Source organism: Bos indicus x Bos taurus, chromosome 11 (genome assembly GCF_003369695.1).
Source record: "Bos indicus x Bos taurus breed Angus x Brahman F1 hybrid chromosome 11, Bos_hybrid_MaternalHap_v2.0, whole genome shotgun sequence".
Lineage (NCBI taxonomy): Eukaryota > Metazoa > Chordata > Mammalia > Artiodactyla > Bovidae > Bos > Bos indicus x Bos taurus.
In genome coordinates this window covers 69354200-69426288 of record NC_040086.1, presented here as the reverse complement: position 1 = coordinate 69426288, position 72089 = coordinate 69354200, and the positions used below count along the sequence as shown (strand labels likewise).

The 72089-nt window shown below is 42.2% G+C and overlaps 1 protein-coding gene across 2 annotated transcripts; it reads left to right on the top strand.

Moving 5' to 3' along the window:
• The first annotated feature begins 31326 nt into the window (after window positions 1–31326).
• On the top strand, window positions 31327–46073 carry YPEL5 (yippee like 5). 2 transcript variants are annotated; one of them, XM_027555751.1, is made up of 3 exons: window positions 31327–31489; window positions 42494–42658; window positions 44135–46073. In XM_027555751.1, the coding sequence occupies exons 2-3, from the start codon at window positions 42518–42520 to the stop codon at window positions 44357–44359; spliced, it is 366 nt and encodes a 121-aa protein (XP_027411552.1). In that variant the 5' UTR covers window positions 31327–31489; window positions 42494–42517; the 3' UTR covers window positions 44360–46073. The 2 variants fall into 2 exon arrangements, with proteins under 2 accessions (XP_027411552.1, XP_027411553.1); XM_027555752.1 differs by lacking the exon at window positions 31327–31489 and adding an exon at window positions 32470–32547.
• The last annotated feature ends 26016 nt before the right edge of the window (window positions 46074–72089 follow it).

Sequence of the window (72089 nt, the reverse complement as noted above, 5' to 3'; positions counted from 1 at the left end):
TTCTAACTGTTGCTTCCTGACCTGCATATAGATTTCTCAGGAGGCAGGTCAGGTGGTCTGGTATTCCCATCTCTTTCAGAATTTTCCACAGTTTATTGTGATCCACACAGTCAAAGGCTTTGGCATAGTCAATGAAGTCAAAAAAGTAGATGTTTTTCTGGAACTCTCTTGCTTTTTCAATGATCCAGCAGATGTTGGTAATTGATCTCTGGTTCCTCTGCCTTTTCTAAATCCAGCTTGAACATCTGGAAGTTCATGATTCACATATTGATGAAGCCTGGCTTGGAGAATTTTGAGTATTACTTTACTAGCATGTGAGATGAGTGCAATTGTGTGGTAGTTTGAACATTCTTTGGCATTGCCTTTCTTTGGGATTGGAATGAAAATTGACCTTTTCCAGTCCTGTGGCCACTGCTGAGTTTTCCAGATTTGCTGGCATATTGAGTCATATGAGCATCATATGATGAGCATCATCTTTTATGACTTGAAATAGCTCAACTGGAATTCCATCCCCTCCACTAGCTTTGTTCGCAGTGATGCTTCCAAAGGCCCACTTGACTTCACATTCCAGGATGTCTGGCTTTAGGTGAGTGATCACACCATCGTGATTATCTGGGTCATGAAGATCTTTTTTGTATAGTTCTTCTGTTTATTCTTGCCACCTCTTCTTAATATCTTCTGCTTCTGTTAGGTCCATACCATTTCTGTCCTTTATTGAGCCCATCTTTGCATGAAATGTTCCCTTGGTATCTCCAGTTTTCTTGAATAGATCTCTAGTCTTTCCCATGCTGCTGTTTTCCTCTATTTCTTTGCACTGATCATTGAGGAAGGCTTTCTTATCTCTCCTTGCTATTCTTTGGAACTCTGCATTCAAATGGGTATATCTTTCCTTTTCTCCTTGCCTTTAGCTTTTCTTCTTTTCTCAGCTATTCATAACGCCTCCTCAGACAACCATTTTACATTTTTTAATTTCTTTTTCTTAGGGATGGTCTTGATCCCTGCCTTGTATACAATGTCATGAACCTCTGTCCATAGTTCTTCAGGCATTCTGTCTATCAGATCTAATCCTTTGAATCTACATGTCACTTCCACTGTATAATTGTAAAGGATTTTATTTAGGTCATACCTGTATGGTCTAGTGCTTTTTCCTACTTTCTTCAATTTGTCTGAATTTGTCAATAAGGAGTTAATGATCTGAGCCACAGTCAGCTCCCGGTCTTGTTTTTGCTGACTGTATAGAGCTTCTTCATCTTTGGCTGCAAAAAATATAATCAATCTGATTTTGGTATTGACCATCTGTGATGTCCAGGTGTAGAGTCTTCTCTTGTGTTGTTGGAAGAGTGTGTTTGCTGTGACTGAGAGAGTCAATTCCTAAGCAGGTTGATAAGAAGTCTGGGAGTCCCCAAGGAGAGAGGGGTCTGGGGTTCTCGAGGAGGAGATAGGGGTCTGGAATTCTCAAGGAGAAGGAAAGAACAAACTTTTTTCCCCCTACATTCTTTAAGATTATATAACAATAATGTATCCTGCTTGAGGACGATTTCTGGAAAAAAACCTTCTGGCTAATCCTGTAATCTTAAAATGTAAATTATCGGAGTGGGTCTAGTAAGGTCTTTACAACCTCCAGACATTCTTTTGATTCACTGCAATAGCTAATTAAAAAGTATATAACTCCATTGCTAACACTAATGAGGGGGCACTCTTTCTGCCCCTTTCTGATGTCTATGACAGAAGCTTTCTCTATCTCTTTTATACTTTAATAAAAACTATATTACACAAAAGCTCTGAGCAATCAAGCCTTGTTTCTGGCCCCGGATTGAATTCTTCTCCTTCAGAGGCCAAGAACCCTGGCATCTTTCATGGTTCAGCAACAACCTTTCATGACCACTGTGTTCTCTTGGAAAAACTCTGTTAGCCTTTGACCTGCTTCATTTTGTACTACAAGGCAAAATTTGCATGTTATTGCAGGTATCTCTTGACTTCCTACTTTTGCATTCCAGTTCCCTATAATGAAGAGGACATCTCTTTGGGGTGTTGGTTTTAGAAGGTCTTGTAGGTCTTCATAGAACCGTTCAACTTCAGCTTCTTCAGCATTACTGGTCAGGGCATAGACTTGGATTACTGTGATATTGAATGGTTTGCCTTGGAATAAACCAAGGTCATTCTGTCAGTTTTTAGATTGCATCCAAGTACTGCATCTCAGACTCTTTTGTTAACTATGATGGCTACTCCATTTCTTCTAAGCAATTCTTGCCCACAGTACTAGATATAATGGTCATCTGAGTTAAATTCACCCATTCCAGTTCATTTTAGTTCTCTGATTCCTAAAATGTCGATGTTCACTCTTACCATCTCCTGTTTGACCACTTCCAATTTGTCTTGATTCATGGACCTAACATTCCAGGTTCCTAAGCAATATTGCTCTTTACAGTATCAGACTTTTACTTCCATCAGCAGTCACATCCACAACTGGGTGTTGGTTTTGCTTTGGCTCCATCTTTTCATTCTTTCTGGAAGCTTCAAGATGGTGGAGGAATAGAACAGGGAGACCACTTTCTCCCCCACAAATTCATCAAAAGATCATTTGAATGCTGAGCATCTTCCACAAAACAACTTCCAAACACTGGTGGAGGACACCAGGAACCCAGAAAGACAGTCCATCCTCTTCGAAATAGGTAGGACAAAATATAAGAGGCAAAAAGAGAGACAAAAGAGTTAGGGACGGAGACCTGTCCTGGAAAGGGAGCCGTGAAGGAGGAGGAGTTTCCACACAGTAGGAAACCCTCTCACAGGCAGGTCTGTGAGGAGTTTTGGAATCTCAGAAGGCAACATAACTGGGAGAAAAAAATACCCATAGAATACACGCCTAACCGCAACTGCGGAAAAGAGAACTTTCCTGCAAAAGCCTCTAACCTAACAACCTAATGCGCAACCTGGCCTGCTCAAAGAACAAAGGATTGAGTAAATACCAGTGGAGAGCCAGCTGGCTGCTTACTGGCTAACTAGGGGCACACTGGCCCCTCCCCACCCAGAGGCAGAGAGGCAGGCTTGTGACAGCCAGAGCCTGAAGGCAAGGGGCTGCTACAATCTCAGCCCAGAGACTGCATCTTCCACCAAATTGTGAGCAGGCTCCCAGCTGCTAACCACATCTTCCTGAGATCCTGGATGGTTGACATCCACCAGGAGGGTTGCAGCCTGATACCAGCTCTCCAGAGGAGACATACGGCACACTTGAGATGGTGCTCTCACAGCACACTTGGGAAACCCAGTGGCAGGGACCAGGGAGGTGATTAAGATGCACGGCCCGCCTTGGACAGTGTGCTCGCCAAGCACCTGGTCGCCTGAGCTGCTCTGACCTAGGAAGGGCACAAAATGCACACCCAACCCACAGAGACGGAGCCAGAACTGTGTCTGATTGTCTCCCGTGGAGGTACGGGTCAGCAGCAGCCTGCTGCAGGGGCTCTGGGTGCAGCAGACCTAGGTATGGCATAAGCCCTCTTGGAGGAGGTCGCCATTAACCCCACCATAGAACCACCAGAATTTACACAGGACTGGGGAAACAGATTCTTTGAGGGCACAAATAAAACCTTGTGCACACCAGGACCCAGGAGAAAGGAGCAGTGACCCCACAAGAAACTGACCCAGACATGCCTGTGAGTGTCCAGGAGTCTCCAGCAGAGATGTGGATCAGCAGTGGCCTGCTTCAGGGTTGGAGGCACTGAATGCAGCAGTGCGTGCATGGGAACTTCTGAAGGAGGTCACCATTATCTTCATTACTTCCACCATAGTTTGGCCTCAGGTCATATAACACGGAGGGAACAGAGCCCCACCCATCAACAGAAAATTGGATTAAAGATTTACTGAACATGGCCCTGCCCATCAGAACAAGACCCAGTTTCTCCCTCAGTCAGTCTCTCCCATCAGGAAGCTTCCGTAAGTCTCTTATCCTTCTCCATCAGAGGGCAGACAGAATGAAAACCACAATCACAGAAAACTAACCAAACTGATCACATGGACCACTGCCTTGTCTAGCTCAATGAAACTATGAGCCACGCTGTGTAGGGCCACCCAAGATGGACAGATCATGGCAGAGAGTTTTGACAAAACATGGTCCACTGGAGAAGGGAATGGCAAACCACTTCAGTATCCTTGCCTTGAGAACCCCATGAATAGTATGAAAAGGCTTTGCTCTACTCCATCTTATACCCACTGTTTACTCCAAATAGCCTGGGTCCACCCATGTCAACTGTATCCACAACACAAGAGACCTGCAGGAAACCTGATTAAACAAGGACGAGATGTTTTGGATTACCTATGACTTACCTTATATGGTTGCTTTGAGGGTGACAAGAAGTTAAATATATGGACATATAATTGGCTTTGCAAAAAGTCTTCCTACCCTGACTCCTTAAAGTTACTACTCCCTTACTCTACGTTCCTCTAAATACATACAGTTTGGGTCACTTGTTTGTTATATTTTACCAGTTGTCTTTCATGTTGGTGATCTGCTCATGTTTATGTCTTACTCCCCAATTAGGTTGTAAACACTTCAAGGCAGATGCAGGCACAATGCCCTATCAATGTTAACATACCCCTGGTGACTAGGACAGAAGCTCAAATAAAAGTAGCATTTTTAAGCCTGTATTTGTAGGTACTTGATAAACATTTTGCTAAATGTTTTATATGCATTATCTCATTTGATCCATATAACCACAATCCTATAAGCTGGGCATTACCTTGAGGAAACTGAAATTCAGCCTTACATATATGTGAGAACCAAAACAAACCCAGGCCTTGGTATGATACCAAAATCCCTGCTCTCAGCTAGTATGATACAGTGGAGGACATCCACATTCATTGTATCAAAGTGGCATTGCTTCTTACAAGACTTTCTATGAGAACTGGCTGTGTCAAGTATTTAATATAGTAAATGCTCAAAAACTATCAGCTACTTTCAGTATTCAACATTATGTTTTAAAACATCTGGTCATATATATCATTTGATTTGTTTGTTTCTCAAAACAACCTTTGGGGTATAGAACCCCCATTATTATCCTTAATGTTACAGGTGAAGAAACTGAGGCTTAGGGGTGTGAAGGAGCCCAGGCGTCTCCTCCTGTTCATCCCTCTTTGTGCTCTGCTACTCCCTCACTTATGTCACACTCCATCCAGTCTGGAACAATCTCAGTTCAGTTCAGTTCAGTTGTTCAGTCATATCCAACTCTTTGTGACCCCATGGACGGCAGCATGCCAGGCTTCCCTGTCCATCACTAACTCCCAGAGCTTGCTCAAACTCATGTCCATTGAGTCGGTGATGCCATCCAACCATCTCATCCTCTGTCATCCCCTTCTCCTCCTGCCTTCAATCTTTCCCAGCATCAGGGTCTTTTCCAGTGAGTCAGTTCTTTGCATCAGGTAGCCAAAGTATTGGAGTTTCAGCTTCAGCATCAGTCCTTCCAGTGAATATTCAGGACTGATTTCCTTTAGGATGGACTGGTTGGATCTCCTTGCAGGCCAAGGGACTCTCAAGAATCTTCTCCAACACCACATTTCAAAAGCATCAATTCTTCAGCCCTACAATTCTGGGCTGTCCCCAACTTATGCCCTACCAGACTCCTACCTCCAAAGCACAAGAGCAAAGACCTTCCTCCAGCTACAAGGAGTCTAAGAAAAATCAGATACAACTTCTTCAGGTGTCAAATTCCCAATCTTTACAGGACAGAGAGCAGCTCTGGCATCTGAGCTGAGGCACCTTCCCTGATGCCTCTCCAGAGCTTTCTCCTCACAACCGTCTCATCTCCAACTCCTCTAACCCCAATCCAGGCTCACACTCTGGAGACTTCTTTTGACTTGCTCCCCTGAGTTCAAAGGATTTGGGATCCAGTACGGGAAAAGAGTGTCTTCCAATTGGGCTCTTCCAGGAGCAAACCTGTCCACTTGGGTTTAATCCCCCTGCATGATCAACTCTAGGGAAAGGCTGCTGTTTGAATTCATCACTCTGGGTCTGAAAAATTGATCCACACTCCTCAAATTTTTATTTTTAATAGGATTTTTTTCTGAGCCAAATTTTTCCAGAGCCCATAATAAAAGAGATAAAAGTGGTAACAGTTTCTTTAGACAGTTTAAAGTTATTCCATGTGCAGAATCAAATGTATCACTTTTTAGGAAAACTGGAGAGCTAGGGCTCTCCAACAGTTTGAAAAGCCACTAGATCACTGGGCCACTGGGCACCTGCCCAGCACCACCATCCTCTGGGTTAATGAGTATGACTTGTGAAGAGCAGTGTGTTAATGCTTAACTCAAATAAGGTTTTGAAGGCAAGGGGGATGGGCAGTGTCAGTAGCATAATTTATGGGCCTCATGCATTCATTATTAATATTTACTGAGATTTAAGGGGAGGGGCAGATGCTTAAAGAGAAAACCAGAGTTGCTAATATACTACTTTCTCCATGGAAAAAAAAAAAAATATTCCTTGGACTCACAAAACCCTTGTCAACTTAAAAAAAAATATTTACAACCTAAAAGTTGAGAGTTATGTTTCATTTGGTGGGAATTTTTAGGACTTCAAGCCCAGGAGACAGCATCTCAAACAACCCTGAGAGAACTGCTCCAAGGAAGGGGTGGAGGGGCAAGTAGCCAGTTTATACAGAAGTTTGCAACAAAGGGCAGGTAATCTGAACATCAAAAAATTATTCTTAGTTTAAGAAAACCAGACATCTCAAGTTAAGGAATTTAGTGCTTTTGTATGAATGAGAAGATGCAAGAGTCTGGGCTCACTGAAATCATTCCTTTCACATGCATCTCAGTTATCTGGGGCCAGTATCCTGTGTTTTTCTCATCCTGGCTCCCTTGGAGCTCACCATAGGGAGTGGCTGCAGTCTGATAGCTGCTAGATCACAGGTGTTCTTCTCCTTCCTGAGTGCCCTTACGGCTCACCAGCTCATATTGGAGGGCTGCAATCACTGATAACTGTAACATCTGTGTTACAGGAAGGATTGGCAGGGAAGATTCCATTTCTCGCTTTTATGTTGTGAATCCACTTAAATTCAGTCGTAACCCACCCCAAGATGATGCCATTCTCCCCTCCCATCACTTCCCCGGCTCCCCCCTGCCAGCTTCAGCACTACTGTGTTCTTTTCTCAGAATTCAAATTGAGCTTGGAGGAGGATGAGCAAGGCTCATGGCAAGTGTGATCTCTGCAGGTGGGATGAGTCATCCAGCCTCCAGAGGGGCCTCTCTCCCCCAGCTTGCCAGCCTGTCTTCAGCCAGTCACCAGGGCCTGCTTACACATACAGAAAGGGATGTCTCCTGTATCATGTGGCTCTTTCTCACTCAGAGAACCAGTAACTATAGTTAAATCGACCCAGATGTTCTGTTCCCTGCATTTATTTTCTCTAACTCCAGTTAGCTTTTTTCCTTCTTTTTATACAGTCTGTTCACAATGGGCATGTTATTCAGATGAGATGGTAAAAGTAGACCCACTCTGCAGTAGAATAGCAAGCCTTTCTTCCCATTCTGAATTCTAAATGCTTGAAGGATTTTGAGCTGAACCTGATTATTTTTACTTTTTTACCACTTGCCGTTTCACATTGATCTGTTTTTTTCCAGTCTGTCTTGCAAACAAATATATTTCACTTCTCTCTCTCTCTTAATCCTCTGGCCCTTAGTTTTCCCGCATGGTTTTCCCCCACACTTCTCCCCCACACTTCACAAAGGCCTATTAAGTGATAGTCACAGTCTTTCTTTGGACAAGGAGAACAGGCTGCCATCTAGTGTCCAAAAAGGGACATGAGGACGTGAAAGAAGTTAGCCAACTTCTTTTGCAAAAGTACATTGCTCTGCCAATTTCTGGGAACAAGGATAAAAGTTTGTCACAGAGACAGGCTGTATTCATTAAGAGCTAAAGAAATGGTATGTATTTGAGAAAAAACATACTTCTGCCCTCTCCTGTTATAGAGTTACCAAACATCTCAGTTTACTCAGAGACCTAAGACACAGGACTTTCCGTGCTAAAATCAGGAAAGTCCTGGGCAAATGAAATCTGGTCACCCTATCTGGAGAGATGAAATGGCTCTTGAGTCAGAAACTGGAAAAAAGAAGAGACCTTGGGTGTTTGACTAAGAAGAGAAGACTCAGCTTGAGAAAGAGAATTTTTGCTTTTATAGAAGAAACTGTGGATGTCACAGGGGAGAGGTTCAACCAGAGAGCAGAAAAATTACCTGACCACTAGTGAGAAATATCTGGGATCAGGAGACTAGACTGAACTCAGGGGATTCTCTGGGGTCCTCTAGACTGAAGATTCTCAGTTAAAATCGTCAGTCCCCAACCTGGATAAATGGTGGTGGTTTAGTCGCTAAGTCATGTCTTACCCTTGCGACCCCATGGACAGTAGCCTGCCAGATTCCTCTGTCCATGGGATTCTCCAGGCAAGAATACTGGAGTGGGTTGCCATTTCCTTCTCCAGGGTATCTTCCCAACCTAGGAATCGAACCTGGGTCTCCTGCATTGCAGGCAGATTCTTTACCAACTGATCTACAAGGGAAACCTGGACAAAGGTGGGTCCTATATTGCCCTTACACACTTGGACTTGCTGATCTGAGCTGTATATTGTTTGTATAAATCCCTATATGTGGGTGTGGGTGTGTGTGTGTGTGTATGCTCAGTTGTGTCTGACTCTTTTGTGACCCCATGGACTGTAGCCCCCCAGGCTCCTCTGTTCGGGGAATTTTCCAGCCAAGAATACTGGAGTGGTTTGCCATTTCCTCCTCCAGGGGATCTTTCTGATCCAGGGATCGAACCTGCATCTCCCACATCTCCTGCATTGGCAGGCAGATTCTTTACCACTGCGCCACCTTAGAAGCCCATAAACTCCTAATATAGCTTTAATGAATCAAGTAAATGCATTCAAGTAATTAAAGAAGTAAAGCAGAACTGGTGCTTTATTGACTATTTGGGAATCCCCCAGTAAGCACATAGACTTCAGGATAGTCATGGACCAAATGTCCTCCCAATATCCATATGTGGATTCATTCTAAGTGGGATGGTATTTGGAGGTGAGGCCTTTAGAAGATGATTGTTTCAATGAGATTATGAAAATAGAGTCCCCTTGCTGGGATTAGTGTCCTTAAAGAAAAGAAAGAGATTCTTTTCCACCCCAAAGGAAGAGCTCTCTCTATCCACCCCACCTCCCAGGCCATGTGAGGGAGGACACAGCAAGAAAACAAGAACGCAAGCCAGGAAAAAGAACTGTCACCAGAACCTGACCATACTAGCTAGCATCCTGACCTCAAACTTTCCAGCTGCCAGAACTGTGAGAAACAAATGTCTGTTGTTTAAGCCACCCAGCCTATGGTATTTTGTTATACCAGCCAGAGGTGACGGAGACAGAAGTCAATCTGGGCTCAAACTATGGTTCTGCCATTAACCAGCAGTATGACATTGAGCAGGTGACATAACCATTCTGAAGCTCCCCTCCTCAATGGGCTGCTGTGTGGATTGGATGAAGCATGTGCATACAGTACTCAGCCAGCACTTGGTCAGCACTGAGTAAACCCTATTGTCGACCCAGCATCCCAGAGTCATTTCCCAGACCTGAAGCCAGAGTCTGAGGTTTTTTTACCCTTTTTTCCAGCAAACATTAGATTAAGCCTGCATTTCTTTCTATTTGAAGTTTTTAGCACCTTATTTACATCTTGATTTCCTTCCCAAATAGTATCTATCCCCCACCCCCACCCCATGACTGGCTGCAGAGTGGACATAATAATAGTGATTGTGGGGATTAAATGAGATAATTCATAGAAAGAGCCTAGAGCAGAGCCTAAGGTTAAGAGCTTAAAAATACTCCTGTCATTGTTACTGTATCTGGCCTTTCCCCTTCCCAGCCACAGGCCCTGTTCATTTCAGCAATTGCCAGAAATAAAGAAAACAAAGTTTTCTTAGAGATCCCCTAAGTTTCAGCTTCAAAGGCCTTCCTGGTTCAGCTGTTCATCCATTTAATTCAGCAAAGATTTGTGTCCCCTGTGCCAGACAATGGGCGAGGCAGGAAGACCACAGGATAAACACAGCCCCTGCCTTCATGAAGGCTGGTCATTAAAGGCAAATTACTATGTGATGCAAGAGACAGGGGGACTTGGAAAGAACTTGAAGCACAAGAACCTGTGTCCCAGGTAGGATCTCCTATGGCAGTCATACTCAAATTGACACATGAAAGATGAGGATAAGAATGAGAAAAGGGCAGTGGGAAAGGTGAAAAGAATTCCCAGCCTCGAGAGAGAAGTTAGGACGGCCGATACCAGGACTCAGAGAAGGGGAGAAGACAGAATAGGGTGGTGTGGGGTGACACTGCAGAGGGAAGAGGTAGGAGCTAGAAGGCACCGGACCTTCAAAAAGACATTAGACTTCCTTCTGAGGGTGATGGGGAGCCCCAGAAGAGCTGGACGTAAATGATCAGCTTTTAGTTTGGGACATTTGCTTTTATTCCTAAGGATAAAACTGAGCAAACATCATCTACCGCTTCTGTTCACTAAATTTTTCAGAGACATATAGTTAGGGTGGGGCCATTGGTAAGAAATACAGGCCATTCAGACAAATAAATCTCATCCTAGAAGACTTCCAGACTAGGAAACCAGACTCTCATAGAGCCTATTAGGCAAGGTTGTACATTTCTTCCCAGCAACTCATGCAAGCGAGCAAGAGCACCAATGTGGAGCTCTGCCCCCAGGCCCCAGATGGTGAGGGCTGGTGGGGAGGTATCAGTGAGCCAGCTGCAGGGCCTACACATGCTTCCTTTTTCCTTTTATAGCTAATCTTACTGCTAGTTTTTACAGTTAGTTGACAAACCCAGCTTATTCTAACCCCTATGTGTTTCTGAAACCCCTACCTTCTGTATCAGTTGATCTGTCATGATTTAACAAAAATAGCCTCAGTGCTTTTGAATGTGGGTGGATGGATGGGTTGGGAGTATAGAGAAGTTGTATATAAAAAAAGAGAGAGAGAGAGAGACCTCTTTTCAGTCTTCACAGAACTTACAATCTTGTTTTGGGGCAGAGGGGGCTGAATTCAATAGGAGAGTAGAACAGTGATGATAGGGAAAAAGTAGGTGATTAAACAGTTAATCCTACCTGTGGCGGATTCATGTTGATGTATAGCAAAACCAATACAATATTGTAAAGTAATTAACCTCCAATTAAAATAGATAAATTTATATTAAAAAAAATTAGAAGGATAAGCCCAACCTATACTGATTTCCTCATCTTGAAATAAATATATACACACTGCCTTAGTTTTGACATAGATAATTAAAGAAATAGATTTATTTTGCTTTTGCAAATAATAAAGGTAGAATTTATAAGGATTTTTAGAAGTATGAAAAATTGTACTGATACCATGTACTGACATGATTATGAGATAGAATATAAGGTTATATATCTTGACTGGAGTCAAGAATAGTACTTAATGTGAAAAATAATAATTGACATATATTCAAATTTAATTAAAAAGAGAAGAAATTATACATAATGAACTGCAGGAAAATTAGGTATTTCATGTAGAAAGAAAATAGACTATAACTGAATCCAGATGATGTATTACAGCTAAGGAATTAATTTTCTATGTTGATTAAAATAAAGACATAATCTTCAAAAAAAAATAAATAAACAGTTAATCCCACTAAGGGATCATAAGTAAAGAAAATGTATGGGAGATTCCTTAAAGTTAATGGTCACTCAAGAAAGCAGGTTTGCTTAACCACAAAAGCAGGCAGGCTTGCTTAGCAACAAAACTGTGCCACAGAAACATGGGACACACCCCAGGCAATAGTGGAATGAGACCCACACCTTGCCCAGTGGGGTCAGTAAGTTAATGATTCCTAGGACATGCTACTCTGCACACACTAAAAAATATATATAAGGAAAAGGTGACATTATACTGAAACCTGAGATGATTTATCATTCTTTAGTATATGTTACCACCTTTTTACTCATTTCCATTTTGTCATGACAATCCTAGTTTGACCAAGTAGGGACAAGAAAACTACCCCGCTTGACAAGGAAGAGGAACTGATGACAGAAGCTTGACGTCTACTCAAGAATGAGGAAGCAAGTGGTCTTCTCCCCTTCTCCACTCTCCTTTTGATTATAAATATAGCCCACTAAGTTCTTGGGGTGGCATCCTCTTGCCTACCTGCTTGTAAACCTCACAAACTTCCTATTCTAATAAATCGCTTCCTGGGCCTTCTGTGGCAGTTCAGTGGTTAAGACACCAGACTTCCATTGCAGAGGGCATGGGTTTGAGACCTGGTTGGAGCACTGAGATCCCACATGTCTTGCTGCCAGAAAACCAAAACATAAAACAGAAGAAATATTGTAACAAATTCAATAAAGACTTTAAAAATGGTTCACATCAAAAAAATCTTCCAAAAAAAAGATTACTGTTAATTAAAGAAAAACCAGACATCTCAAGTTAATGAATTTAGTGCTTTTCTATGTATTGGAAGATGCAAGAGTCTGGACTCAGAAATCGTCCCTTTGATATGCACCTTAACTACCTAGGGCCAGTATCCTGCTTTTCTGAGTCCTGAATCCACTCAGGATACACATTTGCAGATGGGAGTAGGGCACCAGTGGCTGATGGCTTGATGACTGCAACACCCTCAGTTACTGATTTGGCAGGTACCACTTTGCATCCACACTTTACAAAAGGAATTACTACAATATTTACTTATATAAGTACTTTCCCTAAACCACTTAAAATAGTCTTCAGCTTGAAAAACACTGATTTAGAATCAACATTTCAGAAACTCATCTAGTACATAAGTGAAATCATTTCTACAAAAGAGGGTAGAGTATATAAATTGTGTCTATTCTTGGACCCTGTTGTTTTTCTTTAACACTTTGCCCACTGACAGCTGGCTTCACTTTTGAACAATCTTTTTCTCCTGTTTATTTTCTCTTTTTAAAAGGCTTTCTCCTAGTTATGCCTGTATGTTTTTGCAAAATTTTTTAGAAAATGCTGAAAAGTATAGAAGAAAACAAAATCATCTATACCCCTAGCGTTCTGGAGATAACCAAAGTAAATATCCCTAAATATTCTCCTTTAAATTATTTTTTTAAATTGATACTTTTAAAATTGCACTTGACAGTCTCGTTTTGTACAGAGCATATAGAGTGAATGTGCTACATAATAACAGCTCTGTCGAGCTGAATGAGACTCTAGTGAACAGGAGGCGGATGGCACAGAATGGTGGAAAAAGCACAAGAGTTCGATTCTGACTTTGCTTTCTGGTAGCTTGTAGATTTGGGGAAAGTTATTTAGCAATATAATAATTCTTACCACACTGAGTCGTTGTGAGCATTCAATAAAATAAAATATGTAAAATAACAGAAAAGCGGTGGTGCTCAATAAATTATAGTCATGTCATTAGTACTATCAGCAATAATGTCTTTACTGGTGGCAGCTCAGTCTTAAAGCAAGAGAGTTTAAATTGAGCAAGTTGGCTGGAGCCAGACACAGTGGGATAGGATAGGGTGAGAACTCTGTGCTTCTTGGTGGAATCTAGCCTTGTGTGTCCAGAGAAGACTTCCCATATTCAATCTTACCCTTGAATACATTGGGCTAAAAAAGAGAAAATCAACGAGAGCCAACAAACCCTACGTCCAGCCACAAACTTAAGGATAGTGATCAGAGCTCTCTATCACTCACTGGCCCAGTGCAGAAAAGAACATGTAGCAACAGCTGCCATGTGTCACCCAGAGTTCCCTTTGGGATACAGGACTAGTTTCCCAGCTGCTGGAATGCTATTAGCAGATCATCCTTAGCTGTCAGCCCTCTCCAGGGGTGACCTCAATGAAGAAAACTATCTTGCGAAATCTTTTTGGAATGAGTCTCATCCTGTGACTGACAATATAAGGGTATAAAGGCCTGAGAAAAGCAAAGAAATAGAAGCTACAGAGAGGAAACAATGGAAATTTTAGAACTGAAAATCATAGTAACTGAACTGAAATAAATCCTAATGATGGGATTACAGCAGAATATAGGAGACAATAAAAAAAAAGTCAGTGAACCTGAAGATAGGACAATAGAAATTATTCAACCTGAACAACACAGAGATAATATATTGAAAAATAAAAATAATCAGAGTGTTAGATATTTATGGGACAAAAACAGAATATCTAACGTTAGTGTTCTGGAAGAAAAGGAGAAAGAGGACTGAACTAAAAGAGTCTCCTAATATATATTGACTGAAAAGTTGCCCCAAGTTAGTAAAAGACATAAATCTACAGATTTTAAAAGGTGAGAAACCCCAAACAGTTAAAAAAGAAATTCACACTAAGGCATGTCATGATCAAACTTCTGAAAAACTAAAGACAAAGAGAAAATCCTAATATGCAATGGCATCCCTTTATAGGAGAAAACAATTTGAAATGACAGCAGATTTCAGAAGATAATACATGGAATCCAAAAGGAAAGTAACAACATTGTTCAAGTGCTAAAAGAAAAGACTTGTCCTCCCAGAGAAAATGTCCTTCAGCAATGAAGCAGAAATCAAGTTATTTGATTTCTCAGATGAAAGAAGACTAAGAGACTTTCTTGCTCATAGACAGAACTACACTAAAAGAATGGCTAAGAAAATTTTCTAACTGTAAGAAAATGCTTTTTAAAGGAATCTTGGAACATTAGGAAAGAAAACAAGAGCACATAAGCAAAACTATGAATATAGTAGTTTTTCCCTCTCTTGAGTTTTCTAAACTGTTTGGTTACTAAAGCAAAAATTATAACACCATCTGATATGGCTCTTTATATACAGGAAATGTTTAAGACATTTGTATTACGAGTGGGGAGGGCAAAGAATTTAAATTTCTGTATTTCATTTGAAAGGGTAAAATGTTGACAATAATAGATTGTAATGAGTTGGGTATATATAATGTACTACCTAGAGAAACCACTTAAAAAGCTAACCAGGACAAATACTCAAAAGTGCTATAGAAGAAAATGAATTCTAAAAGAAACATTCATGCAACCCACAGGAATGAAGGAGGGAAAAAAAAACACAAAAAACAAATACAGAGAGAACAAAAGGTAAAACAAAGACTTAAGTCCTAACATACCAATGATTACACTAAATGCAAATGATCTAAATACACCAATTTAAAAATGGAGATTGACAAAGGGAGTTAAACATATTACCAAACTATATGCTGAAATCAACTATGTGAAATTTTAAATTATAAACCTATATCCTAACACAAGATAGCATATCATATTTGTACCATAATTTATTGAACCATTTCCCTACTAATAGACATTTAGATCTTTTCCTGGGTGGGTTTTTTTTTTTTTTTTTCTTTTTCTTTTTTTGGTACTACAAATAGTGCTTGAAAGAACTCTCTTTTACATATATTCTTACATCCTTGGATAAGTGTTTTCACAGACTAAGTTCCAAAAGTGGAATTGTTGATTTAGAGTCTTACCTAAATTAAAGAAAGAATTGTGGGCTGGGAGGATGAGCATAGACTTCATCTCAGAAGGTCTGTATTTGAATCCAGCCTTTGCCATGTGCCTAGCACTCTGTGACCTTGGGGGTTTATACCTAAGAGATAATGAGAGTGTAAATATCTTCTAGCATACAAAATTCTGTACAAATGGAAAAATTACTCATCAGGTTGTATGGCATAGCAGGGTTTCCCTGGTAGCTCAGCTGGCAAAGAATCCGCCTGCAAAGCAGGAGACCCCGTTTCAATTCCTAGGTTGACAAGTCCCCTAGAGAAGGGTAAACTACACATGCCAGTATTCTCGGGCTTCCCTGGCGGCTCAAATGGATAAGAATCCACCCGCAATGCAGGAGACCTGGGTTGGGAACATCCCCTAGAGAACAGCATAGCAACCCACTCCAGTATTCTTGCCTGGAGAATCCCAATAGACAAAGGAGCCTGGCGGGCTACAGTTCATGGGTCGCAAAGAGTCGGACACGACTGAGTGACTATGCACGGTACAGCACACGGCATAGTTAAGAGCACAGGATCTGGAGCCATACTGCCTGAGTGTTCATGTAAGCCCACTGTTTACTGTACACCCTGGGAAGATACCTTAACCTTGCTATGCCTCAGTACTGTCACATTTTTATAAGATGGGGATAACAATAGTAGCCATCCCACAGAGTTGATATGAATATTAAGTAAATTAAAATATGGGTAAAATATCTAGAATATTGAATAACTCATAGTAAGAGGCAGTACATGAACCATGAACTTTCAGATGTTCAACTGGTTTTAGAAAAGGCAGAGGAACCAGAGATCAAATTGCCAACATCTGCTGGATCATGGAAAAAGGAAGCGAATTCCAGTTTTTTCTGCTTTATTGACTATGCCAAAGCCTTTGACTGTGTGGATCACAATAAACTGTGGAAAATTCTGAAAGAGATGGGAATACCAGACCACCTGACCTGCCTCTTGAGAAACCTATATGCAGGTCAGGAAGCAACAGTTAGAACTGGACATGGAACAACAGACTGGTTCCAAATAGGAAAAGGAGTACATCAAGGCTATATATTGTCACCCTGCTTATTTAACCTATATGCAGAGTACATCATGAGAAACGCTGAGCTGGAAGAAGCACAAGCTGGAATCAAGATTGCTGGGAGAAATATCAATAACCTCAGATATGCAGATGACACCACCCTTATGGCAGAAAGTGAAGAGGAACTAAAAAGCCTCTTGATGAAAGTGAAAGAGGAGAGTGAAAAAGTTGGCTTAAAGTTCACCATTCAGAAAATGAAGATTATGGCATCTGGTCCCATCACTTCATGGGAAATAGATGGGGAAACAGTGGCAGACTTTATTTTGGGGGGCTCCAAAATCACTGCAGATGGTGATTGCAGCCATGAAATTAACAGACGCTTATTCCTTGGAAGGAAAGTTATGACCAACCTAGATAGCATATTCAAAAGCAGAGACATTACTTTGCCAACAGAGGTCCATCTAGTCAAGGCTATGGTTTTTCCAGTGGTCATGTATGGATGTGAGAGTTGAACTGTGAAGAAGGCTGAGCGCCGAAGAACTGATGCTTTTGAACTGTCGTGTTGGAGAAGACTCTTGAGAGTCCCTTGGACTGCAAGGAGATCCAACCAGTCCATTCTAAAGGAGATCAGTCCTGGGTGTTCTTTGGAAAGACTGATGCTGAAGCTGAAGCTCCAATACTTTGGCAACCTCCTGTGAAGAGTTGACTCATTGGAAAAGACCCTGATGCTGGAAAGGATTGGGGGCAGGAGGAGAAGGGGACGACAGAGGATGAGATGGTTGGATGGCATCACTGACTCGATGGACATGAATTTGAGTGAACTCTGAGAGTTGGTGATGGACAAGGAGGCCTGGTGTGCTGCAATGCATGGGGTCACAAAGAGTCGGACACGACTGAGCAAGTGAACTGAACTGAACTGAAGAACAATTTAAATACTATCATTCTTATTATTACTGTGATTTATTGGAGACCATACAAAGCATCACTTCATGAAGAGCTGCTGCTGCTAAGTCGCTTAAGTCGTGTCCAACTCTGTGCGACCCCATAGACGGCAGCCCACTAGGCTCCCCCGTCCCTGGGATTCTCCAGGCAAGAACACTGGAGTGGGTTGCATTTCCTTCTCCAATGCATGAAAGTGAAAAATGAAAGTGAAGTCACTCAGTCGTGTCCGATTCTTCACCACCCCATGGACTGCAGCCCACTGGCCTTCTCCGCCCATGGACTTCGCAGGCAAGAGTGCTGGAGTGGGGTGCCATTGCCTACTCCTCATGAAGAGCAGAGCCAACCAAACACTTCTTGATACTTCTTTTGGTTTAAAAGAAGTCCTCACATCTTAAATTATGAAAATCTCTCTCACCATCTCCTTCCCCTTACTTGAGTTTTCTCACCCTTTATTAAATTTGTTGTCCTTTTCAACTTCTTCATGTGTCATATAGAATACTACATATGACCTACATTCTACATATTAACTCAAAAACAGGGTTAAAAAAAGGAAAACGCTAATACTTCTCAATGATTTATAGGGGAAAAAACTACAATGACATAACAGTGCTGCTTGAGAAAAAATTTTTTAAAAATCTGCCAGTGTATTGTATTGCCATCTACCATCACCAAAAGGCACTGATTATTATTCACGGTGTGTTCTTCTTGAAATACAGATGGTACATCCATGAAAGACAAACTCAGCCCTGCTTGAAGTCTTTCTGCAGAATTCCCACTGAGCTCAGCTGCAGTAGTGAAACAGGGCGTCACCGTAGGTACTGTTAACCCTATTTGCCTGGAACATGTTAAATGACATGAGGTTTCCCAGGAACACAATGGCCATGACACTGGGGAAAGACAAGACTATTTATAATCTGATAAACAAGCACTGATTTATGTTTCTATCTACTATGTGGTCATTATCTTTTTATCTTTGAAATCTTCTTTCTCTCCAGTGCATGCCTCTCTTTCCTTTCCTTTTGTTTTTCCAAGAAGTGATAAGTTTGCCCATTCTCCAAAGTCCATTTTGGAGCCAGGGAACATTTCTGCAGAGGTCAAAAGTGTGCTAGCCATAAGCCACTTCCAAGATTACTGATAAAATTACAACCTTTGTCAAAACAAAAGAACTTCTCTGAACTCTGTAGGATGAAATATTTTCCAGTTAAAGCTTATTCAGCTGGCACAGGTTAAAGTTCAGAATTTTAGTAAGGATGTAAAGGTATCATGATCATTAATTTATGTGTCCATTTGACTAGATCATGGGATGTCCAGACATCTGGCTATACATTATTTCTGGATGTGTCTGAGGTGTCTGGTTTTAGAAAAGGCAGAGGAACGAGAGATCAAATTGCCAACATCCGCTGGATCGTGGAAAAAGCAAGAGAGTTCCAGAAAAGCATCTATTTCTGTTTTATTGACTATGCCAAAGCCTTTGACTGTGTGGATCACAATAAACTGTGGAAAATTCTGAAAGAGATGGGAATACCAGACCACCTGATCTGCCTCTTGAGAAATCTGTATGCAAGTCAGGAAGCAACAGTCAGAACTGGACATGGAACAACAGACTGGTTCCAAATAGGAAAAGGAGTTCGTCAAGGCTGTATATTGTCACCCTGTTTATTTAACTTATATGCAGAGTACATCATGAGAAACGCTGGACTGGAAGAAACACAAGCTAGAATCAAGATTGCCGGGAGAAATATCAATCACCTCAGATATGCAGATGACACCACTCTTATGGCAGAAAGTGAAGAGGAACTAAAAAGCCTCTTGATGAAAGTGAAAGTGGAGAGTGAAAAAGTTGGCTTAAAGCTCAACATTCAGAAAACGAAGATCATGGCATCTGGTCCCATCACTTCATGGGAAATAGATGGGGAAACAGTGGAAACAGTATCAGAGTTTATTTTGGGGGGCTCCAAAATCACTGCAGATGGTGACTGCAGCCATGAAATTAAAAGACGCTTACTCCTTGGAAGGAAAGTGATGATGACCAACCTAGATAGCATATTCAAAAGCAGAGACATTACTTTGCCAACAAAGGTTTGTCTAGTCAAGGCTATGGTTTTTCCAGTGGTCATGTATGGATGTGAGAGTTGGACTGTGAAGAAGGCTGAGCACGGAAGAATTGATGCTTTTGAACTGTGGTGTTGGAGAAGACTCTTGAGAGTCCCTTGGACTGCACAGAGATCCAACCAGTCCATTCTGAAGGAGATCAGCCCTGGGATTTCTTTGGAATGAATAATGCTAAAGCTGAAACTCCAGTACTTTGGCCACCTCATGCCAAGAGTTGAGTCATTGGAAAAGACTCTGATGCTGGGAGGGATTGGGGGCATGAGGAGAAGGGGACGACAGAGGATGAGATGGCTGGATGGCATCACTGACTCGATGGATGTGAGTCTGAGTAACCTCCAGGAGTTGGTGATGGACAGGGAGGCTTGGCGTGCTTCGATTCATGGGGTTGCAAAGAGTTGGACATGACTGAGCGACTGATCTGATCTGATCTGAGGTGTTTCTGAAAGAGATTAGCATTTGAACCTGTAGACTGAGTAAAGCAGATTGTCCTTCCCAAAGTGGCTGAGCCTCATCCAGTTCACCGAGCGCCTGAATAGAATAAAAAGGCAGAAGAAGACTAGATTCAACCTTTGAGCTGGGATATCAGTCTTCTGCTCTTGGCATTTCTGGCTCTCAGGCCTTCAGACTCAGACTGTAATCTATATCATCAGCAATCTGGCTTTCAGACCTTTGAACTACACCACATTCCTAGACATCCACTTGCAGATTGCAAACATGGTACTTCTCAGCCTCCATAATTACATGAGCTAATACCTTATGATAAATTAATCTATCTATCTATCCACCTACATTCTATTGGTTCTGATTCTCTGGACTAATGCAGGCTTCTTAATAGAACTCTTTGATAGAATAGTCTGGTCACCAATACATGTTTACTCATTTTCAAATTTGCATATACTATTCCCTTTCCAATGGACTTCCCAGGTGGCACTATTGGTAAAGAACCCATCTGCCAATGTAGGAGACGTAAGAGACCTGGGTTCGATCCCTGGGTTGGGAAGATCCCCTGGAGGAGGGCCTGGCAACGCACTCTAGTATTCTTGCCTGGAGAATCCCATGGACAGAAAAGCCTGGCGGGCTACAGTCCATGGGGTCACAAAGAGTCAGACACAACTGAAGTGACTTAGCACACACGCACACATTCCCTTTCAAATAGTGTGGTTTCTGTTCCTAAAAACCTAGGTTTTGAAAATTTTGAAATTGAGGATATCAAAAGGTCTTTAAGACGTTAAAGACCTTGGGATTAAAAACAAATGTACCTCTAATTATACTCTAAAATAAATGTATTGGTCCAGACAAATTTTTTAGGCTGGCCCTTATGGTCAGTTTAGGTCTCCAACCTTATACTTGGCTACTGCTCATTACAGATGCTATTCTGTAAAACAGTCCCTCAGTCTTCCATTTTCCCCAAGAATACTGACACTTCCTGTCTCTGAGCCATAGTTTAAGGGCAAATTGATCACCAAGGAACTTTTACAACAGATGCTAGAATGCAACCTGGCAATGTCTTCAGCAATAAAAATATGTGGCTCCATCTGCCCAGAACAGGACCACCCTTCTTTAGGGAAATGCCATTATTATGGACTGAATGTTTGTGTCCTCCTATGAAAATTCATATGTTGAAGCCCTAATCCCAATGTGATGATATTTGGATATGAGACCTTTGGATGATAATTAGGTCATGAGGGTGGGTCCTTATGAATGAGATTCATGCCCTTAAAAAAGAGGCCACAGAGCTAGCTCACTGTCCTTCTATCATGTGGGGATACCAGATGTTGGCAGTCTGCAACCTGGAAGAGTGCTGTCACCAGAACCTGACCATGTGCCAGCACCCTAATACAGGACTTCCAGCCTCCAGGACTGTGAGGAACAACTTTCTGTTGTTTATAAGCCATCTAGTCTATGGGACTTTGTTATATACTAGAACAGCCGTTTCCCCAACTACAACCCCATGGAACCAAGGAGGTATGCTGCTGCTGCTGCTTCTATGCAGAGTGCTAAGTCGCTTCAGGCGTGTCTGACTCTGTGCAACCCCACAGACGGCAGCCCACCAGGCTCCCCATCCCTGGGATTCTCCAGGCAAGAACACTGGAGTGGGTTGCCATTTCCTTCTCCAATGCATGAAAGTGAAAAGTGAAAGTGAAGTCACTCAGTCATGTCTGACTCTTCACGATCCCATGGACTGCAGCCTACCAGGCTCCTCCGTCCATGGGATTTTCCAGGCAAGAGTACTGGAGTGGGGTGCCATCACCTTCTCCGAGGGAGGTATAGGAATTGCCAATCATAAGACCTCACATATTTGGCTACAGTGACTGGTCCCCAATCCCGGCAGGCTAATCAGAATCCTCTCTAGGACTTTCCTAAATGGAGATTGCAAGGAAAAGACTTTCCTCTCCTGTCAGGAAGCCATAATAATGTAGGCATGGAGTGCCATGAGGCCATGTCAGGAAAGGGAAAAGAGAAATGGAAGTAGAGACAGAATTAATCATTCTTGGCCACATCTAAGTTCTCTCAGGCCAGATCAGACCACCCTTCCTGTTCTGTTCACTGGTGATGTGGGCATTCCCTTTGTATGCTTAAGTTACTTCAGGTTGGATTCATGGATTACTGGTATGACCTGGTACTGACAGTTTTGCAGAAGATGTAAATTCTTCATATGATCATTTAAATTCTTCACATGATACAAAAATCAATCCTCAGTAAAAGTTGAGGGCACACTAAACTTAAAAGTGCTTGTGGCAATAAAATTTATCTTTATCAGTTTTCTGGTTGCTAAACATACATATTATAAAATAAGTTTATGAAAACTAGACAGTGTTCAAAGTGACTATTTCAGATTTTTGTCTGTATGTATATAAATACATATAATAATTCTCTTCCCAAAAATTAGATCAGACTTTGCATCAATCCTATAGCTTATGTCTTCCACCTAATAATGTATTTTGGATATCATGATACATTAGTTTACATAGATCTACTTGGTGGTATTTTAAATGTTTATGTTTGAAATGTGTCCTCCTAAATGACTATCATTGGTAATGGTGGTCACTAAGGGTATGTGCTATTTCACTGATGGAATTCTAGATTAGAGCCAGGAGACCTGTGCAATTGACTTTTTGTGTGCAGACAGGTTTTGCAAGAAATCGAATGGTTGATTTCTCACTTCCATGTCAGGCTGTTGGCAGTATTTCAAGTACTCTTTTGATTCAGGGTTGAATCATGGGACAAAGCTATAAGACATTTGCCTAGCAATTTGCAAGGTAATCATATAATGTGAACAGTACAGGGAAAACAACAAAACCTGCTCACTCTGGACTCACATTCATAATCAGGAGTTATGAAAATAATAACAACTAACACAACAGCAACTTTTATCAAGCACTTAATGGGGACCAGGGACACTGGCTAAGCACTTGACATCCGATGTATTATTTAATGCTCACAGTAACTCTAAAATTATCACTGCTGCTGCTGCTGCTAAGTTGCTTCAGTTGTGTCTGACTCTGTGCGACCCCATAGATGGCAGCCCATGAGGCTCCCTCATCCCTGGGATTCTCCAGGCAAGAACACTGGAGTGGGTTGCCATTTCCTTCTCCAATGCATGAAAGTGAAAAGTGAAAGTGAAGTCACTCAGTTGAGTCCAACTCTTCACAACCCCATGGACTGCAGCCTACCGGGCTTCTCTGTCCATGGGATTTTCCAGGCAAGAGTACTGGAGTGGGTTGCCATTGCCTTCTCCGAAAATTATCACTATTTTCAGTAATTAATTTGAAGTTCTTGCCTATAGTCAGACAGATCGGAATTGTCAGCACTGGTATTTGACCTTGAGCTAAATAACCATAAAGCCTGTGTTCCTCATCACCAGTTATTCTGCTCTCCAATTTGCTCCCCAACAGCACCTGACTTGGGACGTTTACCTATTGTTACCTCAAAACTCAGATTTTGAAATGTAAACATTTTTATTGTTAGGAAAGTTTGTGGAAATTTTACTAACACTTTTGTGCTGATTTTAAGATAAATTTAGAGGAGGATATTACAATATCCTCTTGGTTGACACAACCTGATGCAAACAAGGGTTGGAGGTTTATTGGTTGAGCTTCTGTTCCCTGACCACTTCAACCTTTGCTAAGTCAGATTTCTGGAAATAATATCTAAAGTAAGACAATTAAAACCAATTATGAATAGCACCAGGTAATTCATAAGGAAATCAATATAAAATATGACTTTAGGAAAACCAGATGAAGTATTAGTTTCCTATGGCTGCTGTAACAAGTGATCACAGACCTAGTGGCTTAAAGGGGCTTCCCAGGTGGTGCTAGTGGTAAAGAACATGCCTGCCAATGCCAGTGCAGGAGATGGAAGAGACACAGGTTCATTCCCTGGGTCGGGAAGATCCCCTGGGGAAGGAAATGGCAACCCACTCCAGTAGTCTTCCTTGGGAAATCCCATAGACAGAGGAGCCTGGTGGTTTACAGTCCATAGGGTTGCAAAGAGTCAGACACAACTGAAGCAACTTAGCATGTACAGTGGCTTAAAACAACACACATGTATCATCTCATTTTTAAAAAGTTAATTAATTAATTACTTTTGGGCTGCACTGGGTCTTTGTTGCTGTGCACCAGCTTTCCCTAGTTGTGGTGTTCAACTTTCTCTTTGTGGTGACTTCTCTTGTTGCTGAGTGTGGGCTCTAGAGTGCACAGGCTTCAGTGGTTGGAGCACACAGGCTCCGCAGTTGTAACACACAGTGTAACACACAGGCTTAGTTGTCCTGTGGCATGTGGAATCTTCCCAGACCAGGGACTGAACCCGTGTCCCTTGCATTGGCAGGCAGATTCTTAACCACTGGACCACCAGGGACGTCCAATTATCTCGTGTTTTGAAAAATACAAATCCAAAACAGGTCTGACACGGCTAAAATCAAAGTGTCGGCAGAGTTGTGTTCCTTTGGGAGGCTCTAAGGGAGAATCTTTCCTCTGCCTTTTCTTGTTTCTAGAGCATGATTCACGGTCCACCTTCACTCCAATCTTTGCTTTCATCCTCGCATCCCCTTCTCTGACTCTCCTACCTCCACTTTCTTTCTCTTGTTAGAAAACTTTATTTTTTTAACAATGGTGAAAAGCACACAACATAAAATTTATCATCTTAACCATTTTTAAGAGTACAGTTGAGTATTATTAAATACATTCACATTGTTGTACAGCCGATTTCCAGAACTTTTTCATCTTGCAAAACTGAAACTCTACTCCACTTCAACAACTCCTCATATCCCCACCCCGTAACCTTGGCAACCACAATGCTACTTTCTGTTTCTATGAATTTGACTACTCTAGATACCGCATATAAATGGACTCATAAATGTTTGTCCTTCTGTGTCTGCTTTATTTCACTTAGCATAATGTCTTGAAGATTCACTCATGTCATAGTGTATGTCAGAATGTCTTTCCTTGTTCAAACTCAATATTCCACTGTATGGATAGGTCACGTTTTGTTTAGAAATTCAGTTGTTGGACACTCAGGTTACTTCTACCTTTTGGCTATTGTGAATAATGCTGCTATGAACACAGGTATACAAACACCTCTTCAAGACGTTGCTTTCAATTCCTTGGGGAATACACCCAGAAGTAGAACTGTTGGACCATATGGTACTTCTATTTTTTTATTTTTTGAGGAAACTCCATACTTTTCTCCATAGCAGCTGTACCATTTTGCATTCCCTAAAACAGAGCACCAGGCTTCCAATTTCTCCACATTCTTGGCAACACTTTTTGTTTTCTGTTTTATTTTTAGGAATAGCAATCCTGATGGGTGTGAAGTGACATCTCATTGTTGTTTTGATTTATATTTCTCTAATGATTAGTGATGTTGAGTGTCTTTTCATATTCTTGTTGGTCATCCTACCTCCCTTTTATAAAGACCCTTGTCATTATATTGGGCTCACCAGGATAATCCAGAATAATCTCCCCATTTTAAGATCCTTACCATAATCTCACCTGCAAAATCCCATTTGCTATGTAAGGTAACATACACAGATCCAAGAGATTAGAATATAGACAACTTTGTGGGGCAGAAGGTGTCATCATTCTACTGCCAAAGCCAAGAGAATAAGAAGTCTGAAGAAGGATGGGCTGATGATTTCAGGTACAAAAAAAGAAGAATTTTATGATCAGTGACCTTTGAGAGAGCTTTTAGTAAAGTGGCAGGATTTTAACTCAAAATAAGTTATTAATATTTTTATATTAACTACTAATCTGAAATTTTATATATATATACATATATATATATATATATACACACATATATTTCTTCCCAAAGGAGCTATTCTGCTTAAATTACCCAGAGTTCTCATAAGTTTAGGTTAAAGTAAAAACTCTGTAGTCCCAGGCTAGTCTGGCAGCTCTACTCTATGCAGCATTCGGGATCTGAGTTCATTTCCTTAGGATGGAGTCCTGGTCCTTATGGTCTAGGCAACATTCACTTTGTGGGAAGCAGGACGGATGGGGGGAAATGAATGTGATGTCAGTATCAGTTCAGTTCAGTTCAGTCACTCAGTCATGTCTGACTCTTTGCAACCCCATGGACTGCAGCATGCCAGGACTCCGTCTATCATCAACTCCTGGAGCCTACTCAAACTCATGTCCATCGTGTCGGTGATGCCATCCAACCATCTCATCCTCTGTCGTCCCCTTCTCTTCCTGCTTTCAATCTTTCCCAGCATCAGGGTCTTTTCAAATGAGTCGGTTCTTAGCATCAGGCGGCCAAAGTATTAGAGTTTCAGCTTCAGCATCAGTCCTTCCAATTAATATTCAGGACTGATCTCCTTCAGAATGGACTGGTTGGATCTCCTTGCGGTCCAAGGGACTCTCAAGAGTCTTCTCCAACACCACAGTTCAAAAGCATCAATTCTTCAGCTCTCAGATATCAATATAAAGCAAGGGAAAAGATAAAGAGCTTATTATAAGAAGCTACGTATTTCTAAACTATAGTGTTAGATGTGAGGACAAGGCACTTGTATGTATGTATATGAGTCCAGTGAATACTTAGAGCAATTGAAGAAGTTGTGCGTGCTGGGGGTTGTTGTGGACTGTGGTCCATTAACAGACATGAGAAGGGAGTGACCATCCTAGTCCCAAGCAAATTGTTTTTTGTCTCTGCTCTTGAGGAAATATGGATTCTATTTAGGACAAGCTGAGATTTCAAGCTTCAGACTTTTATCCAGGTATAGATTTCCATCAGACTTTGGAAAAGAAGAACCGTTTTCATCCAACACAGGAGAAAGTACCAAGAAAACAGGTGATGTAGGAAGAAACACTGAGTGGAGAAACTTTGAAGTAGTTCACTTCCAAGTCTTCATCTGACTTATTATGAAGCATAACTATCTGCAGAGAATAAGACAGGTGGATGGAGGCCCACACATTTCAGGCTTGCGGAACAAGGAGGTTTACTAGGCCATGGGAAGTGTGAGGAGGCAACAGGAGACTGCGCATGTAGCACATACTTGAAAAGTGGTCATACCTATAAAGCAGCAGCTCCAGTGTGATAGCCAGGGAAGTCACAGTAAGGGAAGGCTGCTGCTGCTGCTGCTGCTAAGTCGCTTCAGTCATGTCCGACTCTGTGCAACCCCGTAGATGGCAGCCCACCAGGCTCCCCAATTCCTGGGATTCTCCAGGCAAGAATACTGGAGTGGGTCGCCATTTCCTCCTCCAATGCATGAAAGTGAAAAGTGAAAGTGAAGCCACTCAGTTGTGTCTGACTCCTAGCAACCCCACGGACTGCAGCCTACCATGCTCCTCTGTCCATGGGATTTTCCAGAGTACTGGAGTGGGTTGCCATTGTCATATCAGGGCAAAGGAGAAGTCCAAGGAAACAGCAACAGAAGGGCATTCTGAAAGCCTGACCCAGGGTTTGCAGTTATATTGACTCACCCATTTGGGAGAATATCAGACAGTTTAGGCCAGAACGTATAATCAGCAACCAGAATAAAGCACCATGGTATGTTGGTGTATGTTGGATTATTCCTGTTTCTTGTTTTCTGGACTCAAAGAATGTCAGAGTTAGCATAAGTCAAGTGATGAATTTTCTTCAAGAAATGTACATTTGGTGTAACGTTGGGTTACAACGCTGGTAACTGTAATATATCATATAAAGAAATATAATAAAGGGGGAAATGTTTATCCCAAAATACAGTAAAAAGGTATTTGATAAAATTAAATACCCATCCTTCATTTAAAATAAGAAACTTTACAAAATAGCAATAACTTCTAGGAATTTGTTTGACAGAAATATTCAAATTTCTATACAGAAAATTCAGGAAAAATAAACTACAAAATCATTATCTTTACTATAAAAATAACAAATGACCCATTAGAGTTATAATAGCTAATAGGAGAAGTTTCTATTCACAGTAACCTCCTGTGTTAGATTGCTAGAGCTGCCACAACAAAATACCACAGATTGGTAGCTTAAATAACAGAAATCGATTTCTCACGGATCTTGGACCGGAAGTCCAAGATCAAGGAGCCAGCAGGTTTGGTTTCTAGTAGAAACCTCTCTCCCTTGTTTGCAAGTGGCCATCTTCTCTCTGTGCCCACACACCCTGGTGTCTCTTTGTATATCCCAATCTCTTTTTTCACATGGATACCAGTCAGACTGTTCTCGGGCCTAATCTAACCACCTTATTTGAATTTAATCAACTCTTTAAAGGTCAAGGCCTTATCTCAATATCCAGTCATATTCTGAGATACTAGGGATTAGGGCTATAACATAAGAATCAGGGGAGCATAATTCAGTCCATAATATCCCCAGAAATATATACAATATCTAAATTTAAATCTAAGAAGAACAAGCTAAAGGAAGACAGCTATATCATGACGCTTCACTGGAAGACCTAAAAGAACACTTGAATAAATGGGGAGACATACCATGTTCTTGGTGGGAAAGTTTCAATATTATAAACTGTCAGTTTATTCAAGTTAATAGATATAACACAAATCAAACAAAGAAATATCAAATCTCTCAAGTTTTCTTTTTATTTCTCTTCCATATTTGTTATATTATCTTCAATGGTAAATTCTTTATTTCTAAAGGGCAGGCCACCATCAGCTCAGACCCATCAGGTTTTACCCTAAATCAACTTCTAAACCTGGGGATTTCCCTGGTGGTCTAGCAGTTAAGAATCTGCCTTGCAATGCAGAGGATGCAATTTCAATCCCTAGTCGGGAAACTAAGATCACACACACTACAGGGCAACTGAGCCCACGCTGAGCCCACACTCTAGAGCCTGTGCACCACAACTAGAAGGTCTGCACACTGCAACAAAAATCCTGAATGATGCAACCTAGATCCTGTGTGCCATAACTAAGACCATATGCAATCAAATAAATAAATACTAAATCTCAACCACCCTATACCTAGCAATAGAAAATCATCACCCTACCAATCACCTAGAATAAAACTTCTGGTTTATCTTTGAAAATACTATCCTTAGAATGCCTACATACAATCATTTCATTCTGTGTAGCCATTCTTATTAAAGTTAAAACCTGCTCCTTCAGTTCTATTCCTATCTGCTCTCCTTTCGTCATATTTGGATTCTAACTCTGCACATCACCAACACCTAATCTTTCTAAAATTGGATTTAATCATTCTTTCACAAGTTTATAAATATTGTATCCAATATGTCTATTTGGGGACCTTGGATAAGTTGGTTAATATGCCTCAGTTTATTTAGCTGTAAAATGGGGATGATAGCAGTACCTACCTCTTTGGGTTGTTATGAACAATGAGCTAATTTTAAAGTACTTGGAATAGGAAGTGCTTTATATGTATTTGTTAAATTAATAATTACCTTTCCCATTGTTTTACCTGGTACTTACATTGCTCACTTTGAGAAAAACTCATTCCTTGGGGTTTAAGCATTGTACGTATGTCCTTTTCAAATGATTCTATTCAGAAATATTTGAGCAATACTTTATCAATGAATTCAGGTTCTAAAAAATATTTTTAATAGCAAAAGATGGAAAGGAACCTACTTGTCTATAAGTAGAAAAAGTAATGTTTAATAAAAAATGAAGTCCTACTATGAAAAACTATGGAGACAAATTTGTAGATGAAAGATACATTTGACATGGAAGGATGGCCATAACACACTGAGTGAAAAAGGCAAGTTAAGGAATAAGAGATGCAATGTACTTTCCTGCACATTCTTTTCAGGAAGAATACACAGCTACATATGAAGCTTTAAGCAGAGTACAGAAGTCTCTGTTATGAAATGAGATAGTATGACCTTCTTACAAAGAACATGTGTTGATTTTGTAATTAATACTAAGTAAAAACAAATTAATGAGAAAAAACTTTAGAAGTCTAAATTTTCCTCATCTCATGAAAAGCTCACTTATCAAAACACCTTTTGCCTTTAATTTTCAGGTTTTTATCTGAACTGAAGGAAAATACTGGTGAGTTTTGGGGCTTGGTGAGGAATCAAATGCTAGGATTTACTAAAACCTCTGTCCCACTATAGATAGCTTTAAGCACCTCGGAGATTAGTCTCAGATGTTACTGCTTGTTACCTAAGAAAGAGGCATCGTCAAACATTTCTACTTTATCCTGAAGGTCATCCAAAGACCATTAAAATAATTACCTCGGAAATTCTAATTTAATGCGAGACAAAACTTTCCATCTTAAGCATTGATGAGGATTAAGGGAATTCAATCCCTTTCAACAAACAAATCTCCAAACTCTCTGAGGGGGAAACTCTTCAAGTAGAAGAGTCTGAATTTTCTCATCTTTTGCATAATCGCTTCCACCACCAAGAAAGAACTCTGCTGCTGCTGCTAAGTCACTTCAGTCGTGTCCGACTCTGTGCGACCCCATAGACGGCAGCCCACCAGGCTCCCCCGTCCCTGGGATTCTCCAGGCAAGAGCACTGAGTGGGTTGCCATTTCCTTCTCCAATGCATGAAAGTGAAAAGTGAAAATGAAGTCGCTCAGTCGTGTCCGACTCTGCGACCCCATGGACTGCAGCCCACCGGGCTCCTCCGTCCATGGGATTTTCCAGGCAAGAGTACTGGAGTGGGGTGCCATTGCCTTCTCGAAGAAAGAACTAAGGTAGTTGTAAATAAAGTTCAGCCACACTTGGAAAAATCCTTTCTTCAGGAGTTCCTGTATGCCCACACTTAAAGGTTTGGGGTTTATAAGTAAAACGTGGCCTACTATAAGGGCAAGAAAGAGTAAACAATCTCATAAAAATTAATTACATGGTGCATTTAAGCTATCTGGGTACCTGCTTGGCCTAGAAAAACAGTCTGTTTTCATTTGTCATCACTAGGCTTCAGGAAACTAGGCCCTAGCCACCACCTGGTGACGCTGATGACGCGGGATGTCGCACAGCTGCCTCTGTTAGAAAGACTGGGCAGTCTCCTTTAAGAAGCTGACTCACGTGGACGCTATGTTGTGTGCTCTCAGCTGGGAAGAGGGGTGGATCTTAGGTCTCTCCACATTGGCTGCCTCGGGAGAGTGGGCAGAGTTAGCCTCTTTGATTGGCTGTCCGGGTCCTGGGTGTTGGATCAGGGGCGGGGCGAGCTGCAGGGAGATTGCCCCGGGTCTTGCGGCTTCTGAGAGGGGTGGGCCTCGACGCAGACTGGAGCGGGAGTGGGGGAGGGTGCGCCAGAGAAGGGGCGGGGCCTAGCGGAAGGGGCAGGATACCCGGGGGAGGGCGGGGCCTAGAAATGAAAGGCGTTCTGGGCCAACCCGGAGAGCCGACAGTTCGAAGGGCGGAGCTACACCGGCTGATTGACGTTGAGGCCAAACCAGGGAGAGGCGGGGCCAAGGCCAGGGCCTGACTAAACCTGAAGACTCTGGTGGCTAAGGGGCTTCATCCCAGCTGAGAAGCGAAGAGCCGCAGGCGGCCGCCGACTTCACAGCCGCTCGGGGTGAGTATGGCGGGCGGGGACTGGGTTCGGGGCCGGGTAGGGGCTAAGGCTCCCCTCCGGATCGGAGGCTTCGAAACACTCTGGGATCGGCCCAGGGCTGGGGGCCCAGGCAGGAAGTGCCTCTTCCTCGCCGCGCTCCCTTGGGGGTCCTAGCGCGGCCGACCCTCGCCCCTCAGGGCGGGCCCTGGTGCCGGGGCTGCGGACTGACGAGCTGGCCTGTTTCCTCTTTGTGAGGCCCAGGCGCGGCGGCCGCCGTCGGCCCGCCCCCGCCGCGCAACCCGGGCGACTGGCGCGATCGCAACAGCCGCGACCCTCAGCTCGGCTCCCGCGCCCTCCAGCCCCGGCGCAGCCTCGGAGGCCCTGCACGTCGCGGCCGGGGCCTCAGGCCCCCGGTCCGCCGGCAGTTTGGCTGGCGACCCCACAGCCCCGGCTGCCCCGCCCCCACGGTCCGCGTCCCCGCCGCAGCGTCGGGGGCGCGCCCCGGACTCCGCAGCGCGGAGGTCGCCGCGGGGGCCACGAAGTGATGTCTAAACTCTGAAATATGCGGCCGTAATAACGCCACGGCGTGGCCGTCCTTCAAAAGGGCCACATCCTCAGTCGGCTGGCACTTGCCACCGGCGGGGTGGCTGTGGTGGCTTTTGTTTGCTGTCCCGCAAAGGCTGGATGCCCGCCACCCTGCCCTCCTGCGCCCCAGGAGACCCCGGACCGAGGGAGGGGTCCCCGCCCGCTGGACTGGAGGGCGTGGCGCGACTGTTGGGCGGCCGTCGGGCGACCCGGGCCGCGGGGCGGCCCGCTCAGCTGTTTCCGGCCCCTGTTTGTTGTGCGGGAGGAGGCTGGGCCGGGCCGCGCCGCGCTCGGGCCCCGTCTCCTCCCGATTGGCCCGCGGCGTCACGTGCCGGCAATCAGCTGGGGCCAGCCGGGGCTTCGGGGCCTGGGCGGCTGCGGCTGTTCACACCCGGCGCCGGGATCGCCTGCGGTCCCCACGGCGAGCTGCATCCTTCCTCTCCTCGTTGGCAGGGCGGTAGGCACGCTCTGGCTCGTTTATTCTGCACTTGTAGGTAGGACAATGAATGTTGAGGACAGCGGAAGCTGGAAAACTAAACTACTACAAAGATCTGTTTTATCCCGACATTTACTAGTCTTCTGTTTCAGGGAGGGTCTGGGAAGGTGAACAGCTCATTTATTTTTAAATTTTTTCTGTTTACAGAGCCCTGTTGGTAGTCTGAGGATTTTTATTGCAGATCTCCTTGACAGATGGAAAACAAAGTAATCTTCAGGCTGGCCTTGTGTTTTCGGAAAGTTAGACTTGCTAGTGAAATAACTGAGGATAATAGAGTATTAGCTAACTTTGCGCAGTCGCACATACAGTGTAGCTGCTGTGTTCCAACAAAGATGACCCAAAATGTATGCAGTGTATCCAGGGTACATATTTGCCAGATGCGAAGTGTCTTGGTGTAATCTTTTTCTAGAAGTTTGTTGCATACTTGTGTGTTAGATGAGAAGGAAATTGCAAAGAAATTGCCAACTTTTCTCTAGAAACTAATCATTTTTAGTAAAAAGGCATAGGGAAATGAAGGGTAACAGTTAAATATTAGTAATTTATGAAATGAGTGTTATGAGAATTCAAAAATGGGACAATGAGACTGAAATAGGAAGGGTTCTATAAAGTGGATTGGTATTGATTAGACCTAGAAAATGAGGCTTTGGATTGCTTCTGGGCAAACAGAGGCTTAGGAGAGAAAAAAAGGCCTGGAGGCTTTACAAATAGAAAGTGGAGCTAAAAGAATTTTGTACTTTGTACTAGAAAGGGAAAGTCGCTTAGAAGTGTCTGGCTCTTTGCGAGCCCATGGACTGTATTTGGAATTCTCCAGGCCAGAATAGTAGAGCGGGTAGCCTTTTCCTTCTCCAGGGAATCTTCCCAACTCAGAAATGTAGCCTTTCCCTTCTCCAGGGGATCTTCCCAACTCGGGAATAGAACCCACATCTCCCTCATTGCCAGCGGATTCTTTACCAGCAGAGCTACAAGGGAATCCAGAGAATACTGGAGCCTATCCCTTCTCCAAGGGATCTTCCCAACCCAGGATTCGAACTGGGGTCTCCTGCATTGTAGGTGGATTCCTTATCAACGGAGCTATCAGGGAAGCCCTCTGGAGAAGGGAAAGGCTACCCACTCCAGTATTCTGACCTGGAGAATTTCATGGACTGTATAGTCCATGGGGTTGCAAAGAGTGGTACACAGCTAAGCGACTTTGACTTTTGTACTAGAATACCAAGCAAATGTCATGCTCTTTGGAAGTGACCAGTGTCTTCCTTTAGCACATTCTTGCCCAGCTCAAGGCCCAATACAGGCCTGCTGCTTTGGTGGGGGGTGGGGGGTGAGGGGGAGCATGTTTTAAGTTTATATCTGGCAGCCATCTTATCTATAGGAGAGCATGTTGATGAAATGTGCTCAAGTAAGTTATTTAACTCTATACAGGAACCTAAATTGGATTTTAACAACATACAAAATACATGTTGCTACATCTGAAATATCTGGTTGGATCCTTGAGGACCTTTGCCTAGGTTTAGTTGCCTTTGCTTTATTTAAGTGGTAGGAGAGGATAAAAAAAGGTTTAGAAAATAAAAAAGGAAGGGAAATAAGGCCAAAATTAAGTCTAAATGTGAGATTAAACTAGCTACTACCCTCCAAAAAACAGTCCATGAGATGGGAAGCTAGTCCTAAATATTGAGATGTGAAGATAGTCCTACTAAGTATAATCCTGCAGAGAGTATCATTTTAGGTTTCATAGTGCCTAAATGGTTGTATAAACCAGTATCAGTTTCTCTGGTAATCCTGTGTAGTAATGGTGGTGGTGTAGGAACTGAAAGTTAGCTGTGACATGAAACTTGCTACTTCACACGTGAATCTGGAAACCAGACAGTTGAATTATACTCCAGTCCATCCAGTTAGAGACTTTTTTGACTCATGGTATTGCATCACAACAGAGTAGAGAGATCCTAAGTTTGTCTTGCCAAAAATTGTTTTGGGGAGATTACTAACTCAGATTGTTTAGCTGACTCACCGAGTTACATGACTAGTCTTATTTTTAAGTGATGACTAAACGGAATTGTAGAAACATAATAAACTTGGAAAACGTTTAACAACAAGGCATTATTTAGAGAGCAAAAAATATATATATGTTACTGTCAAATGAAGACCTGATGCCACAACTAGAACGTCATTTGAAACAGCAAAGTAAACTGGTCACGTTTTATAAGAGAACTAGAGGAAAGCACAGCTTGTTTCACCAAAACCTTGGCTTGGTGGATATTTTGTACAAAAATTGGAGAATTGGTTTTATGGATCAATTTATTATTTTCTCTTGTAGGTTTTCAATAGAACTTATCATAAATCAGTATGAAATAATTGATGAGATTACAGTAGAATAAGTGTTAATTATGGTAATCAGCCAAGGGCTGTCTTTGGGTTTTGTTCCTTTTGTTTTGGAGAGCAAGGAGACTGAAAACTAGATATACCAGCTTGTTTTCGCAGGTTTCCATTTTAGCCAGACTTTTGCAACATACAGCCTCTCCTGGAAGGGCAGATTCCTTAACCCTTTCTGCTCTAGGCTTCTGCACACTCAGGTCCCTGGAGGACAGTCTTTGCATCTTGCATTTGCCCACCAACTCCTAGGGTAGTGGAAAAGCCCCTCTTACCTGTTCAGTGATAGAGTTGGGTGGAGTGTGTGTTCTGTTGCCTGTGGCAATGCCCTGAGGAAATAATTAAAAAAAAAAAAAAACCAAACACAAAGTCTGTGAACTGGGTGTTTTCTCTAAGAACCCCAGAGGGTTCTTAGAGATCCCTCCCTGGTATTTTTAGGGCTGGGAAGTGTGATTCCTCCTCCTGTGAATTCTGCTTGCCAGGATTGAATCTGAACTGGATTATTAGTTACAGGGAGGGCAAGTGCCTATTTTAAGACCTAGAATTATGATACTAAGAATTTGAGATGCTTCAGAAGTTTCTAGCTTTCCTTCTGCATGTCATTTCTGTCACTTGGTCACTTAGCTTTGCCATGGTTAACAAGAAATGAAGCTAGTTAATTGTTGATTTTATTTTCTTTTTGAAACCTTGCTTTCTTCATCTGTAATAGAGGGAGGTTAGGGTGGAGAATGTTGAAAAAGATAATCTAGTTTTACTAAATTTACCTTTATTTAGCATTTATTGTGTGCCAGGCACTGTTCTCAGTGTAGTGCCATTTAATTTCCACAACTCAGAGATGAATACTGATACCACCGTTTTATTGATGAAGAAACTGAGGTGAAGATACCTTATCCAAAGTTTACACAACTTTAAGCAGTGGAGCTAAGATTTGAACCCAGAGTTCCAGTATTTGGGATACATTGTTTAAATCCTGGGGGTGGAGAGAGGAGGAGGCAGCAGCTGGTTATACTATCTGTTTTTATAATCTATGTATTATTGATCTTCAACATGCTGAACTTGCTACAGAAAGTTGAAGACCTTAGTTAGAAAACCCATGAGGAAAATGGGAGTGCGATTAAATTGATTGTGTCAAATATTCCTGTTGATCCTTAAACCTGAATGCCAACCAAGTTTCCTTTTTTTCTAAGATTGCCTGCTTTCTAAATGAAGAGCTCTTTTGCTGTCTGAACAGGTTTTTCAACAAGGGTCAGTGCATTTTCTTTCAAGGGCCAGATGGTGAATATTGTGAACTTTGTGGGCCGTAAGGTTTCAGTAGCAACTACTCAAACTCTGCCATTATACTGAAAGAGCAGCCAAGTATCAACAAATGGGTGTGGCTGTGTTCCAATAAAATTTTATGTATGGTCACTAAAATGTGAATTTCATGTAATTTTCATGTGTCACAAAAATATTCTTTTGGTGTTTCTTCCCCAACCATCTTAAGATATAAAAAGCATTCTTATGTTGCGAGCCATATAAAAACAGGTGGTGAACTGATTATTGCCTATAGGCCTTAGTTTTCTGACCCTTGCTTTTAAAGAAAATATTCAGCAATAAGCCAGACTAATGAACAAGGTATCATATTTGTTAGTGTGTATATGTGTGTGTGATGTGTAAATCAGCACCAGTGGTGAAGAAGTGAAATTTGAAATTAATGCAGTACCATTTACATTAGCATTCCCCCAAGATGAAATATTTAGATATAAATCTAACAATGTGTACAAGATCTATGTGAGGAAGAATATAAAACTAATGAATGAACTCAAGAACAACTAAATAAAATGAAAGAATTTGTGTGTTCATGGATAGGAAGACTATATGTTGTCAAGATGTCCTTTCTTCCAACTTGTTCTGTAGATTTGGTACAGTCAAAATTCAAGTAAGTTACTTTGTGAATATCTCAACAAATTGATTCTAAAGTTTCTATAGAGAACAGAAGACCCAGGAGAGGCAACACAATATGGAAGGAGAAGAATTAAGTCAGAAGACTGACACTACCCAACTTAGTATAGAAAGACTTAGTATAGAAAGAAAGTGAAAGCCACTCAGTTGTGTCTTACTCTTTGCGATCCCAAGGATTATACAGTCCATGGAATTATCCAGGCCAGAATACTGGAGTGGGAGTCTTTCCCTTCTCCAGGGGATCTTCCCAACCCAGGGATGGAACCAAGGTCTCTCGCTTCACATGCGGATTCTTTAGCAGCTGAGCCACAAGGGAAGCCCAACTTCAAGACTTGGTATATATCTACAGTAATCAAGACAGTATGGTGTTGGTGAAGGAATAGACAAATAGATCAATGGAACAGAATAGAGAGCCCAGAAACAGGCCCACATATATATGGTCAACTGATCTTTAACAGAGAACCAAAGGTTTGTCAGAATTTTGGTTATAAACTTGAACTTCAACACTGATTACAAAACACACATTACTTAAGCACAGTAAGTGCTCTCAGAATCAACAGAGAACATTAGTCATCTGTGAAAGCAGCTCACTCTTAAGATATTTTACAAATGTGTGACTGAAAATACTGTTACTCTTCTAAGTCCAAGCTAGGTGATCCTGGGAAGTAATTTGGGTTTTTTAAAATTAATTATTTATTTTTAAACATTTTATATTGGCGTATAGCCAATTAACAATGCTGTGATCATTTCAGGTATACAGTGAAGGAACTCAGCAATACATATACACGTATCTATTCTCCCCCAAACCCACCTTCGATTCAGGCTGGCGCAGAACACTGAGCAGAGTTCCATGTGCTATATAACAAGTCTTTGTTATCCATTTTAAACGTAGCAGTGTGTACATGACCTGGGAAATAATTTGGATGTAAAAACAATTAGAAGGAGATTGATTGTGGAAGGGTTTGTGGGGATTTGGGGAGATGATGAAAATATTCTAAAAAGCTGGTTTGTGGTGATGGTAGCACAGTTTTGTAATTTACTAAAAATCATTCATTTGTACACAACAGTGGCCAAATTTTATGTCAATTATTCCTTTAAGAAAATTGTTTTTAAAGAATGAGCTATATACTATCCTGTCAGGTAAAAAGTTTCTGACAGGATAAGCTGTGTATAAGCTCTTAGAAAGGGGTGTCTGAAGTACATGCCTTTTATAAGTACATAAGGCTGAAGTACCTTACTTTCATAGCTCTAGAAGTGATGAGAATGTGAACTAAGTTATTGATGAAGAATGAGGAAGAAAGACCTTGAAAAGTGATTTAGGAGGACTTCTCAATTTTGCAGTTTCTTAAAGAAGTTGCCAGGGTTTCTAGTTTAGGAGAGGGATTAGAGTTGCCACCAGCAAAGTTAGGGAATGTAGGCGGCTCAGCATGGAGGCAGGAGAGGTGTGTGAGAAATCTGAGGAAGAAAGACTGAATTTGGCTGTCTCTTCTGGTCACTAGAGAGTAAGTGGGGCTAAAAGAACTGGAGCAGAATTTAGTTCAGATCCTAGTTTGGCCAGTTTCATAAAGTTACAGCCTTTGTCTTCCTCTACAAAAGTAGGATACTACATACTTACTAAGAAATTGTTAAGGTTGAATGTGATAGGTGAAGTACTGAATGCAGTGTCCCATATGATGTTGATACTAAATATCAAGTCTCAGACAGAGTTCAATATATTGCCTAGGTCCAGAGAAACCTCGGAGAAGGCAATGGCACCCCACTCCAGTACTCTTACCTGGAAAATCCCATGGACAGAGGAGCCTGGTAGGCTGCAGTCCATGGGGTCGCTGAGAGCCGGACACAATTGAGCGACTTAACTTTTCACTTCCATAAATTGGAGAAGGAAATGGCAACCCACTCCAGTGTTCTTGCCTGGAGAATCCCAGGGACGGGGGAGCCTGGTGGGCTTCCGTCTATGGGGTTGCACAGAGTCGGACACAACTGAAGCGACTTAGCAGCAGCAGCAGCAGCAGCAGCAGCAGAGAAACCTAATTCAGGTGTTTCGCCATAGCTTTTAAATGACCTTCCCCTTCTGTGGAGCAGTGCCAGTGTGCTTGCCATCAGTCTCCTGAGTATGCACGGGGGAAATGAACGGTAGGTTGCACTCCTAGCCTGGTGAGGTAAAGGCCTAGCACATGAAATTCAATGGCCTGCGAAGGTTTTTCTGTGTTCCAGAGACCTTTGACAGCAAGCGGTGTTTTGCTCACTTCTGATAGATTCTCTGGCATTGTAGCTTTTCTCTTTTGGCAAATGAGAACTACATTTTACAGTTCTATGTACATACATAGAACTCTATACATGGCAACCACAACGAGGAATAGTGAGTCTGTATAGATATTTTTGGTCTTGTAATGAATCATGTAACTGAATTCAGTAAAAATAGTTGGGTAAAAGTTAAAAATAGTCTGAATTTGAAGCAAGAAAGAGAAAGCATGATGTTAAATCTATTTACCCCATTTAGAAATCGTTTTCCTGTATCCAGTAGTGAGCAAATGGTCACAGCTGTTAATACTGAACCAAAGATAGAATGATACAGGCAGAAGGTATAGGGAGAGTTTGTTTTGAAGTTCAGAATGTTTTCCTCAGTAGTATTGCATCTGCTGTCAGTCAAGTCAAAAATATCTGGTTATTCCTGAATTATTGTTGAAGTAACTTAGATGAATATTATATTTAAAAGTTTGAAGAAACATTGGCTTGAAAATAACAGTTCTCAGAAGCCCAAGCTGGAGGATAAATGACCGCACAAATACTAATTTTTAGAGAAATAAAGACTGAGGAGTATGTCTTCAGAGGTGTTACCATAAAACCCTGCTGGTGATTCCTTTCTGTAAATGACTGGTAGTAAGAAACATGACCCAGATCAGCTACTCACAGGGTCATTGGATGCTTAATTTGGATTAGGAGTCATAAACTCAGATGTCTCACAGGTGAAGTAATTATGTGGCACAAAATAGATAAAAAGCAAATGAAATGGCCTTGTGGGAAGTGTTGAAGGCACCTCTCAACTCTAGCCAGTTGTTGCCATATAAGAATATATGTCCTGTGTTGCCAGCTCTCCCCATTGTTTAAAAAGAAAGGCTCAAAACAGGCTGTTAATGAAATCTCTCTAATTTTAAATGATTCTCAACTGTTTTTTATTAAAAATTAAAAACCCTGGGCCAAATTGAACACTAATGTTTTGGTGTGGGAAGGGTTGTTTTGTTCACTGCAGTGTTCCTATGCCATCAAATGAATTCAGCCAGCAGGCCTCAGATTTGGACCCTTTGAGCTTTGTGTAACAAATACTGTGTTCTTAGGCATCTGGGAAAATTAATGCTATCCTAAAGACTAAAACAATAGGCAGCAAGTCTTTTCTTGTCATTTTAAGTCTTATGTTTTTACCCAGGGTTTATTCGTTGACACTCTTGTTTACTAGCTATAAATTGTAGTATATTTACTATTTGTTTTTCACTACTTATTAAACTTTCATATAGTATTTAGTGGGAGTCATAATTATCTTGGTGACAGAAATGTCACATTTCTGATGACATTAAAACTGCCTTATGGCTGAAGTTGACAGATGTTAGAAGGAATGGAATTTTCTTTTTAATTTGTAATGGAATTTCCCCAAGTTTAAGATGACACTGGATTGCACATGGATTCTACATTTTTCTTTTCTGTAGCAGCAGCTGTATCAGCTCTGCATGGCATTTTAAAGACAAATAATATTAAATATTTGAAACACAGAAGCTGATCACTACACAAAGGAATAAATTCTTTTTAAAATGAAAAGCTACAGTGTATTCTTGATTATACCTGCTGCTGCTAAGTCGCTTCAGTCATGTCCGACTCTGTGCGACCCCATAGACAGAAGCCCACCAGGCTCCCCCATCCCTGGGATTCTCCAGGCAAGAACACTGGAGTGGGTTGCCATTTCCTTCTCCAATGCATGAAAGTGAAAAGTGAAAGGGAAGTCGCTCAGTCGTGTCCTACTCTTAGCGACCCCATGGACTGCAGCCTACCAGGCTCCTCCATCCATGGGATTTTCCAGGCAAGAGTACTGGAGTGGGGTGCCATTGCCTTCTCCTAGATCTCTAAAAATGTGCTGTTTTGGGAGATAACTGCAGTGAATCAACTTTACTTCCCAGGTGGCTCAGATGGTAAAGTGTCTGTCTACAATGTGGGAGACCCAGGTTCGATCCCTGGGTAGGGAAGATCCCCTGGAGAGGGAAATGGCAGTCTACTCCAGTACTATTGCCTGGAAAATCCCATGGACGGAGGAGCCTGGTAGGCTACAGTCCATGGGGTTACAAAAGAGTCGGACACAACTGAGCGACTTCACTTTAAAATACTGGAGTGTGATTATCCTTGTTTCAGAAATTGGATTCAGAGCCTTTTTCCCAATGTTTCAGCACTTCTGTGATTTATTGAATCAAAAGACTTTCTTAAATATAGTAAGTTACATAGTAACAGTTCATCTTGCTCCTCTCTGTTCTTATTTTCCTAGCCTTATGCCAGCCTAGACCATCTTGTATGTCCTCTTCTTAGAGGAGTCAGTGTTAGAGTAATGGACAAAATTTGGCTTTGACTTGAGTGAGCCATATTCTGATTATGATTTTCTGTACTTGAAAGCTGTGTGACCTTTGACCAGTTAGTAACCTTGAATAATCTATGAACTGGAGGCAACAACCTCACAGAGTTGTTGTGGATTTTGAAATAAGTAAAGCTTCTCTGGTGGCTTGGTGATAAAGAGTGCGCCTGCCAATGCAGGAGAGGCAGGTTCAATCCCTGGATCAGGAAGATCCTCTGGAGAAGGAAATGACAACCCACTCCAGTGTTCTTGCCTGGGAGATCCCATGGACAGAGGAGCCTGGTGGCCTACAGCCCATGGGGTTACAAAAGAGTCGGACACGACTTAACGACTGAACAGCAACAACAGAGCACCTAGTATAGTGCTCCACAGACTCAAACTTAACCAATTTAGTGCCATCACCCTACATGGTTGTTGATGCACCTGATGACCAGAGAAACAGGCACCCCATGCTCTCAAACCAGGTTACACACTCTTGTCCCATAAGTCTTTTCTCAAATTACAGATACTCAGAATATATACTTGTTAGTTGCTCAGTTGTGTCCAACTCTTCGAGGTCCCATGGACTATAGCCCACCAGGCTCCTCTGTCCATGGGATTCTCCAGGCAAGAATAACTGGAGTGGGTTGCCATTTCCTTCTCCAGAATGTATACTTAACTCTGTGCTAAACCTTTTTCCTCACCTCTCTGCTGGTGTTTCTCATCATTTGGTTTGATATTGCACACTGTCTTCTTGTCTTTTTCATATCAAAAGAGAAGGGATATTCTTTGGCCTTCCTAGTGAGAATATTTACTTCCTTGACTCGTTGCTTCTGAAGTGTTCTTAGCTTGAGTTTGCCTATTTGTTTGGTCCATGTGTGAACTTTGGATCCTTTCATTCAGAGTCAGCTATTTCATGTATTGAAATGATTTCGTGTATTGTATGAAGAGATCATATATGTGTATATAAATGGTTCTCTGTGACACCACCAAGTAGATCCTAACAAGTTAAAAAATCATAATGTATTTCTTGTCCTTTTTTATCTGTTCGCAGGTTTTTAGAGCTTCAGCTATAAAAATGGGCAGGATTTTCCTTGATCATATCGGTGGTACCCGTCTGTTTTCCTGTGCAAACTGTGATACGATCCTGACCAACCGTTCAGAACTCATCTCTACTCGGTTCACAGGCGCCACTGGCAGAGCATTTCTTTTTAACAAGGTTTGTGGGGAAAACTGATTTCATTTCCTCACGGGGTTCAGTGGATATATTTGATAGCAATACCAGAATACCCCTCAGAGCATGGAGATGCCAAGAAGATTCCGAATGAGAGCTGCACTCCATAGAAATTGCCTGCTAGTTTGTCTTTGGGACTTCAGGAAAGCATTACTAGGCTGTGATTTTTAGGCTGGAGAGTTTTAAGGATTATGTTATGATAAGGGTGGTCTCCATTGCTTCAGGAGACACTCAGGGTAAGAATGTGGTAGTGACTTCACAGACTGTCAAGAGGCTGAAACACCCCCATAGCACTAATTTACCCTTACAGGGAGATAGCTGCATTAAGCTGTTGTAGTTTGACAGTGCAAGTGAATAAGGATCATCTAACTAACTTCCTGCTCTAATTTACCAATCATCTTTCTGATTATGATTTGGCTAATAGGTTTGCTAACCGAAGTGTTTCCTGACTTACAGATTAATGTATAGTCTGCCTTTTTCTCTCATTTCTGGCTTGCTTTCAAATTGGTTGATGTGATTCTGCCTCCTGGAGTCTAATGGGTACTAGCAAAGTTGAATTTCTAGATATTCCAAATATCCTTGAACTACAGAACTAGTCCAAGGTACTGTTCTTAGATATTCAACCTAAACTTCCCCAGGGGACACCCCTCTGTACCATTTAGAAACAAGTATTTTCTCTGGAAGAATTGATAGTGTATATACATCTTGGTCTTTATTTAGGTATAGAGCAGGGGTTGGCACACCATGGCAGGCTGGCTGTTTTTGTAAGTAAAATTTAATGAACCACAACCATGTTTACTCATCTGTGTATTATCTATGGCTGCTTTTGTGCTACCACAGCAGAACTTAATAGCTATAACAAAGACCAGATAGCCCTTTTCAAAGCCAAAAATATCTGGCTCTTTACAGAAAAATTAAGCATGGAGGATTATTGGAATCCTCCATGTTCAGAGTCATTGGAAATTCTTCCATAGATTCTTTGAACCCACTTGAAAACCATATATTAAAACCTACCCCCAGTCTGTTAGTAGATAAAATTGTTTCAGAAACAGATTTTTACAAACTTCTCTTTATGGAATACCTGTTGTATACTAGGTTCTTCTGTATTGGTAGCCTTGTCTACACTCATCATTGAATGGTTAATTATAACAGTTGGACCAAGACCTACATTTTATGACTCCAAGTTAAGGACTCTTCACTATAACACAGAAGTGTAACTAATGTGTATAAATAGGGTGACTTAGAATAATACATGATTGCATTACATATCCAGTTCAGTTCAGGTATTTACCTGTCCCAGCAGTTTGTCAAAATAGCTCTTGGAAAGTGTGTTGCAGGTTTGACAGACAACTGCTATTTGCTTTTCTGACGTTGCTGTTCTTTCACCAACAAAAATATTGTGTACCATTTTTGGCAGATAACTTACATGCCTTTGCAATTTTGTTTTCATGTGTTTCTTAGGTAGTTAACCTACAGTATAGTGAAGTTCAAGATCGGGTCATGCTCACTGGCCGCCACATGGTTCGAGATGTGAGCTGCAAAAACTGCAATAGCAAACTGGGATGGATCTATGAGTTTGCCACTGAAGACAGCCAGCGTTATAAGGAAGGTCGTGTGATCCTGGAACGTGCTCTAGTTCGAGAAAGTGAGGGCTTTGAGGAGCATGTACCATCTGATAACTCTTGAAGAAAAAGAGAGAAATCCATCTTTTCCCAGGTCTCCTTCACTGAAAACAAAAATCTACTTACATACACTGTCACCTTAGCATCAGAGTCGGATTCATGAACTGCGGAACAAGAGGTTGTGAGAATCTATGATGGAACCTTCCTTTCTTTCCTTTTTTTTTTTAATTTTCTATTTTCCATCCAACAGCAGTGTGTAGAGAGAATATTATGCAGATGCCGTTTTTTTTTTTTTTCCCCCTGTGTTTACATCTTGAGGCAGAATAGTCTATCTGCAGCTACATGGTGGGCTATGTGAGGAAAAAAATCTGGGCTATTAAGAGTGAAAAGTATTTTATGTAAATTTTGAAAGGAAAGTGTGTCAAGAGCATGATTTTTAAATTTATTTGGGCTTCATTTTAAGACTTTTTAAAAAACCCAGTTATTTCACTTGATTTGCTAGCTTCAGAGAAGAGATCCGAATTTGTGACCAGCGCTAAAGGTTCAGTGTTAGTATTGCTTGTGCTGGCCATTGTGCCATATTCTTGTTGGAGATGAACCGTAGCATCAGAGCCCATTCTTCCTTGTCAGTCTTGACCCAAAGATGTCACCATTCCTAGTTATTTGTCACCACATAATTGGTGTTGATTGGAAACTTTTCCTGATATGGGGCAGAACTGCTTGGTTGTCTTTTCCATGTAACTTAAGCATAGTAATATAAATAAAGTAATAGTTGGATGTTTTTGGTCCTGTGTTGCTTTTAAAATCACCTTTCAAAAGAGCAGAGTGTTTGATAAGTAATTGTCATAGTAGTGTTTCTTTTCATCTCTTAAACTAAATTGACTGTATATAAGATACTTCTTTGTTTAAATTAAAGCATACTGTTTAAATCCACAGTATTGCATTTAGAAAACAACTGAACAGAATGTCCATGTGCATTCATGCAGAAAGCATTTCTTCTGCATGTGTTTTAAACGGAGGGAAGGGAAGCAGCCTATCTTTTTAATAATAATAAGCATTTCAGCATATACTTTTCAGTTTTGCATTGATTTTGACAAGTCTGTAGAGCCTGATAGTTACATCAAAGGATTTAGATCTCCTAGCCTTATTTTCTCAGATCTTCCCTCAGAAGTTTAGGTGTTGAAATCAAAACTGTACTTGGTCCCTTCAAGTTGATAGGGATCAAATTTGACTCAGGGGGTTATTTGAGCCCAAAATTTACAGCATTAAGAAGTATTAAAGTGTAAATGTTTCTTTATCCAAACCATTTCTAGGTATTTTAGTATTTGTTAAATGGCATTAAAATTGACTAAATACTTCAATGAATGAATGAATGGCTGTTTGCTCAATTTCTAGGTTCTATAGTGGTGAATGTTATGATTAAAAATATAGTCTCTGAAGATGCAATTTGTCCTAAATTAATTGGCAAAATCATCCTGTCATTTGATACTAGAAGTGACTTCTGAGTACAGTTAGGGTTTTCTCTCATTTGCCTTTGGGCTCTTGGTTAGAGGCATATGTCTCTTGATTTGGTAGGTGTATAATAGTGCATTTGAGATATGTGGACACAAATTCTTCTCTTTCCTTCACCATGGACTACATCTTCAAGCATTAAGAAACAGCATTGATTCCCATTCATTTCCATACTGGCCTTTGATTATATGCAGACTGCTAGTAGCATGCCTTACCTATAGCACTATGTGCATTTGCTGTCACAATAAAGGATATTTTGTCTTGCATTGGTGCAAAACTGCTACTTATTTTCCACTGATCTTTTTTCTAGTGATCATCTTAATTTTAATCTATGAACACGTACATCATACCTTTGAGTAGCTATTGCTTTTTTCAGTAGGCAGTGATAAGGTGACATTATGGTTTAGTTAATTCTACCTAATCTACAACTGGAAATATTGAATTTACCAACATTAACTTCTCTGAGATGATTTTTGCCTCAGACACTAACAACTATAGTTTTAGTGTATATGAACAAACAAAAGTGTCATAGCACCAGGTGACTGCACCAGGTACCCTAGCCCGATTCTCTCTGCCCTTCCTTTTAAAAACTTCCTTTGGCGGGGAAAAAAAAAAAAGGCAAAAACAAAGAGCAACGTGGAGGATCCAGTCAGATTGGATTGTGTACAGAAAAGTAAGCACACTGTTGCCTTGAGATGGGAAACCGCTATTGGGAATGATTTTGCTGTGGGAAGGGAAAGGTTAACCAGATACAGGTGAGTATACTATATAATGAGTGGCTTACTGAAGTGTGAATACATCCTAAAGTGAGTATTCCAGGTTTAAAATTTTTAGTAATTATGTAATAATTTAAGTTACAATTGTGAGTGGCTATTTTGATACTGGAGGAAAAAATAGCTATACCGTTAACTTTTCTAAATTACATATTCATAAAGGTCATATGGGGTGTTTAAATGCAGAGTCTGGGGCCTGGCCTAGGCCTGTATCAATTCACAGGTAATTTTTGATCAGGCAGGATATAAAAGCTACCAATTGTAAAATATTCAGAGACATTATGGGGTTCATTTTTAGAACAGTTAAAAATACCTCACAGTTGAAACAGATCTAGTAATTAATTGCATGTCTGTTTTTAACACTGGCTTTCCAGGAGCCATATAAAACCAAAACTCTTCTAATCTTGGAAAGGTGTGAATTGAGAATAGAGCAAGATTAAACTGAAAGACTCCTGTTAGGGTAGCACATTACAATGATACGAAGGTATCTGTTAGAAGCAGAACTAAGAGGAGAAGTTAGCATGGATACTTATTGTAAATTGGATATGAATTGTATGGCTTCTATATTTTAAAATATTGGTATTCCCAAATTGAAACTTCCATATTAAGGGGAAAAATATATACATTTCAAAGCACTATTAAAGGTTCTGTAATCCTGGGCATTGCTTTACGCATTTGTTTTTTAAAATCATCTGCATTTTGACCTCTTGGGGGCTTGTTAACAGTGAATTATGTCTTCATTCCTTCCCATGAAACTGGATTGGTCTCTGAGCTGGAGCCAAAAAATCAGATATTTTACCAAACCACAAAGATAACCTATCTCCTATTACATGAGAATCACTAATCTCAAAGGGTTATCCAAACAAAATAGTGTATAGTGTGTTACCACCTGGTAAAAGTAGGTGTTTATCACAGGGGGCCCACAGACTTAGAAGTATGACGAAGAAAAAACAGATTATTACAGTTTCCACCTGCTTTTTGAAAATAGTGGCTTTTTAAAACGGTTAAGTACAATAGTCAGATAAACTGATGTATAAGAAGAGGAAAAGTCTTTGGGAAAGAGTTTCTAGAAAGATCACTGGACTTTAAGGACCAGCCATCACTGCTGTGATTTATCAGCTGTGTGACGTTGGGAAGTATGTGACTTAACCTCTGAACCTTAGTTTTCTCAAGTATGGATTATGAAAACAAGCCCTATCTTAAGTGATTCTGGTTAGAAAATAGTGAAATATATGGCCTAAAAACCTGTAAAGTATCATGCAAATGTTTGGAATAACTGCTATTTGTTTGTTTTCAATAATCCTGAACACTTCCCAACCTTTACCCTAAATTAATGAATGACTGGAATGCTTTCAAAGCTTTATAACTCCTTCCTGGTCTTGATATGTACTGCTAAACCTTTAAGCAAATTAGGGCATGAAATCTATCTATCAAATGTTACTGTCTTGATCTTTCACCATAAGAAATCTTTTATAATCTGCTACAATAGACACTTTCAAAAATCATCAAAGCTATTTTTCTCCTACCGTGGAACAGAAGGAATAAAAGGTAAAAAGTTCATTAAGTATAACCTCAATGATAAAAATTTTAAAACCTTCATCTACCACTTCCACCCCCAACCCCAGTCAGACAACATTGCTTTTGAAAAGAGTACTACAAGAATATTCACTAAAATTCCACGTTACTTTTCAAATCCAACTTTCTTTCTCCAGTGTTTGCCTCAGCCTCTCCCTACTGCTGTTAATAAGATTGTGAGAAATCGTTTATATACCAAATCATCTTGTTTCAATCCTACTCTGGCAATATGCCCTAAAGATGAACAAGTTGTCTTTCATCCCCAGATTTCTAGCAAAATGCAAAGACAAATTTTGTCTAATTTTAAAAACTTGTATCCAGAGCAAAGCCCGGCTTTGAAAAAGGTCTTGACCAGAGGTTTTTAGGGATTGGTGCAGTTTGAGAAACCCCACTGGTGTGCCCGTGAGTCAGGAAGTTGGCTTCAGCTGTCCCCAGAATTTCATTCCTCTTCCACTAACTGTTGAGGCGCCATGGAGTAAGCTGTCAACTGACACACACCACCTTCTCAGCTAATAGCCATCCCAGAAAATGCCAGGCAAGTGGAGGCAACACTAGGAAAGTGTGAAACACTAGTGAAAATCCATGAGTGTTCTCTGTCCCTAATGAAACCCCCTCCCTTCCCCAGCTTCCAAGCCAACTGTAAGGGGCTCAGAGGCATTTCTGAGAGCTGTCAGTATGCCAAAAGGAGTCACAAGTATTTCCATCCCTTTCCTAAGAAAGTCTTAGGTTCTGTTTCAGAGTAGGCTCCTTAGAAAATGAGTTTCAAAGATGGGGGGTGGGGTGGGGTATATTTAAGGACTTGAGTAATAAGGTGTAAAATAGTCCAGTGGGCCCACTGAATAAAAAACGTTAATATAAAATCAGCTGAAATCCATGCTACCAGAAAAGCACCAGTAGGTGGCAGGAGTACACAGGATATTCAGTACTTAGGTGCCAGCCTTACCTGCCTTGGAGAAGAGTAACAGGAAGCAGTCTTGTTACTGTTGTTAATAATCAGCTGAACCGAAGCAAGAAGAGATTTTACTTTGGTGGAGCTGAATTATTGTGGGGAGGGTCAAATCAAATTATATGTGAGAAAATACCCTAGAAACTATGAATTACTATACAAAATAATATTGTTTCCTGTTTTTGTGTTGATAAGTGATTTTTTTTTCTGCTGTGTTTCTTTTAGTATCTAAAGTTTTAGCTTACACAACTTCAAACTTTTTCCAACAACTTTCTTTATAAGGGCTTTTATTTTGGTGTTGATAACCTGAGGTCATAGGAACGTCACAGTGCGACTTTGAAGTTCGTTAACTTCTTGAAGCTTCATTTCTTCAACTTTAAAATATGGAAACTAATTTCCAGAGAACATGTGTGAGAACTGTAAGCCATGCAGTATTCTAAAAATAAAATATATTCCTATAAACTGAGTGAGGTTCAATGGGTTATTTAACTAGTGTAGGCTCCAGTTGCTAGAAAGTATTTGCTCATTCATTTTTCCATATTCAGCAGTATTTGCCTGTTACATGTGTCAGGCAGTATGCTAGTTGTTAGCAACACCTGGCACCCACTTGCCAGAAGCCTTATGACGGATGTTTGCAAAGCCCAGTAAAAAGCCTCAAAGCCACTCTATCAGTACAGGATGTGTTCTGCTGCAGGAAATGAAGGCATTCAACATAGGGACACACAAGCTCATAAAGCAGAATAAATCAACTGGAAGGCCTTCGTTCTTCCAATTGATTAAGTTCTAAGTTTGAAAAGAGGAAACCTCCCATATTAAATGTGAATCACAGAAATCATCCTTCTATGTGCAATGGATTCTGAAATTGGATTAACCTTACATTCTAAAACTTCATCTGTCTCCCTTCCAGAAGCAAATGTGAATCATCATTTTCAGGGCACATGGAGAAAAGAAGGAACACCAGCTTACCTCTGACAACCTCTATGCCAAGTAGAGGACTTCCATCACAGTGAAAGGCAGGACCAAGGCTCAGAGCCTTTGCACAAGAAACCATAGGTATACTCTTTACATTGGATTGAGGTAGAAGAAAGGTGAAGGTGAAAAAATTGTAAACTCATAGGAACTCCGATTTAGGCGTTATCTGATTAGTGAGCTCAAACTCAGATGCCTCTGGATCCCAGATAGCTCATTAAAATAAGTGGGCTGGGTATAAGACTACTGAAGGCGGTGGTACTACTGAAGGGAGTGAAGCGTGGGCGCATACCCCACTTACAGACAGATGTTTGGTTTAAGTCACCTTAGAGCAGCTGGCCAAACACAGCTTATCCTTTGTACTTTCAGAGCTTCTGCTTACATCCCTCACCTAGTCCATCCTCTCATTTTAAACATTTGGAAACTAGGACCAGGAGAGGTGGTGTGACTAAGGCACGTGCTCATTGTGAGTAGCAGAGAGGTTACGTTTAAGGTGAGGCATGTCAGCACAACAGAGCACCACAGAATGAGCTAGAGGTCGGGTGTATTATTCACAGGAGGAGCCTTGGGAGGCAGACTGCCTAAGAGCCAGAACATGGCCAGAGGGCCTGTGCTAGAATCCCAGTTCTAACACTTAAGAACTGTGTGCCCTGATCAAGTTTCTTAACCTTTTTGTGCCTGGCTTCTTTGTCTCTAAAAAGGGGATAATAATGGTACTGATTCCATAGGGCTGTGCTGAGGATAAAGTGAGGTAATATGTGGAAAGTGCTTACACCTGTGACGGGTGTATCATCACCTCCACTTGCAGGTAAGGAAACACCTGCTAACAGGTCAAGGTCACACAGCTTGACTAGAGGTCAAATATCTGCATGCACACAAATGGGCATACACACACACACATGAAACTGGCATGGATCTCCCTCTCAGGCATACTGATTTCAGAACCTGACCTCCTGAGCCTCACATCTGCAATGACCAACGAGAATGAGAGCAAAAGGTGGGGCAAGAGCAGAGGCCAGAGCTCAGTGGCCAGTTGGATTGTTCTAGTTTCAGGAGTAATGTAGGCTTCCAGAAAAGCAAGCACAGGGATGATGCAGTTAACATACATCAGTGTTTCTCAGACTTCAGCACATGTTAATATTAGAACTAACTGCAGGGTATGTGAAGACGCAGAGCTCTGACATTGTGCAAAGAGTTTCTGAGTCAGCAGGTCTGGGATGGGGCCCAAGAATTTGCATTTCTAACAAGTTCCCAGTAATGCTGAAGAAGCTGAAGTTGAATGGTTCTATGAAGATCTATAAGACCTTCTAGAACTAACATCCAAAAAAGATGTCCTTTTCATTATAGCGGACTGGAATGCGAAAGTAGGACGTCAAGAGCTACCTGGAGGAACAGGCAAGTTTGGCCTTGGAGTACAAAATGAAGCAGGGCAAAGGCAAACAGAGTTTTGCAAAAAGAATGCACTGGTCATAGCAAACACCCTCTTCCAACAACACAAGAGAAGACTCTACACATGGACATCACCAGATGGTCAATACAGAAATCATATTGATTATGTTCTTTGCAGCCAAAGATGGAGAAGCTCTATACAATCAACAAAAACAAGATGCAGAGCTGTACTGTGGCTCAGATCATGAACTTATTGCCAAGTTCAGACTTAAATTGAAGAAAGTAGGGAAAACCACTTGGAGAAGGAAATGGCAACCCACTCCAGTACTCTTGCCTGGAAAATCCCATGGATGGAGGAGCCTGATAGGCTGCCATCTATGGGGTTGCGAAGAGTCCAACACGACTGAGTGACTTCACTTTCATTTTTCACTTCCATGCATTGGAGAAGAAAATGGCAACCCACTCCAGTGTTCTTGCCTGGAAAATCCCAGGGATGGGGGAGCCTGGTGGGCTGCCGTCTATGGGGTCGCACAGAGTTGGACACGACTGAAGCAACTTAGCAGCAGCAGCAGCAGCAGGGAAAACCACTAGATTGTTCAGGTATGACCTAAATCAAATCACTTACAATTATACAGTGGAAGTGATAAATAGATTCAAGGGATTAGATCTGATAGAGTGCCTGAAGAACTATGGACAGAGGTTCGTGACATTGTACAGGAGGCAGGGGTCAAGACCATTTTCAAGAAAAAGAAATGCAAAAATAGATAATAAAGTCTTCCTCAATGATCAATGCAAAGAAATAGAGGAAAACAATAGAATGGGAAAGACTAGAGATCTCTTCAAGAAAATTAGAGGAACCAAGGGAACATTTCATGCAAAGATGGGCACAATAAATGACAAAAATGGTATGGACCTGACAGAAGCAGAAGATATTAAGAAGAGGTGGCAAGAAAACACAGAACTATACAGAAAAGATCTTCATGACCCAGATAACCATGATCGTGTGATTACTCACCTAGAGCCAGATACCCTGAAATGTGAAGTCAAGTGGGCCTTAGGAAGACTCACTATGAACAAAGCTAGTGGAGGTGATGTAATTCCAGTTGAGCTATTTCAAATCTTAAAAGATGATGCTGTGAAAGTGCTGCACTCAACATGCCAGCAAATTTGGAAAACTCAGCAGTGGCCACAGGACTGGAAAATGTCAGTGTTAATTCCAATCCCAAAGAAAGACAATGCCAAAGAATGCTCAAACTACTGCACAACTGCACTCATCTCACATGCTAGCGAAGTAATGCTCAAAATTCTCCAAGCCAGACTTCAACAGTACATGAATCATGAACTTCCAGATGTTCAAGCTGGATTTAGACAAGGCAGAGGAACCAGAGATCAACTGCCAACATCCACTGGATCATAGAAAAAGCAAGAGCATTACAGAAAAACATCTACTTCAAAAGCCAAAGCATTTGACTGTGTGGATCACAACAAACTGTGGAAAATTCTTAAAGAGATAGGAATACCAGACCACTTGACCTGCCTCCTGAGAAATCTGTAAGCAGGTGAAGAAGCAACAGAACCGGACATGCAGCAATGGACTGGTTCCAAATTGGGAAAGGAGTACATCAAGGCTGTATATTGTCACCCTGCTTATTTAACTTATACACAGAGTACATCATATGAAATGCCAGGCTGGATGAAGCACAAGCTGGAATCAAGATTGCCGGGAGAAATATCAATAATCTGAGATATGCAGATGGCACCACCCTTATGGCAGAAAGTGAAGAAGAACTAAAGAGCCTCTTGATAAAAATGAAAGAGGAGAGTGAAAAAGTTGGCTTAAAGCTCAACATTCAGAAAACTAAGATCATGGCATCTGGTTCCATTACTTCATGGCAAATAGATGGGGAAACGATGGAAACAGTGAAAGATTGTTTTTTGGGGCTCCAAAATCATTGCAGATGGTGAGTGCAGCCATGAAATTAAAAGAAGTTAAAAGATGCATGCAGTAATTGCAATGCATATGCTCTGGTTGTTGTGTATTATTTGCATACACCCTAGCACATGGTGGGTTTTTGTTGTAGCCAGCCTCCAAGATGGCACCAGGGATCCTCACCTTCTGGAATTGATACCCTCATGTAGTTTACTCCCACACTGAATCACAGCGAGTTCATGTGAATATTGTGCACGTGGCAGTGTTTGACTTCCAGGGCCAAGTCATAAAAGTCATCTGAGCTTCCTCTTCAGCTTCTTGAATCACTCGCTCTGGGATAAGTCAGTCTCCTTGTGAGATCAGGCAAGCAGCTGTGGAGAGGTCCCCATGGAGAGGTGCTGAGGCCCCCTGCCAACAACCAGCACTAACTTGCCAGGCATGTGAATGTACCACCTCAGAAGTGAGTCCCTGAGTTGCTTGCTGACATCTCATGACAGCCTCTTGGGAGACCCAGAGCTGGAAGTGCCCAGCCAAACAAAATTCCTGACTCATAGAAATAGCATTGTTGTTTTAAACCACTCGTTAGTTCTGCAGCAATAGTTACCTAATACAGTGCTTTAAAGAAAAAAAAAGTCAGTGCTCTCCCAAGTGAGAAACACGTTGGTGTTTCTGGCTGCAAATCCATGCAGTCTACCATAGGACCAGCAGGGGGCACCATTAGACCATCTTCTTATCTGGCTATGTGGGCATTTTTTCCACCCCCCTCAAGCAGTGGGCACACCAAAGTTGGGCCAGAGGAAATGCCAGACCTCCCAGGAAGCATGCCAGCCATCTCAGGCCCCTGCTTGTGGGATGGAGCTGATGGTGGTCTCTGGGGAACAGCCAGTCCCAAGAATCAGTTCAGAGCAGGCCCCCTGCCCCTGTAGCTAGGAACCCCAGAGAAGAGCTCAGAATCCTGCTCCCTAGCTTTAAAGCAAGTCCTGGGCAGGCTTTAATACAGCTCCCCAGTGGCCAGAGAAGCTCCGGCTCTTGGACTTGAACAAAGACCCTGATCAGGGTTGCTCTGACCATGAGGCCTCTTTTGGGGAAATGTTTGTAGTCTTATCCAAGTGATTCATTTGCTCCTGAGAAGAAAGGACCAAAGAGAGCCTGCCCTAAGTGATAGGCCTCTCTCCCTCTACTGTGCTGGTGCACCCCAGCGCCCCACCCTGCCAGTGAGCACCCTTGTGGTGGCCTCATGGTCAGCCAGTGAGAGAGTCCTGCTGCAGGAAGGCAGTTGACACTGTCCTTGTGCCGGAGGCTTTGGGACCCCTCAGCACATACTAGCAACTAAACCACCACATCACACACTTGCAGACCCAGGCCCAGCCTCAGGGAGTAAGGAACTGTCAACTGGGTCTGCCCCAGCCATAGAAGAGCTGGGAGGCCAAGGACCACACAGCCAGCTAACCCGAAAGAGAGTCACCCAGCAAGCTGGAGACAGCTGGGGTCAGAATGCAGGTCCCTAGTTCCTTCTGGGAGGTGCGAGGTGGGTGAGACAGCTAAGCCCACCTCCCTGCTCTCTTCTGTCCTCAAGAAAGAGCAGAGAGCCCTGCCGGCCCTCTTCTCCTCTGAGGCTGAAATCCAGGGTATCAAAGGTCTTCCCACATCTTCTGCTATATCTTCCCAGCCCTGGAGAGGCAGAGCTTTGTGGGGGAGGGTAAAAAGGGCTAGAACATATCCTGGATGCTTCACCTCATTCCTTGTTAGTGCTGGGGTCAAGTTACGGGCTGGGGATGGGAAGTCATCTATCTGAGGGGGTGAGAGGGTGAAGATTCAAGTACCAGGAGTTGGCTGATCCCTGATACCTACTTCACTTGCCCTTAGAACTGGCTAGGAGGCAGAGCCACCCTCCTGGGGGCTGATGAAAATATAAGGAAGGCATTTTTTCCTCTGATGTAGTGTGCTTAAGCATCTACACATTGAACTACATACATATAAGTAATATTACATGTTGCTTTTTGTTTCTCCTTTTTATTGCAGAGCATTATTTTGAATTCTTTGAAATTATACACATAGATAGGTTTTAATAATTACGAATTTCAGCACTGTAAAGAGGCACATAATCATTTATGTGTCAACTTGACAGGGCTAAGGGATGTCTAGGATAGCTGGTAGTTAGGTGGTTTCTGGTTGTGTCTGTGAGGGTGTTTCTGGAAGAGATTAGCATTTGAAGAAGATCTACCCTCACCAGTGCAGACAGGCACCATGCAATCCCCTGTGGGTGTGAATAGCACAAAACAGGTGAAGGAAGGGCAATTTCCTCTCTCTCCTTGAGCTGGGACATCCATCTACTCCCGTCCCCAGACACCAGTGCTCCCGGTTCTCAGGCCTCCAGACCTGGACTGAGTTATCCCACCAGCTGCTCTGACTCTCCAGATCAACCTCACATGAGCCAGTTCCCATAATAAATCTCCTCTTGTATATCTATATATATCCTATTGATTCTGCTTCTCTGGAGAACCTTGACCAATACAAAGCATTAAAATAGTTATTATAAATGGGTATGATTGTGTAGAGAAGCACTGCTGTAAAGGGATCAATTATTGCCTTAGCTCATCCCTTGACAGTTCGGTTCTATAATAGGCACTCATTTCTTAGGCTCCAAAACGATGCCATCATTTAGCCTTATGAAGTTCTGATTAGAAAAAGTAGAGATAGGGGACTTCCCTGGAGGCCCAGTAGCTAAGACTCCATGCTTCCAATGAAAGGACCACAAATTCCATCCCTGGTCTGGGAATAAGATCCGGCATGGTGCAGCCTAATAAATAAACAAAAATAAAACAACAACAAAAAGTCATATAAGGGGAAGAGCAGAAAATGCAAGTGGATACTTAAATGTTAAAAGAAAGAAAGGTAGAGATAGTACTTAAACCTTTAGCCACATTTTGAGTGTATCCTTGTATCAACCTTGTTGTCAAGACATTGTCATAACTGTTCCGTATTAGGTGTCTACTAGGTTTAGAAGGGCTTCCCTGATGGCTCCGCGGTGAAGAATCAATCCGCCTGCCAAGCGGGAGACGTAGGTTCGATCCCTGGGTCAGGAAGAACCCCTGGAGAAGGAAATGGCAACCCACTTCAGTATTCTTGCCTGGACAATCCCATAGACAGAGGAGCCTGGTGGGCTACAATCCACGGTGTCACAAGAGAGTCAGACATGACTTATCAACTAAACACTAACAACATGTATGGAGGGGCTTCCTTAGTGGCTCAGACGGTTAAAAATCTGCCTGCAATGCAGAAGACCCAGGTTTGATTCCTGGGTCAGGAAGATCCCCTGGAGGAGGGAATGGCAACCCACTCCAGTATTCTTGCCTGGAGAATCCCATGGACAGGAGCCTGGCAGGCTACAGTCCATGGGGTCATAAAGTGTCAGACACGACTAAGTGGCTAACAAACACACAGATTTAGGTGCCTTCATTGTGCAGGTCAGAGAAGTAAAATGACTTGCCCCAGGAAGCTCAGATAGTAAGTAATAGAAGAGATCATCCTGCTTGATCTGAAGGCCATGTTTTTCACAGCATGCCCTGGTGCTTCTAAGAGCAAAGTAGCACTTAACAGGTGCTATAGGCTGCACCCCTACAAAATTCATATGTGAAACCTAATCCCCAATATGATGGTATTAAGAGGTGAGGCCTTTCGGATGAACACAGATCATGAGAGAGGAGCCCACATGAATGGGATTAGTGTCCTATAATGGAGACCCCGGAGAGCTCCCTTGCCCCTTGCCCCTTCCCACTTGTGAAGACACAGCAAGAAGACAGCCGCCTATGAGCCAGAGGCAGGCTCTCTCTTAGACAACAACTCTGCTGGCTCTTTGATTTTGGACTTTTCAGGTTCCAGAACTCTGAGAAATAAATTTTTATTGTTTAAGCTACAAACTCTATGATATTCTTATTATAGCAGCCCAAATGGACTAAGACACCAAGTTCCAACTTGTCTGGGGAAGCCCACAGTTGACAAGAAGTCTGATTCTGTAGTTATTGTCACAAAGCGTCCCAAATCTGATCTCCAGCCTGTATGTTGCACTGGGGCCCTCACCCTTCCTAGATCTCAGTCCCAGTGGTGAGAGAAACTCCAGTCCCTGGTCAGATGTGTGATCAGATGACTGAACACACTCTCTGCCCAGTGAGTCGCTTTCCCTCTCCAGGTATGCCATGGTATTATTGTGCAAGAGCATATGTTTTATCTTTTTTTTTTTTTTAATTTTTTTAATTAATTTTATTTTATTTTTAAACTTTACATAATTGTATTAGTTTTGCCAAATATCAAAATGAATCCACCACAGGTATACATGTGTTCCCCATCCTGAACCCTCCTCCCTCCTCCCTCCCCATAGCATCCCTCTGGGTCGTCCCAGTGCACCAGCCCCAAGCATCCAGTATCGTGCATTGAACCTGGACTGGCATCTCGTTTCATACATGATATTTTACATGTTCCATAGAACATTTTACATGTTCCATAGAACAGTCTTATGGACTCTGTGGGAGAGGGAGAGGGTGGGAAGATTTGGGAGAATGGCATTGAAAGAGCATATATTTTAATATTTAATAGAGTTAATCGTGTTCATTCCTTTTGTTTTTCAGAATTTTCCTGTCACATAGCTGGCACTCAGTAAATTTTTTTAAATGTTTACTTTATATTGGAATATAGTTGATTTACAATGTGTTAGTTTCAGGTGTACAACAAAGTAATTCAATTATACATATACTTATATCCATTCTCTTTCAGAGTCTTGTCCCATATAGGTTATTACAGAGTATTGAGTAGAGTTCCCTGTGCTACACAATAGGTCCTTGTTCATTATCTCTTTTACATGTAGGAGGAGTGTGTTAATGTTAATCCCAACCTCCTAATTTATCCCTCCATCACAACTATCTCCTTTGGTAGCCATGAATTTGTTTTCTAAGTCTGTAAATCTGTTTCTGTTTTGTAAAAAGTTAATTTGTATGATTTTTTACATTCCACATATAAGTGATACCATATGATATTTGTCTTTCTATAACTTACTTCACTTAGTACAATAATCCCTATGTCCATCCATGTTGCTGCAAATGGCATTATTTCATTCTTTTTATGGCTGAATAATACTCCATTGTTTATATGTACCACATCTTTATCCATCCATCAGTCAGTGGACATTTAGGTTGCTCTCATGTCTTGGCCTTTGTACATACTGCTGCAATAAGCATAGGGGTGCATGTATCTCTTTTGAATTATGGTTTTCTCTGGATATATGCCCAGGAGTGGGGTTGTTGGATCGTATGGTAATTCTATTTTTAGTTTTTTAGGGAATCTCCACACTATTCTCCATAGTGGCTGTACCAGTTTACATTCTCACCAATAGTGTAGGAGGGCTCCCTTTTCTCCACATCCTCTCTAGCATTTATTGTTTGTAGACTTCCTGATGTTGGCCATTCTGACTGACATAAGGTAATAATACATCATTATAATTTTTATTTGCATTTCTCTAATAATTAGTGATGTTGAGCATCTTTTCATGTGAATAATTTTATAAATGAATGCCTCAAAGAGCTTATGGTCATGGTGGCATGATAAACTAAATAGATAAAAAGAAATGGTGCCATAGGAATATATTCATTCAATAGATGATTAAACAGCTGTTACACCTAAGGCACTGTGCCAAGTGCAGTGGAAGATCCTAGAATAAATAAACAACGGATAGCCCCCTCAGTTACGTACATAAAGTACTTGGCTTTATCTCCACTTTCAAGGCACACAGAATGAAGTGGAGACCTGGGCCGACCAGCTAGATGAGGTCTATAGAAACTGAAGCTCAATGCAATTCTAGGTTGTTATTCAAGTAGAAATGCACAGTAGTGTGCAAAATGGATAGTATCCTGAAGCCATGCAAAAGTTGAGGTGGCACCTTCTGGCCCAAGGGAAAAAGTGGGGAGCTGTGAGAATCAGAGTGGTAGGCTTTGAGGAGAAGCTGAACACATGTTTTTAGGAAAATGATCCCAAAAGGAACTCCTGAAGTTATCTACATCAGATCAATGACTGCCTTGACTCCAGGGACACTCACCTTTCCAATCCCTAGTTTCATCAGGGTACTCCTACCAGCAACAGGTTAAGAGCAAAGGCAATCAGCAGAGGCTCCATCAGCCTCTGCTGAAGGTGATCCCCGAAGAAAAATGCTTAGAAAACCATATGGGTCCCTTCTATGTGAACAGTTGAACCGTCTATCATAAATGCATGCCTCCTTACAAAGAAACAAGCTACTCCCAACAGATCGGAACAGCTTCATGAACTTCTGTGCAGTCAGGAAATTGATTTTCTGTTCTCTCTTGACTCCCTCTAACAGTGGAACTCGGTTATTGAACTTTACTTCCTGGTCTCCCAGTAACCCTATTTGGTGACATTAGAATTAGGAGTTTAATTCAATGTAGTACAAAGCCCAATCAGATTAACTTTATGGTTTCAAGACCTCTGCTTGGAAACAGAATCCTATGTTCTCTATTCCTCTTCCAAAAAATGCCAAAAAGGTGGCAGGGGTCAAGGGAGGTAGACTAGGGGTAGGTGGAGTTAGGGGATAGAGGGTTGGGTGGGGGTAGGTGGAGTGGGGAGGTGGGGGAACCAGCCTGGGGTGCAGCATGGCTCTCCTAGGCCCCACCACACCCTGAACCTTTGAACCTTTTCAGAGCTAGATAGCTACAAGCCTATTCTGTGGAGCTTGACTGGCACCTGTCTTTCAAAAAATAGAGTGACTACTAGATTTCTTTTCCATGGTATATAAAAATAAAGCGACACACTGAGCCAAAAGATAAATAGCTGACATCTTCAGGCACCCGAGTGGGATGCAGTTTACATGTTACATTTAATACAATCCTTACCCTCGGCACTCATCATGGGCATATGACCCACATGGTCCCCAGGGCCCCACTCTTAGGAGGGCCCCTGCACTTGGTTTACTGCTCTGCTGTTGTTGCCATCACAAGAGTCTTAATAACTTTTGAGCAAGGGATTTTCCCTTAGCACAGGACCCTGCAAATTCTATAACCAGTTCTATCTTCACCATAACTCAGTTTGGTAGGCATTATTGATCTCAGGGAAACAAATGTTCAGAGTGGGCTCAGTAACTCACCCAACGTCAGGTGGGAAGTGGAAGAGCAGGGATTTGAAGTCAGGTCCCTGCTACCAACAGCAAATCATTGCTCTGATGATTCAGTGATGCTGCCCCTTGGGCTTGGTTGTCTAATTCAAATTGGCCCATCTCTCTGAATTAAGATTTTAATTCTGGACCCTACAGGGTAAAGTGCATTATCAGGTGGGGCTCCCCCTTTAATCATCAAGATAATTACTTTAGAACTCTTATTGGTTCTGCACATATAGTGTTTATTTTCTAACAAACTTTTTTCCAGCACAGTGTGACACATTTTGTCTTTGAAGCCTAGGCAGTCTTTTTATCCTCATACACTTTTAAAATGGCATTACAGATGTTGACAGGAAGAACATTTGCTCTATAACAAAATTACATTTCTTTCTAAGATGTAGTGATTTAATAATTAAAACAATATCCATGAAATATAAATACAAGGTATTCATAAATAAATTAAATTAGATTATGGCTGCTAAGAGCCAATTACCATGTGAAATATCTCTGATGGTTAAAATAATAAGAGAGCAGAATATTAATTCTGACAGTCTCTATAGGCCATGGTTATAAATGGCTAGAATGGTCTAATAGGTTATGGAGTTTTATTGAGATTTGAGACAGCCCTTAAAATATTCACTGTGTGTTAGAAATTAGTTCTCTTGATTGATTTTAGTTATAATTCCATTGTATGTTTACAGCATGGGAGAAGGAGGGGTGCTGTAGAACTAAGAAAAATCTGTTCTACTTATGAAATAATAAGAACTAAGATAGTGGTACCATGATTAAGAAGTTCCAACAAACCTAGATTTGAATACTTTCTAGCTGTATGACCTTGAACAATTTACTTAAGTTCTCAAATGTCTTCATCTATAGAAAAGGATTGTAATGAGGAGTACATTAGACAATGCATAAAGCACAGAGCCTGGCACTTAGCAAGCCCAGAAGTAAATATTAGTTTTTATGATTTCTGTTGCCATGGAGGGAGAACTTGAAGGTTTGGGGAATATAGGCCTTTCCTACCGCACTGCGGTCTTAAGGGTCATAAAAGTTTCTTCAGCAATAACGTGATAAATTAGTGGGATAGCTCAGTGGTGTGCTGGTAAACATTCACTAACCACCTCTGGGTGGCTAGGGGAGTCAAGGGGCCCTGATCTGCAGTGCTTCCTGATTTCCATGGTGTAAATACTCCTGCCATGACTGATCTCAAGCTACCAACATGATGTTGCTCAACATGGAGTTGGGAAAAAGATGATAGAGTCATCTCTCAAGAACTGGTGTGACCCGGTTCCAGGCCCACTGGGAAACCCTGGGTTCCAGTTCTGGCCCTGCAGCAATCAAATTGCATGTGTGTGTTAGTCACTCAGTCATGTCCGACTCTTTGCAACCCCATGGACTGAAGCCCACCAGACTTCTTGTCCATGGAATTCTCCAGGCAAGAATACTGGAGTGGGTAGCCATTTTCTTCTCCAAGGGATCTTCCCAACCCAGGGATTGAAACCACATCTCTTATGTCTCCTGCATTGCAGGCAGATTCTTGACCATCTGAGCCACCAGGAAAGCCCCTGGGCAATTCCCACCCTCCCTGGCCTCCGCTTCTTCATCTGTAGCAGCACCTATCTGGCATGCCTCATAGGGTTGATGTGACATTGAAATAAACAGAGGACATGAAAAACTATTGAGGCTGTGAAACAACAGAGAGTAAATTGGCAGGAGTGTGGATGCACAGACTCCCGCAGTTACAGAGGGAGCTTTGTCTGATTTTAAGGTCCCAAGACCAGTGTGTGTTCTTTTGTCTTTTGATCTGCTGCTCAGTGGGCCCTGGAGCTCTTGGTTTATTTACCCTAGTCTTTTTTTTTTCTCTCTCCAACCATTTAGCTCATAGTGATTATCTGCACAATTAACATAATAAAGCAAGTCAGTTAGGCTCTTTCAAGCACTAAGGAACATTGACCAGCTCCTGTTTCTTGAGGCCTACTTGGATCTGAAAGGGAGTTTGAGAAACTGCAGAGCTCTGTGCCACCCACCCCTGGAGCACAGGAACAAGGATTCCTCATCCTTTGGGACCCATGTCTGTCCTGGTGCCCTGGTCACCCTGTTTTCCCCTCAGACATGGGTGCCCTTAGTTCCTGAGTCTAGTCCCCCCACTTCCCGCCAATAGTCACAAAGTTCTCTCTGTATCTTTTATTATCTACTCTTGATGTCTTGTCACTGTGGCCACTTCTGCTTCGACTACAGTAAAAAACAGTGCATGTCATGGCAGGAACACGAGTCAGACAGGGGCCCAGATCTCTGTGCCAGTGGGGACATCCGCTGAGCTGGTTATGTAACATTTCTAGGCTTTGGGTCTCTTCAACTGCAGAATGGGGATCACAGCGCCTACCTCATAGGGCTGGTATGACATTCCAATTGTTGGAACATGTCAAGTGTTTAGAAGAGTATCTAGCCCACAGTTCCTTGTTGATAGCCGTCCTGCTTCTATACCATTGTCAACTTAAAAAAGTTGCCCGATAGAAGGTTGTGAGTAAAGTTTTATTTGGGGCGAAATAAGGACCGCAGCCTGGGAGACAGCACATCAGACGGCTCTGAGAGTCTGCTCCAAAGAGGTAGTGAGGGAAGACCAACATATGTGGTTTTGGTGAAGAGGGAGTTCAACCCAATCAAATGCTTATTTTACAAAAGGTTTTCTGCTAGTCATGAGGAGCTGATGTCACCATGAAGGGATTTAGTGCTTTTCTCAATATGAGAAGATGCAAGGATTGGGATCATGAAATCAGTTCCTGAAAATACCCAGCTATCTAAAGACCTGTTTACCAGTTTTCCTGGCACGCCAAGTGCCTCATTCTCCACCCAGAGCGCCCTTCAGGGCGGGTTGAAGGTCAACAGCTGCAGCAGCACAGGATTCAATCCCCGCAGAGGCAGATGCCCTTGGCAAGTGCCTGTAGTTGACACCATCTATCTGTGGTCTCCCTGCCAAGCCTGGACTCTGATTGGGTCTCTCTGTCTCAGTGTAGGGCAGTGTTTCTCCTGAATGGGGCGCTCTCACAGGCCTTCCCTCTCGTCTTCCTCAATGTGGCTGCTCTTGGCTGCAAAGCGCTATTACAGGACACAAAAGGGCACACTGCAGGTAAGGAGCCCATCTTCAGCCCTGAGGAGGGCTGTGGCTGTGCACACACCATGAATCTCTCTGCTTCTCTCCTTGACAGCAAGCAGTCCTTTCTGAACATTTAACAGGAAGTGACATCCAGCCATAAGCATATCCGAGAAGACATATTGCATAACTGGGTAAAGGAAGGTGTTGAGGATTCTAATCAGAGGAAAATACAAGGAAGTTTGGTGACTTTTTCATCGGTGGATCTTTAAGAACTTTGTCCTCCACTCTCCTTGATTTGAAATTTTAGTCTTCAGAGGCTGTGCTGGCTGTCAACCTTTTTCAGCCCCAACACCCCGAGTGGCCCACTCCTGTCAATAACAGCCTCTGAGGCTGCCGGTGAATCTCAGCCTTGGGTATAATAATCTCCAAGGGCTTGGCTGGGTTGATAAGAAACAGTCAGCTTCTTCATTTTCCTCAGAGGGAAAGCATTTAAGAGTATGTTTCCAAGGTTCAGCTGCTCGTCTAATAACAATAATAATTACCTTAATGTTCTTCAATAGGGAATTAGTTAAACAAATTATGGTACATCCATGGTACATGATGCAGCCATTAAACTAAATGGAGTAGAACAATACACTGTATTTCATTAATGGTTACATGGCTTTAAAACTGTACCATGTGGGTGGTTTTGTGAGTGTTGCAACTTGTGGGTGGGGGTTGTTGTTAAGAATTTTGGATTTAAGAAGTAGTCCAGCTGCATCTTGAATTAAAATCAGACCCCTGGATGTGAGCCGAAATTGCATTTGCATCCTGGCCTCCCAAAAAGGGAACAAGACAGGACCCGGCATGAACGAGTTTCCTGGAACACCATTGGAAAGCCAAAGGGACATTGTAAAGATGAGCCTGAGACTGGAATTACAATTTCTGGGAGACGGCATAGTTCAGAACTGGCTGTTCCAAGGGGAGAGCGATTATGTGAGTCACTAAATGGAAGAAGTCTCTGAGAGTCCCTTGTGGAATCAGCATCAGCTGGGCAGGCCGGTTCAAGGCCAGAAACCTGCTCGCCCACCAGCCACTACCTTGGAGACTGAACATCTGGGAAGCACAGGGTCTAACTTCTTCCCACTGGGAAGATGCACAGGGAGCCCAGTGCTGGGGAGCAAAGAAAATGTTTGAGAAAGGGTTTAGAACATGCTACAGAAAGAGGACAAGGATAAACAGACACGAGAGCAGGGAGACGCCACCACCCACCCGTGGGAACATTTCCAAGGCCCCCAGCCAGAGAAGCGTTGGCAGGAGGGCCTTTCTGGGCAGGCGGGTCACCCTTGCTTCTCGGAAATGGCCATATGGCAGGACAGATAGCAACTGGGATGGATACTTCAAATTCAAAACTTAACAGCCAGGGCTCGGGGAATGTTGACATCTCCCCAGATAATTGCAATGCGCTTTCTGCCTGGGACCCACGGAGCAAGGCATGGGGGTTCACGTATGTCCTCCCTGAGTTCCTAGGGCAATGATATGCAGCCAAAAAATGAGTAAACCACAGTGTTTTGGCCCTCATTGTTATTCTGAGGTGCCATTAAATGTGAGTGCCCATGAGCTGAGAAAGAAAGAGAAGCCGCTCTAGCAGCCAGCAAGAAGCAGGACTGAGATGTTCAGGCAGGCCTCCATCAGAGCCAGTCTGAGACGACTCCACCCTTTGAAGACAATCCCTGACATTCCATATCTCAAGGAGTGTGGACTAGCAGGTTCCCCTGACCAGTGCTCTCACATATGGAGTATAAGTCTTGAATTTGCTTTCCATGTGGCAGAATAAGAAGTGGGAACACTGTACTCCCATCATTCACCTTCAGATATTTCACCGTGAGCTTGGAAGTAGCTTTGTAATTATTTGTCTATTGCTGTCTAACACTGTGGCCCAATACTTAGTAGCTTAAGACAGTAATGATTTATTATCTCTCATGGGTTCCATGAGCACTGTGGGGAGAGCTTGCCTCAGCTCCACTGTCTCTGGGGCTTTAGCTGGAAGGAGCCACAGCTGGGACTGGGATGACAGAAAGGCTCACCCACTCACGCAGCTGACTCTTGAGGCTGACTAGAGGCTGATATCTTTACTGGTCTATTGCCCAGAAAACCAACATGAAGCCTCTTCGCGTGCCTTGGGCTTCCTCAGAATATGGCATCTGGGATCCAAGAACAAGGGCCCCAAGAAAGCCAGGCAGACACCATATCCTCTTTATGTCCTCCCCTTGGAAGTCACATAGTATCACTTATGCCGCATTTTTGTTGTGGTCAGAATTGAGTCACTAAGTCTCACCTGTATTTAAAGGGAGGATTAGATTCCATCTTCTGACAAGAGGTGGGTCAAGGAATTTGTGGATCTATTTAAAAACAAACCATAGTTACACAGATTAGGACAAATAGGGATTGAAAAGCAGCTTGCTCCCCACAGCTCCTTTTCCTCACCGTAACTAAGGTATTGAAGCTTGTAGGGAGTAGGAATTGAAAGGTATCATTAAGACTTTTGCTATGGAGATGGTGCCATTCCATCTCCAGCCTAGTATGTGAGGAGGAGGTGAGATAGATTTGCTCAGCTCCAGCCAGCAGTACCCAAAGAATCTCCAGAGAAGAATTAAATATGGTCCTAAGAAGGTTATGATGTAAGAAAGGAAGGTTATAGCCTGTAAACAGGGGGCATTAATAGGAGGCATCGCTAGACATGGGACATCCCCTTGGGAAAGTCCACAAAGAATCAACAGAAGGGAAGGGGAACTGGACAAACCTCTTAGCATGGGAGCAGGAATCTTTCTAGTATTATGGGTTTGACCCCTTTCCTTTGCAACACAGTTCAGTTCAGTTCAGTTCAGTCGCTCAGTCATGTCCGATTCTTTGTGACCCCATGAATCGCAGCACAACAGGCCTCCCTGTCCATCACCAACTCCCGGAATTCACTCAGACTCACATCCATCAAATCAGTGATGCCATCCAGCCATCTCATCCTCTGTCATCCCCTTCTCCTCATGCCCCCAATCCCTCCCAGCATCAGGGTCTTTTCCAATGAATCAACTCTTCGCATGAGGTGGCCAAAGTACTGGAGTTTCAGCTTTAACATCATTCCTTCCAAAGAAATCCCAGGGCTGATCTCCTTCAGAATGGACTGGTTGGATCTCCTTGCAGTCCAAGGGACTCTCAAGAGTCTTCTCCAACACCACAGTTCAAAAGCATCAATTCTTCGGCGCTCAGCTTTCTTCACAGTCCAACTCTCACATCCATACATGACCACAGGAGAAACCATAGCCTTGACTGGACGGACCTTTGTTGGCAAAGTAATGTCTCTGCTTTTCAATATGCTATCTAGGTTGGTCATAACTTTCCTTCCAAGGAGTAAGCGTCTTTTAATTTCATGGCTGCAGTCACCATCTGCAGTGATTTTGGAGCCCAAAAAAATAAAGTCTGACACTGTTTCCACTGTTTCCCCATCTATTTCCCATGAAGTGATGGGACCAGATGCCATGATCTTAGTTTTCTGAATGTTGAGCTTTAAGCCAACTTTTTCACTCTCCACTTTCACTTTCATCAAGAGGCTTTTGAGTTCCTCTTCACTTTCTGCCATAAGGGTGGTGTCATCTGCATATCTGAGGTGATTGATATTTCTCCCGGCAATCTTGATTCCAGCTTGTGTTTCTTCCACCCCAGCGTTTCTCATGATGTACTCTGCATAGAAGTTAAATAAACAGGGTGACAATATACAGCCTTGACGTACTCCTTTTCCTATTTGGAACCAGTCTGTTGTTCCATGTCCAGTTCTAACTGTTGCTTCCTGACCTGCATATAGGTTTCTCAAGAGGCAGGTCAGGTGGTCTGAGATTCCCATCTCTTTCAAAATTTTCCACAGTTTATTGTGATCCACACAGTCAAAGGCTTTGGCATAGTCAATAAAGCAGAAATATATGTTTTTCTGGAACTCTCTTGCTTTTTCCATGATCCAGCAGATGTTGGCAATTTGATCTCTGGTTTCTCTGCCTTTTCTAAAACCAGCTTGAACATCAGGAAGTTCACAGTTCACATATTGCTGAAGCCTGGCTTGGAGAATTTTGAGCATTACTTTATTAGCATGTGAGATGAGTGCAATTGTGTGGTAGTTTGAGCATTCTTTGGCATTGTCTTTCTTTGGGATTGGAATGAACACTGACCTTTTCCAGTCCTGTGGCCACTGCTGAGTTTTCCAAATCTGCTGGCATATTGAGTGCAGCACTTTCACAGCATCATCTTTTAAGATTTGAAATAGCTCAACTGGAATTCCATCACCTCCACTAGCTTTGCTCGTAGTGATGCTTCCTAAGGCCCACTTGACTTCACATTCCAGGATATCTGGCTCTAGGTGAGTGATCACACCATCATGATTATCTGGGTCATGAAGATCTTTTTTGTATAGTTCTTCTGTGTATCTTGCCACCTCTTCTTAATATCTTCTGCTTCTGTTAGGTCCATACAATTTCTGTCCTTTATCAAGCCCATCTTTGCATGAAATGTTCCCTTGGTATCTCTAATTTTCTTGAAGAGATCTCTAGTCTTTCCCATTCTGTTGTTTTCCTCTATTTCTTTGCACTGATCGCTGAGGAAGGCTTTCCTATCTCTTCTTGCTATTCTTTGGAACTCTGCATTCAGATGCTTATGTCTTTCCTTTTCTCCTTTGCTTTTCACTTCTCTTCTTTTCACAGCTATTCGTAAGGCCTCCCCAGACAGCCATTTTGCTTTTTTGCATTTCTTTTCCATGGGGATGGTCTTGATCCTTATCTCCTGTACAATGTCACAAACCTCTGACTATAGTTCATCAGGCACTCTATCTATCAGATCTAGGCCCTTAAATCTATTTCTCACTTCCACTGTATAATCATAAGGGATTTGATTTAGGTCATACCTGAATGGTCTAGTGGTTTTCCCTACTTTCTTCAATTTCAGTCTGAATTTGGCAATAAGGACTGAGCCACAGTCAACTCCTGGTCTTGTTTTTGTTGACCGTATAGAGCTTCTCCATCTTTGGCTGCAAAGAATATAATCAATCTGATTTCAGTGTTGACCATCTGGTGATGTCCATGTGTAGAGTCTTCTCTTGTGTTGTTGGAAGAGGGTGTTTGCTATGACCAGTGCATTTTCTTGGCAAAACTCTATTAGTCTTTGCAACACACTAGCTATTTAAATTACAAGTGCTTTAAGCTGGCTGCTTAGCTTTTAGGAGCTTTGGTTTCCTCAGCGGTAAAATGTGAATGAGAGTATCACCCAGCTCATAGGGTTTGTATGAGAATGAAATGCAGGGAACCCACAGTGCCTGACGCCTCACTGTGGTTGTTGCTGTCCTCTCACCAGGCTGGGCCCTCCCCCCTCTAAAGAAGACTTAGTTTCTTCCCCTTTCTGAAGCTCTCAGGAGTCTTGTCTGGCCAGGGAGGTTTCTATGAGCTTTTCCTTTGTAAGAGAAAAGAAGGACCATGTAAAAGAGAATAGGAACCAGGACTCACACTGAGGGAGAAGTTTTTCATGGAATTTTGAGGAATGAAATTCAGGATAGTTTAGGAATGTGATAGGAGAAGAGAAAAAAAAAAGGCAGGATTTTCTAAGACAAATCTTTCACGTGGTTCAAAAAATACAATTATGAACTGGAGTTCATTTTTAATTAACTTTTGGTTGTTGGGGATATTTTTTTGATCAGGACACTGCTCAGAATCTGGACCATGTGGAAACAGTTTAGTGTGTGTTACAAATTTTTAACTAAAACTAAGGCTCAGAACTGTTGGTATAGCTTGATTCCATTTGCGTATGCTTTTGCGTAGAAAACTTCTGGGGGAAACACAAGCCACTATGAACAGTAGTTTCCTTTGGGCTGAAGGAGAGGTTGTTATTTTGTACTCTTTAGTTCCATAAATTTTTCTTTAATAAGGGCATATATCACTTTCTGGATCTACTTAAGTTAGGTGTTTGTTTTTGTAAATAAGCTACCCACACACTGCAGTGAAGAGGAGCCACCGCTTGCCCCAACTAGAGAAAGCCTGTGTGAAGCTACGAAGACCCAGCACAGCCATAAATAAATAAATAAAAAGAAGTAAACAATGGATATACCTGTGTTCCAAAAAAAAAAAAAAAACTATTTACAAAAACAGATGATGTTTTTGTAGTCTGCAACCCTTTCTCTAGACTACTTTCCTTGCAAATAGAAGAAAAACCAGCTCTAATTTGTTGGATATTTAAAAAAATTTTTTTTCAACAGTCAACTCAGAAGCTGCTCTCTTAATGCAGCTAAAGACTTAGGGGCACTGGGAGGAACCATCCCCAGGCAGAGTGACATCAGTTCGGAGGGAGGGCCAGCTCCCAGGACAGGCTCTCCTGCCCCTCCCGGCAAGGACCACCTCCTTCACCTCCTTCATCAGCTCATTAAGGCCCCTGGAGATTGGTCCTCCCACATTTCAGGGCTCCTGATCAAGAGGAGGCACATCTCACTGTGGAAAATTTGTTCTGTTTCATTCATGGAACAGCATTTTCTTCCGTTGTCTGATGTATTGATTAGATTTCAGACAGGATTAGTGGGGTTGATGTCATTAAGTAAAAAGTCATCTCCTCTGGAAACAACCCAGAAAGTCTGGATTCCATGTTTAAAAGCCTTGGATCCTGTTAAGATGACATATTGAGAACCACGTGGATTCCAATTCAATAGGAGAAGTGAGAACTCCGAGTACCAGCCAGTTCGTGTGGACACCTGAGGGGCAGAGACGGGGAGGGTGGGAAATGAGGGCAGCATAATTTGTCAGTAAGGGCAGAGAATTCTCAGCCACTTTTCCTCAAGAACAAGTGATCAATAAATCAAATAGAGCCCATTTGCCAGGGAATGGCTGAATAAATTACAGTACGCCTATAACACTCTTCTTTCTGCCGTAGTGTGAAATCTTCAAACAGAACTGAGAACAAATAACTCCCGAGTGAAGCATTTGACATTTTAGTCACGTTTCAGCTGATACAGTGGGGACAACATGGTGCTACAGGTTGGATTCTGTTCCCTCAAAAGGTATGTTCAAGTCTTAACCTCGGAAACCTATGAATGTGACCTTATTGGGAAACAGAATCTTTGCAGATGTAATCAAGTTAAAGTGAGGTCATACAGGATTAGGGTGGTCCCTAAGTCCAAAGTGATTGGTATCCTTATAAGTAGAGGGAGAAGACATAAAGGAGACCTATTGCCATTACTGAGTAAAAGAAGTCAATCTGGAAAGGCTACATACTGTATGACATTCTGGAAAAGGCAAAATGATGAAGACAGTAAAAAGATCAGTGGTTGCCAGGGGTTAGAGGGGAGGGAAGGCTGAATAATCTGAGTATAGAGGACTTTTAAGGCAGTGAAAATGCTGTGTGATATCATAATGATGGTTACATGTCATTATACATTTTTCCAAACCTACAGAGTATCCAGAATCAAGAGTGATCCCTAATGCAAACTATGGACTCTGAGTGAACATGAGATGTCTATGTAGGTTCATTGATTGTAACAAACATATCACACTGGGGGTGGGGGCAGGTAGGCTGATGTGGGGGAATTTTGAGCATATGGGGGCCATAGGGGATATGGGAACTCACTGTACTTTTCACTCAATTTTGCCGTGAGCCTAAAACTGCTCTAAAACATATAGTCTATTTGAAAAAAAGAGAGAGGGAGAAGCCAGTGCTCATCTCTTGCCAAATTGAAAAATGCCTCTCCCAGTTCTCCTGTCTCTAGTCACTAAAGTGTTTCCTGTTAGCAGTGGCCAGTGGGTGGGATAACGCTGAGTCCAGGTATAGGAAAAGAAACATGCTGGCTGCCTTCCTCACTTGTTAGCTTGAAAACACAAAGGTGAGGGACTTCCCTGGCTGTCCAGTGGCTAAGACTCCACGCTCCCAATGCAGGGGGCTGGGGTTTGACCCCTGGTCAGGGAACTAGATCCCACATGCCATATCAAAGAGTTAGCATGCCTTAATTAAAGATCTCACTTGCTAAGTCCTGGCACAGTCAAATAAATACATATTTTAAGAAAGAAAGAACAGGAAATGTGCTTTCTCTGTGTGTTGTTTGATGAGGGGCCAGCAGGGGGTGCTCTTTAGCAGGAGCACACCCACTGAAATAGGAGCATGATCTTATTTTTAGCAGAGCTGTGTGTCACCTTCACCCTGAAGCGAAAGTGCCTGGATGGTGGCAGAACATCCTGCTGGGGGTTAAGGGGTCAGTCATTCCAGGGCTGTGGCCGTGGGACTGGATGACAAAGCATGACCCAAAGTTGAGGGAGGGGAAATGTCACAGTGTCCCTCTCCACCAATGATAGCCTGTGTCTTAAAGGTGGTGAAACCAGAGGGAGGGAGGCAGCTGTGGCAGAGGGGTGTTGCCTACTCCCCTCCGCCCACCTTTCCTGCCTCCTCCTTATCATTTTGGAGCTGTG

Coding starts and splice junctions, on each gene's coding strand:
- YPEL5 (XM_027555751.1), top strand. CDS start 42,518: ATGGGCAGGATTTTCCTTGATCATATCGGTGGTACCCGTCTGTTTTCC. Junction 42,659..44,134: donor GAGCATTTCTTTTTAACAAG/GTTTGTGGGGAA, acceptor TGTGTTTCTTAG/GTAGTTAACCTACAGTATAG.